We start from the raw sequence: 72,089 nt of genomic DNA, 5'->3' as shown, positions 1-72,089 counted from the left end.
TTCAAATGAGCGGAATACGCGCATCAAATTTTTACTTTTCCTCCTTATTCACATAGATTCGTCTTATCTGGACGTTTGAAAATTCCATGCAATTCGTGGCTGGACAGTATTTTATTTATTTTTATTAATTTTTTTATTTATTTCTTTTATTTATTTTATTTATTTACTTATTTATTTATTTATTTATTTATTTTGCTTATTCTATCAATTTTAGTGACTAAAAGTAGTACTTTTAACTGAAGAAAACAACCCGATTGAGAAATAGTTGCTTTGTGCTAACCCTATGCAAATAGATATTTCTCTTACTCTTTGTTTATGCATGCAAAGGAAAAACATTTTTCGCGAAGGCATTGGAAACAAAAAATTTGACGCCAATGGATAATAACTGCCAATTATCCAATTTTCGAAATCTTCCCGAATGAAATGAAGCATCAAAACTCAGTTTATACGTAAGACTTCTGTGTGAACAATATTATTTATAAAACGTCTACTATTACTGAGTAAGTTGCTTCTTCGTCATTAGAAATATACATCTCCAAGTATCAAATGAACAAACTTTACTCGTGGCAACGTATAACTGTCCATTCGAAAACACTTGACGTCGCAATAATAGCACAATTTTAAAAAAAGGTCGTCTTTGTGATTTGTTTGTGGTTAAGGGCGATGCATTACTAAGGTAACACTTTTCAACATTTTCGACCCTCTCCCTAATTTGTCACAAAGTTTCGCACTTCACCATACCCCCTCTTACCTTCGTCACATGTCACGCTGCTCTTCATAACGTTCCTATTAAAAATAAAAAAGGCTTGTTGTCACATTTTCCCCATTGCACGTCCCTCTTGTCATTTCTTTCCTCTCCCTTGTCACAAACTGTTACTACTTCGTGTGAACCCCACCTTAAAGCGGGACTTCATTCATGGACAGCTCCTGTTTTGTGGTAACCGTATGCAAATATATATATATATATATATATATATATATATATATATATATATATATATATATATATATATATATATATATATATATACAGTGGTTGGACGTAGCGCGCTACAAGTAGCGACGCTACTGTAGTAGCTACATTTTTGAGTAGTTTGTAGTGTAGCGCACTACTTTTTTAAAAACGTAGTGTAGTGAGTAGTTAACTACAAAAAAATAGTAGTTTGTAGCGATTTCTGGAAACTACGTTTAAATAAACTGAAAAAAAAAAAAGGTTCAAACGAATTTGATTGACTCAAATTTTACACAAGTACATCAGCGGATGCAATGAGAAATAAGACTCATAAAAATACGAGCTGACCTCAGGCATTTCATTTTGACGCCATATGTTCTATTTGTTTCACGCCATTAGTTTCTTTGCCGTTGTAATTTTCATATTTCACCAATATTCATATTGCAAAAAGCACTTATTTTCGCGAAAATAAAGATATCGGTGATTTCGCGAGTTGAAAATTTGGTGAATTGTATATGAACTGAACGAAGATTAAAAAACAAAAATATTTTAGCGAGGCTTAATTTTTTGACAGTATTCACCAAATAAAAAGACGCTACGTAAAATGTTATAGAAAAGGATGAAATTGAACTGTTCTGGAGGACTTACAATAAATACGAGCATTACAGTGTGTGAGAGTATGATAACGGACATTTTTCTTAATGTCTTCTGATGAGCTAATTTATCAATCTTTTTTGTTCAATTCTCTTACGGTGTGTGTGTGTGTGTATCAGAGTCTCCCCCCCCCCCCCAAAAAATCGAAAGTTGATTTTTCAAGTCGCACACTCTCTTATATTTTATCCTTTTACATCCAAAAAAAAAATCATATAATTTGAACAACGGCAGCAAGTGCCGATTATGTCTGAAAGTGTGAATCAGCACTTGTGTAATGCTAGGCCAAATTGAAATAAAATGTTTCTTTAGTAATTCAAAATTTCTGTTGATAAAACGTTGCTCCTATACCCACATATGCACCACAAAAACATTTATTCAAATTAAAAACCATTTAGATATCCCACACGTGCCTAACATTTATAATTTTCTTCAAAAAATTAAGTTTTTGATACATATTTTCAGAAATGTAAGATTTTACGAAATTATCAAGCTAAAAAATATAAACAGTAAAGTAGAAAAGTAGGTAATTAGCGTTAAATAGAAATGTTTGTTTTCCTGCAATTTTTAAGTCTCCCACATAGTACTCAAAGATCTGGTTTTTTTCCAGGTTGAGTTAAATTTTTCATTTAAAATTTTTTATTTTTTTATTATTCGTTTGTAATTGTTGATCTGTAAATGTGTTCGTTATTAATTTTTGAACTTGATATTCTATTTAAATTTATACGTAATTTTTTAAAAAATAACTGAAAAAATAATCAACTTTTTAAATAAAATTCAAAATTTTAGGTCAAGTGTGGCATATCTAAATGTTTTTTAATTTGAATAAATGTTCTTGTGGTACATGTGGGGTGTTGGGTACAGGGGCAACGTTTCCCAACAGAAATTTCGAGTTTCTAAAAAACTTTTTTTTTTTTTTTTTGCGATTTGGCCTAGCATACAAGTACTGTTTTACACTTTCAGGTGCAAGTCGGCACGGGTTGCCCTTGTGCAAATTATATGAAACTTTTTTTTCACGATTGTTTTGACACAAGAGGAAAAATACAAGAGTGTATGCGACTTGAAAAATTGACTTTCATTTTTTGAGGGACAATCTATTGTGTATGCTTTTTATTTGCTTTATTTTTTGGATAGTAGCGAAGTAGCGACTACATTTTGAAAAAAGTAGTTGTAGCTGTAGTTAACCACATTTGTAACAAAGTAGTTGTAGTTTTAGTTCGCTACAAAAAAAATGTAGTTTTTCCAACCACTGTATATATATATATATATATATATATATATATATATATATATATATATATATATATATTACACAGAGATTATTACGTAAAACTTCTGCATGAACAACTTTTCTTCTAAAAAGTTTAATATTATTGAGTAAGATGCCTTGACCCCTTCCATTAGAAATCTATACAATTTCAAACAGTCAAATGAACGAATCCTACTTGCTACATTAAAAATCGCATATTCAAAAGCACTGGACGGTGCAATAAAAGTGCAGTTTTATTTTAAAAACGTCTTTGTGATTTGTTTACTGCTTAGGGAATAACTGACTAATACTCTTTTCAAAATCTTTGATCCCTCTCTCCCTTGTCACAAAGTTTCACACTTCACCACACTTCACCATATTTTAAATGCCCATAGTTTCCCGAAAAACCTCAATAATAAAAACAAATGCAAGAATTTCATAACTTTACGCTCCAGCGAGAAGTGGCAGCACATAATATTATCCAGCAATTACTTTACGCCAACTATGTCGCGTGAAAAAGCAAATAAAAATGAATTTTCACTAACTTATAATTGCTTCTAACTCTTTTTCTAGTCAATTTAGCGGGTTCGCGTTTTCGCGCGGTAAAACCAAGTAAAACATGTTTCCAAGTTTTTTTCGTGAGTTTCCCAACCATACCAAACTCGAAGTATTAAAATGCATTTTTCGTGTAGAAAGAGCGGTTTAAAAAATCAGTTAAAACTGAATGTTTCACGCTTCCAACAATGAATTTTAACAATGAAAATGAGTCAAAATTAAAATTTTTGAGTTTTGCTAACTAAAAAACGCTTATAAATTTTTTTCTGGTGGATTTAGGTTGTTGGACCTTGGGAGCCCTGACAATTTCTTCGTTTGGAGTATTTTTTGAAGACATTTCCAACCATATAAAAAACGGACCATCCATTCGCGTAGAAAAAGCCATTCAGGACGAAAATGCGTTTTTAATTAAATACTGTAACTAACGCAAACTTATAGCATCAAAATATCATTATATCCAAACTCTTTGCACCAGCATACAAATTCGACATAATATACAAGAAAAATGAGCAAATTTTTATGGAAATTCTCATTAGTTCCATGCAGGGGATTTCTTTTACCTTTCTCATTTTAAAATAGTAGCGCGTATTTCAGAGAAACACTTGAAAATTTTCAACCCCTCCCCCTCTGATGCAGAGAAAGAATTAGTTCATTCCGAGCCTTTTCCCAATGATTATGTTATGACAAGAGGACAGGAAAAAGACTCACAACTGAAACTGCTCGCGGTAACTTGAGAAAAAAGAATACACTATTATCTTAATCGACTTTCTTTAATATGCAAGGGATGGTTTGTCATCAGTGTTAATCGAACTGACTTGGAATCGATCGAAGCTTACATTCTTCGCATAAAATAACCGTTAAGAGTGCCTTAGTGGACAACAGCTGGAATCAAGGGCAAGTTTTTGTTTTCGTTGGCAGAAGTTCTAAGAGATCAATATACCCCGCTGTAAAGGTTAGGCATAAATGTGTGAAATCGATATACACTGCTAATTTAAACGATGCAAGTTTCTAATGTTCGCAAAGTAATGATCAAAGCTGGAAGTGGTTGATATTGGATTTGTGATAAGACCCCGTGTGCATAATTGGCAATGCAATACTAAATCCAGTATTCTTATTAATACACGTCCACTTTAAAATTGTATAACATCCGTTTATGTAACCGATTGAAAACAATCTTGTGAAACCTTCAAAAATTTTATATAGTCCGACAGCGAACAAATGGTCCTTGTCAATCATTTGAGAAAATGTGTCCATTTTTTAAAACAGTTAGAGAAGGAAGACAGGATGCGAGCCATATTTTGGAGTTTAGCAATGTTTTGGCGATATGAAAAAAAATTACTCCTAGTATATTTTCTTTATGTGATTATTTAGACATGAAAGATTCAAGTTGCGGCAATAACTGCATTGAGTTGGTGAAAAGGTAACAATGACAAGTCTTCCATTCTTTGTTGCAACCCAATAGCGCCAATTTTCCATTTATATTACTTATCAGGGGCGTTGTTGTCTCTGACCAATGGCTGCTGAGAGAAGTAAAACCAAGAGCCACCCACTTACCTTGGATGTGAACTGTCTAATGAGATAACTGCCTTGACCGCACAAAATTAAAATGTTTTTCTCTTTGGCAATTTTCTTAAATTCCAATATGACGTATTGAATCTCTATAGAACCAATGACGCACTTGCAAATTCCGTTAAAACTTTACTTTCCATATCGCCCCTTCACGAAAATGGACAAATCTGAAAGGAGGCGGAGCAAAGGATCAACTTTTCGTGATCAGACTTCACCTAATACTGCTAAAGACTTGTAGAAGAAACCTATACGTCTAGCGTAACAGATCTCTCAGTGGTGGTAAAATACCTTTCACAAGGTAAAATCGCAAATGAATTATTATGCTACATTTAAGGCCATACATATAGCGGCTATAGCAACATTGAAAACGTTAAATAAATAATTAAAACACATAAAATGTAGTGAAATACGCAGAGCATTAAAAGATAAAGAAAATCATAACCACATCCTTCATAACTAAAACGTACTGTTTGATTTTAATATATGCGGAAATGCCGTTTTTGAGGCTTTCAAAATCTTTAGGAATAAGGTTGAAATGAACTATGAAGTTAAAATTAAGCTAAAATAAACTAAGAGAAATGAAAATAAATGGACTGTATTGCACATGACAACAAAAATAGAAGGAGGTATGGGGGGGGGGGGTTAGGATCGCTCACCCCCCCCCTCTTCCACGAACTCTAAAATTTAACACATATTGCCAGTCCTAATATGGTCGTGAGAACACATATAAGCGCGCCTATGACCAAATAACCCCAACCAGAAGGAATTTCTGTCGGCACTACTGCAAGGTTTACTAAAGTGGCCAGTCAACGAAAAAACCGCCATGTTGTCCCGCACGTGACAGCTCATGCATTTCATTAAAAAGTCAAAATTTTAAAGAATAATGAATGAAATGTTTTATTGTAGAATTTACACATGCGTTTGTAATTTCTTAAGCGAAAAGACTTTGTTCGTTACCCTTTTAAATTATTATTTTTAATGAAATATGTGACCTCTCACGTGTGGGACAAAATACTGGTTTTTCCGTGCGGTGGCCCAATAGACTAAAACTGTGTATTTAGGGATTCACTTCTGAAAAATTTGTGATAAGGAAAGCTCGTACCCATTTATTTTTACCCATATTGCACTCTATACTGAAGCAACATCTGGTGAATAAAACAGGCATAGCAGGACGTACCCTTTTGTAGCAAAGATCGTACTTCATAGATTTTTGACGCGTCCGCAGAGGGGGAAAGCAAAAAGAAAAATTCGATCGTTTGGATATAACTTGTCTGAAAAGGTTTTGAAATTGCACCGACTACAGATTGAAGTCAGTAGCGTAACTAGAAGTTGGCAGGAGTGGCTCTCGCCAGGGGCGCAGCAGCCAGGGAGGCGGCATTTCAACTGATTGAAAAAAAAAATTTAAGTTTTTTTTTTGATGATAAAATTTGAAAAATGCTATAAAAAATGAAAAAAAAAAACATTTGCAAGAAAAAGAGCTAGAGACACATACATAACATCTACTGAGAAAGAACATTGGACATCAAAACAATTCTAAAAAAGAAAATAAGAAAAAAAATTACAATGCTGCCTCCAACTTGTCGAATCAACTAATCAAAATGGTTAAAAAAAAAATTTTTTTTTTGGAGGTCACAATGACCTTCGGTGACTTTTCATCTGGGCGACCCTGGGGGGGGGGGGGGTGCGCAATTTCTTTAGATCGCCAGGGGCACTTAGACCCCCATAGTTACGCTACTGATTGAAGAAAATAAAAAGATAAGATAATTATTTCGACTAAAGGTCAACATATTCCGAACGCTGAATTTATGACTACTAGATGTATGAGGATAAATGATCCTCCGCACAAAGATAATTTTAAAATAATTTAATAAATGTACATCTAGTTTGAAAAAAAAAAAAAAATGCTCAAGTCCGTCATAATAAATCTCTTTAATGTTGATATTAATGAACAAATGAATGAATAATGGAAGCATAGATTTGAAGCAAAATGTATTAAATTTTTACTGATGACTACGATATTAGATTAATGATTATTCAGCAAAATGGCCGCTAGGCATAGAATGTAATTCCAGTGGGTTATTAAATTTCTTTCTGCTAGTAGCGAATTAAGCAAGGGTGAATTTGCAAATATGTATAGCTAGTTTCATTAAAGAATATTCATTTGCATGCAGGGGCTCCCCGAACCTAAATTTTTAGCATGGCTAAATTTATCAATTTGACGAACGGAACTCCAAATTTTGTCGAATGATAAAATGCGGGTACGCACACATCATAAGTGCATCTACTGAAAAGGGACATTCAGGTATTCAAATGCTGCAATTAGGTCCTCAAATTTATCGAATCGTATAACAAAAATTTTTCGAATAAGGAAGTTTGTGGGTGGTCAAAGCGACCTCTCGTGACCTCTCACTGGTAAGCTGCTCCTTTTTGCATGCTGTGTTCCCCAGATAAAAACGATGGTATCACTAAGGCTGTTGTAAAATTTACACGAAGTTACCTACTTAAGAATAATCGTAATACAGTTTTTCTGCTCATGGAATGTACTTAAGTTTTTGAGATTAAAGCATGAGATGATATAAAAGTAGAGAATGCCTTCATTGTAGAAAAAACTGTCAAATGACGACAGCTGTTGACAATATTCTTCAAACTTAAATATTAGTTTCCTTCTGAAAAAAAATTTGCATTTAGTAACATACACATACAAACACATGCAAACACATACACACACGTATACATACAGATACAAACACATACATACACACACACACACGCATACACACAACTAGCCACATATTCATGCATGAACACAGACACAAACACATATGCCTACACACACATACACATACCCCGGCCCCGTCCCCACGCAAACAAACACTCATACACACAACTACTCACATATTCATGCATGCACACAGGCACAAACACATATGCCTACACACACATACACATACCCCGCCCCCGTTCCCACGCACACAAACACTCATACACACAACTACCCACACACTCATGCCTGCACACAGACTAACACACATGCCTACACACACATACACATACCCCCTACACATAAACACACATACCCCCACACACAAGCACACACGCCTACATACACGCACATACTCCTGATTGCGAAAAACTTAATTTGAATTTAAGATGTCAAAATTCAAATTATTATTATTTTTTTTTTTTAAATAAGTGAGTGGAAAAGGGTTACGATTCCAGGCAGGACAGAAAATGAAACTCGGGGGAAACTAACATCGGAAACGTTTCGTTCATTTGAACATATCACAAAAACTATCAAAAGAATAATAATTCATCAACTGGTATAATTCTCTGATAGTTATGTTTTAACTGGAAAGTATTAAACTGACCCTTTGGAAGACGAATTTCGTTAATATCACTAGTTATGTGGTGTAAGCTACAGTATTTATGTAGAGTAAGTTTTGCAAAAAAAAAAAAGAGAATAAAGAGCTTACTGAAATTGCATTCAAAAGAATAATGTGGCGCTTCTTTCAAATTTTTCATTTGAAAGAATTTTTGCGTGAATTTTCTGAGAAAGTAACCGCAATAGATATGACTGAAGAAGAATATTTGTTTGATATAGATTAAAGTGAACTGACTTATCCAGGGGATTTTTTTTTTCGGAAGAGAACTCCCGAACCCCTTCCTCTAAGTTCACCACAAATGTCCTTAATTTCAGTTTTAAATTTTTTTGAATTAACACTACCCCCTTTAACTATATTCATGACTTATGACTTAATTTCAGAAAATTTTTGACAGAAGCTTCCGACTCCCTTCCCACCTAAGTTATCCAAAGATAGCCCAAAACAGATCTCTTAAATCTTCAGAAATGAAAATTTTTCGGGCTGGGCGGCGGAATGCTCCCCCCCCCCTTTCCTTGTGTGAAGCAGGCACACTAAAGGCAGTGTAAGTTTGTCTTAAAGATTTATTTTCTATTGAAAGAGCAACTCCCCCCCTCCCCCCCACATCGCCAAAGACAACCCAAAGTTTTAAGACTTCAATTTCGAAAATGTTTCGAGAAAGACCCCCAAATTCCTAAAGTCTGTACTCACTCAAAAAATATTCAAAATAGCATTTCAATACTTCAGCATAGAGAAATTTCCGGGGGAGAGAGATCACCCCCCCCCCCCCTTGAACTCTTTCTCCTAAGTTCAAAAAAATTTGACTTAAATTTGTGGTTCGCTTTTTTCATCACCGAAGTTTTTAGAATTTAGTTTCTAAAATTTATCGAGAGGGAGCCTCGGAATTCCCTCTTCTTAAATCCCTCAAAGATTACCTAAAGCAGAGTTCTGAATGCTTCAGCCTTGAAGGAGGAGGGGGACCCCGAACCCCACCCTCTATGCTCATTAAAAATGGTCTAAAGTTGCGCTTTTAAGACTCCAGTTTCGGAATTTCGCCTAAAGAGACCCCCCCCCCCCTCTCTTGACATTGCCAAAGACAGCCCAAAAGTTTTAAGACTTCAATTACAAACTTTTTTCGAGAGAGGGGTCCCAAATACCCTTTCTCTTAAGTCATTTTAGTATAGCCTCAAATAGTTATTAATGCATTAGCTGCAAAACATTTTTAGGTTAGAACACCGAAACAATCTCTCATAAAGTCACCAAAGATTGCCTAGATTAGTATTTTTAAGATTCCAGTTTCCGATTTTTTTTTTTTAAACCGCACCCTTCCCACTTTTACATCATTAAAGACAGCCTAAAAATTTTTGACCTTTTTTTTAGTTCAGAGTTGAAATTCCAAACCACTTCTAACTTCAAAAATGGCTTAAAATTAAGATTTTCGATTTTTTATTCTGAAGCCCTTGAGTAGCGCCCCCCCCCCCCTAGATTCTCCAAAATATGAAACATTTCAAAAATGCAGGAACAGTTGCCCATCGGTGTTTCAAACCAGTTTGAAATTTGCCTCCGATTTTTTCCAGAATTCCCATTCTTATTAAAATCTTCAAAATGCCTGCTAGTTCCCGTTTTACCTCGTATGTGGACGCCCTTTGATGTGGCGTAAACATTTCATCCTGTCAGCAATCACACTCAACCGGTGATTCAGATTCAACTCAATGACAATTTAAGAGCGCACATAATTTTCATTTAGGCGTGTAAAGTTTGCAAAAAAAAAAAAAAAAAAACGCAAATGAGGAAAAAACGAAAGGATGATCGAAAATAGCAAGTGAAAAGTAAAAACGAAAGGCGATCAATTCGAAAAATTAGCGATAATAGCCAGCAACTCCGTGGTCTGCAATGCAGTGCGTTGGAAATAACAGAGCTACTTAAAAAACGTCAAACGGCGTGAGTCTAAAAGCCACTCCTCCAAAAGCACGTTGCAAACAAAACAAGCTCACGACGGAAAATCGAGAGAATAAATTTGTGGTTATAAAAAGGTCCAGAAATTAAAGCATATTTTTCAAACACTCAATTTTTCTTTTTTTAGTAAAAACTGAAGGAAAGTCATCGAATTTCGTTCCGTCCCGACCTCCGTCTCGGAAATTTTGTCTAAGACGGAAATCCGTCCTGAGACGGAAGGTCTTGCACCCATGGGAAGGATTTCCAAACAGTTGGGAAAGGAGGCGTGCTCGGCAAATAATTGAATATTAAAGTAGAATTTTTTCAGATATAGTAGGATTCCCAAAATTTTAAATCGTATGTGGAAGAACAACCATGAAAAATTCTGGAAGAAAACCGAAATTATGATTGTAGGACCAACAATGTTGGGCAGTGGAGGAAAGTTTAAAATTATGATTTATGACACAATTTTCATTCTCATTTATACGGAATTTGAGAACATGAATTCTCATGTCTCTCTGTTCCATGTATGACAATCCACACTGACAGAAAATACTATAAATCCCCCATCCGTCAAATTGCAGAACAGGGTGTTTAAGTTGTGAAAATTTTAGTTTATTAATTGGGGAAAATGTGATAGAAAAATTAAACTTCCTCAGGTTTTTAGCGATCTGATGGAAAAAAGGGTAAAACAACAGAGTTAAAATAATTGTCAGGAGTACGTGGTGAATTAATAGGATTCCTGGAAATAGTATTTATTCTTTCTTTTTCGTGTGAATGTATTTCAGATATAGTATGATGTTACTATCACAAAACGGCGCCTTATTTCCTTATATATATGCTCCATACTAAAAGGAAAAAAAAAATCCTTGTTTCTCTCTGGGATTTATTTGTGTGCTAATTTAATTAGAACCATTTAAATATTAACAGTTTCTCAAACTAATTTCTACTTTATAACATACAAGTTACTCAAGATAATGATCCGATGTTTCTTTACTTAGCCCCGATATCTATTATTGCCATAGCCGATGATAAAAATACTACTAAAGCAATTATAGCAAAAAAGTTTCATTTTTGCTTCAGAGAAGCTTTCACTTGAAATTCTCGTTATGATTACTATTAATATTACTGTTGTGAAGCAATGAACTTTGGTAACAATAACAATGGATATTATATTTAATAATTTAATGGGGAAATTACATGAAATTTGCTGCTTTTTATTCATTACTTTTTTTAAAAGAACATATACGGTCAAGCAAAAGAATAGGACTTAACTTAGACCATCCCCTATTTGAAAAAGGAAAGAATCATCAAAATTGGTTCACTAAGTGAGATGCTGTGAGTGGACAAAAAAAAAAAAAAAAATTGAACATACATACGGTATGGACTTAATAACTACACTGTAAAAAAAATCCGGAAACGTTTCTGAGTATATCGTGCAGCTGCGGTTCATGAAATTTTCAAAAACGTTTCTGAGTATTTCGGAATTCTCTTTCTGTAATGTCCAGAAACGTGTCTGAGTATTTCGGAATCCTCTTTCAATGTTTCTGAGTATTTTGGAATACTCTTTCTATAATTTTCAGAAACGTTTCTGAGTATTTCGGAATCCTCTTTCTGTAATTTCCAGAAATGTTTCTGAGTATTCTGTGCAGCTATGGTTCATGAAAGTTTCGAAAACGTTTCCGAGTATTTCGGAACTCTCCAAACAATTTTCAAAAACGTTTCCGCGAATTTCAGAATCCTTTTTCCGTGATTTTTTCTAAAATATAATTATTTACTGTAGTATTGCATACCATATCAGTTTCAGTTCTTTCATATCTAACAGAAATGAAACAAACAATTTTAGAATCATTCGTGGATTTTTTTTTTTTTTTTCTGAATTTCTAATGACAAATAGCATGGTCAACAGCATAACATGTGCACAGTTATAAATTTTTGAAAATTTATGAAATAATATAGTAGTTTCATTCCTATTCACAAAATCGTCAGGGGAGGGGAGGGGGTACTTTCTCAAAAGTGGGATTGTTTGTTAAACAATCTTAAACTTCAGTTTTTCTCTCAATATTTTCAAGACAAAATTATCAACACATTGTATTTTTAATGCAGAACTTAAAAACATATCTTGTATCAAACTTGATAGCTTTTATTTTCGGATAAAATTTGACAGAACTTACCTTCCCTTCGCGTCGTCTATTTCTCTGACGAACATAGTATACCGAAAAGTGCCAACAGAGAAATTGGTGAATTTAAATATGACACCAAGTCCTCCTGTTGGAACCATTCGGGGTGATTCTTCTGTTCTTGCCCTTTTCCAGTTCATCACAAATATAAATCCTTAATCAAAATAGGTTACTGATTTAATTTTTACAATGTGCGCAAAATGCATTACATATTTTATTTATTAAAACATTGAATTCTATTGCATGATTACTCTATTTCATGTATACGAGATTCCCCCCCCCCACACCATAAGAGTGATGGTGAACCCATAAAATGCTATAAAGCGCCCCCCCCCCTTAAAAAAATGCAATCCCTGAAAATGTCAATGGCAGTCTGTGTGGTTAACGCCCCTCGTCTTCTCCCCATATGTACATTGTATATTAATAACATAGTATTTAAAAACGTTTCACTTTTATAACAATGACATGAAATAATATTTCTTTTCATTTCGGCTTGTAAATGCAGCTGTTCCATTTTTGCCTCTGACTCATTCCTCCTGACTGTCCTATATTAAACTAGTATATCCACGAAGGAAATGTTATTTACCGAACAACTAATGTCAAGGAATTTTTTATTGTCAACCACATTTAACAAAATGAATAAGCACATGAATTAATTGCATAACTATACTGGCACATTTTTTGTGAAGCATATTACAATACTAGAAAACATTTGCATTACCATATTTTTAATGAATTAAACAATTGATTTTTTTTTTATTTTTTGAACCAATGTATGTATATCCAAGTATTTCGAAATAACTTTTCTGTGATTGCTATTCAAATATAAATCTTATTTCTTTTGCGTAATTAATCAGTTTCAATTAGTTACAACAAATAGTACACTGCGCACATAGGTATGTGTAGGATAACTTTAAATTAATTCGATAAACCCAAAAACAGTTACAATTGGAGCCTCATCAAATGCAAATCAACAAAAATATAAATGTATATAACAACATGTTTTAAAATATTCATTAATACTTACAAGTGAACATGAACGGAAGAAAATCTAAGTACCTCCATTACAACTGGATAAGTAATCCAAAGGGTTTCGTTTCATTAAGTATAAAAACGGGTGTTGAAACTATTCACGCTTGAACACACAATATATATGTAATCATGGTCGCACCAGAAATTGTAAAGAAGCAAATCGTTATTAACTAACTTAATAGCTGCGTACATCGTTCTAAAAAATCAAGGGCAGCCCAAAATGCAAAGGCGTAAAATTAGTTTTGACACAATTTAGTACTCTCTAGACATGAAATAACAAGCAATCCAATGCTAAACAGTTGCTAACTGCTGCAACCATAGATAAGGAAAAAATAAGCTCTCGTTATTTTCGACTCACTGGTGCCAGCGTTGGAAGAATAAAATACGTTTCGAAGCATTGCGCCTCACTTCCGCTTCTAGATTTCTTGAAATAACAAAAAGCTTTCTGAATAATGAGGAGTTCGCTATTGGATGAAGGATTCTTACTATTTCGGAGACGTTTCCGATATATCTAGAAACGTTTCCGAAATTTGTTACAGTGTACCTCCTTTTGAAGTTGGAAAAAAAGTGCACTTAATCTTAACTCCTTGAATACGTTGTCAAGAGGACGTGGGAGAGGGACGTGTCAATAGGTCGTGGGGCACTGGACAGTGTCCCACGACCAGGACTTGCTGGAAAGCAAAGACAATACAGGAAAACACACAGATTCAAAGCGGAAAATAATCTAAAAAAAGACATCATACCTTATGAGGCATAAAATGATTTTATGGTATAACTTTGATATACACCCCCAAAAATTACACGCCAAATCTGGCATTTCCTACGGACTTTTTAGGGTTGCTGTTTCTTATTTTGGTGTTGCCAATTTAGGTTTTTTCAGCTTTTAGGTTTTTGCTGTTGCCAAATTTAGTATTTTCTTGTATTTTGTGCCATTTTTTGAGTTTTTTTTAAAGTTTTGTGGCAACAATTTTTGTGGCAACAAAGTTTTGTGTCAACAAAAACAAAAAAAGTCGCCAAATTTCCGATTTGGGGGGTATAACAAAGTAGTTCCGATTTTATTGATGTTGTAATGATATGACACTTTTGTGAAAAGTGAAAAAAGGACACTACATACATAGTACAAACTACGTATGCAATGTACATAGTCAAGGGGTTAGTATTGTTATATTCAGGTTAATTCTAAAGCAGCCAATAAAATCTAAATTAAAAATTTGACAGTAGATACACAGGCAGCTAAGTAAAAGCTATTTGTACATAGCTATAAACCACCTATTTCTTAGCTAAAATTTTTAATCTGAACTATTGGCTGCTTTAGAATTAACCTCAACATGAAGATATTAAGACTGCAATTTTTGAGTGTTGTAAACAAGAACTGACATATACTTATCTTATTTCATACTTTTCACTGTGAACCAAGCTCATAGAAAGAGTCTATGGAATTAAAAACATATTTCTTATATTTTCGCCTTATGAATTTTTTCACGAATCCTTCAGCTAAAAACATAAATGCATTTGGTGGTATTTTTATGAAAAAACAAAACATATTCAAAACAAAAGCTTAACTTTTGCTTAAAAATAAATGAAAAAGAAAATGAAAGGTAATGCTATTTGCTATCCATAAAAATGTATGAAAAACGAGCAGCACTTCTGAAAATTTGCACATGGGATTCTCGAATTTCCTGCACATACCTCTGCGCATTCACAGAACCAAAATTAAACATACCAAAGTGGGGTATGAGAATCTGTTGCATGATCCCCACCAAGCCCATCACACCTCCACCAGCATGTCTTCGCCTCAGAGCAACCGTAAGATATCTTAGTGTTATTTCTGGGATTAGATGTCTTACTGTTTCTCTGAGGTGACACTGTGTTTCTTTCCATGATGTTGCTTGGATGCCATGATCTACTAGGTCCCATATCCTACGTCATATGAAGAGCAGAGTTAAAGACTGGATCTGGACTATCTGTGAAGAGAAGATTAGCCCATTGAAGCTATGTCATTATTAGTGTTGGTGTTGTATGACCAATGCTCTCTACTGTGGAAAGCAGGGGCGTGCTTAGAGTTTTAGCAGCCCTGTGCGAAATTTGTTTCAAAAAGTCGATAAATAATTTTTGTTACTTATTTATTCTCTCCTGAAACATAACACATTTCATTATCACACACTGCAATACGAAACAAACCTAGCACGTAAAAATTGACAATTATTTTGACATTTTATTATAAAATTGCCATATTATGGGAATTTTTTTAAAAAAGAAAAGAAACAGACGCAACAAAATTTGCCTAAAACAATAATTTATTTTAAAAAAGAAAAATCTAGAGACAAATAAATTACGATATACATTTTTAAAAAAAATCTACTGAAGATTAACTTTCTTAGCATTTTGAGCAACAAATCAATCATGTTTTGAAAAATCTATAAAGAAATACATATATCATTTTCAATTGATATTAGTGCTGGAACATTAAGACGAGCCTTAATCATAATTGTTCTTACATACGTTTTGATTAATTTATGCTTGAGAATGAAAGAAATTACAACATTTGGTAAAGCATCTTGAAAACTGTTTTCAAACAAATATTTAAGTGTATCTAGTGTTGGAAGTTAAAGTTTCTGGAATGAAATTTACAAGAACTTTTAACTCTGTGTATAAATCAGTTCCGTTCACAACATCTATTCCAATGCCAAGTTATTGCAATTAAATATTAAGTCACGCTCTTCCAAAGTTTTTAATGCTGGAATATTGCAAAGAAATCCAATTTTCTTGTTGAAGTTTTTTATTTGTTGAAATCGTTCCTCAGTGGACATAACAGCTTGATCAAGAAGAATGTTGAAAAAAATTATGCGATAATTTCTTTCTGGATCATGAATTTACCCATAATTGAATTCGTAAGAAAAATTGTTTCTTTACACCGATTCTATGAAGAGATGTCACAGGAAAAAATATTTGCTGAACTTTGTTACAACTATTTTTCGAATACGAAAGTGGTTAATTAAAGAAAAGAGCTTTTCTTTTCTTTTTTTCAGTGGAGGGAGGATTTACATTATTTTCTGGATTTACATTAACACAAATTGCTAGCTGTATAAGTTTGTTCGAAATTTTTATAAGTGATTACAAAATTAATGTTAAAAAATATGACATAAAATATGGTTGCAAAGAAAATTTTTGGAATCCAAAAGAGGTGTAATTGATAAAATAAACCCTCGTACCAAGCTGCGTTGTTTTCGGGGGGAGGGAGGGGTATGAAATACGAAATTGAAATCTAACTTCAAAACATTGTTCAGAAAAAAAATTGAAAAATTTTGACCCTTTTTGGTTTTTTTACTTACTTTTACTACTAGCAATTATAGAAGCAAATGGCGCACAAAGAAAATACGTGCATACATTAAAATAAAAACAAAGCTTTATACTGCCCATAAGCTAGAGTTAAAAAAATGACTGTGATGAAAACTATCAAACATTGCAAAATGATAAACAAAAATCCATAATGCTAAAGGAATTTATTGCGTGATAATTTGCAATTTTTTCATTAAAAATTAAAACTAAGAAATTTCTCTTAAAAATAAAAATGAAAAAAAAAAAAAAAAAAAAAATTAAAAAGACAAATTTTCTATCTCTTTTATCTTTTCAGAACACAATCGCAAATACTAAGTGGCACTATGTCACACAAATATTTTATTGTCTTGTAATATTTTAGCGGTCTAGTGCGGCCACACAGTTTGCCACCCCTTAAGCAGGGCCCTAGTGGAAAGAATGAGCGAGACGCAAAAAGGCTGCTTTAGGCATGCAGTCCTGTTTCATGTAAATTTCTGGCATCTGTCTTCCTTGAAACTGATGTTCAAGGTTGATACACAAACTTATCTTAATTACAAGTGTTGCACTAATATTCTATAGAGCCTATCTCTCCTGGTTCTATGTGATTTTTTACAAAAATTGTGATAAAATTTTCCCCATCTCTTAATTTTTTTTACGAGTGTACTTACACATATGCATACCTTTCTTTTTATCATTCATGCAAAATTTTGAAGCAATTTCATCAAATTTCTTTTAACAACTGAATAAATATTGTTTAGAATTTGAATTTTTTGGATTTGAAAACAGAAACATATGCAATTTTAGAACGAGAGGAATAGAGGAACATATTTTTGCAGATTATCTTTATTTTACTTTGCACAATTAAGTACAAATACTCAATATAGTCATAAATTAGTGATTATACTCACATTTTAAGACTATATAATATAATTTGGTTTCTTTAATGCATTGAAAAGCAACACTGAATAATAATGAATAAAAATAGTGAGTCGGAAAAAGTACACATTCAACAGAATCATATACAGAATTTTTTTGAAGAATGTTTTTTTCTTATTTTTAGGCTATCAGTGCAATACTTTTGAAATTAAGACAAATTTGAGGGTCTTCTGAAGGAAGGTCATACTAAAAACTACAAACTTTTTCTCATGAATACAATATCTTCTACTTTTCTTTTCCAACTGGAAAGCAAAAGTAGAACAAAAACGAGTCCTGCAGTGTTTTGGAATAAATTCTAAGCACTTCGAGGGATGAGTATATAGACATAGAGTTGACTTTTTTTTAAATGTTACTTTTGATTACATTCCAGCATTTACTACATACAAAATACGACTTAAGAACAAAAAAAGATAAATATGTATCCAAAAAAGCAGTTTTGTAAATGATTTTTATTATTTTGAAAACAGTAATTGCAGTAACAGAACTAATTTACAGAGTGTTGAAATTAACAGTAGATTTTTTATATTGGGATATCAAATCTATCAAGTCAATTTTTGTACAGGTATTCCTTCTACCATATAAAACTTCCTTCATGTTCTTTGATGATTGGTTTCCATGTTCCAGCTGCTTTTCTACGTTCATACACTAATCTATGTTTCTGTTTCATGTAACAGAATTTAACATGAGCAAAGGCACCCAGATCTCCATCTAAAGAGATTTATGTTAATTAAAAACAAATTACATACTAGACAATTAAAACATAAAATGATTGTTAAGATTATAGAACATGAATTTAGGTAATTTCAGGCATATCAATGGTCAGGGAGCTCCAAAGCCCTTTATTAAGCTGTCAATAACTTACCAAAAAATCAGTCTTTCAAAACTATGATAAATAAGAACATGGATTTACAAGCTTGTTGCCAGATTTTTCATTACCAACAGTTTTTATATGTTAACTTTTTACTGTACCATTTAAAAAGGTACAACAAAAATAACAGTATGTTTATAAAAGTTTCATAAAGCTTTGGAGCGTCATTTCAATTTTAGAATAATATAAACTTAGATCATACATGAATTCATATGTCTAGAGCTAAGTTTAAGATAAGGAAATGGAAAATGCATCCCTAACAGAAATCTTTAATGTTAATAAATTTATAATAGTTTTCTGGCAAGAAAAAAGAAAAAGAGCTCAATTTTACTATATAATAATTTAGAGTAGTTCTCAAATGGTGAGAACAAAAAAGTTAATTCTGAGCAATTTTGAAAACTTTGAAATTTGATATCAATTTTGTTTTTATTTCATAGTATGTACACCTAACCCATCATATATAAACATAAAAAAACAGCAGGCATTTATAAAAATTAATAAATAGCAAATGTAGTGATCAGTCTGTAGGTAACAGATTTTGGACATCATCATAATGTAAGTTTCAGTTTTTGAACTTTTCCAATGAAAATTTTATCTATTTTTAAATTCTGCAATGAAAAATAGAGGATTTATGAAGTATTTAAATGACTTTATATACTGGTCTTTAAATAATAAAATTTTGTTATGGTTTTGTAGAATCCGGGGAAAAAAAAAAGCACATCCATTTTGCCACTGAAGGCGATAAAGTCGCCAAAACTGACTAATTGCTGTTTAGATATTGATTTGTTGTCATAATTTGAAAACATTTTATCCAAAACATCAGCAGAATAACATATATAATGTTTGAAATGTTGCAGAGTTATGAGCTGCCGCCGTTTTGTTTACTTAAATGCGTTCGTTAGGCAAAACTTGTGTTTTTACTGTTATTTGTGTAATATTCAATGCATAACCTATTAATGGTGCAAAATATCAATGGATTAAAGAAATTAACGTTATAATAGTCTTTTTTATAAAGGTAACATGACAGAAGATCATTTATAATAATGAATAAATGGACAGAATTATCGGCGTCTAGATCGCAATGCAATTTGGACATCTCACATATATGTTTAAGAACAATGATTTTGCTTAAAAGATACTGCATAAAAACATAGGCTATATACTTTAGAATAATTAAAAATTGATTTGAGGATCAAAAAATATCTTTAAGACATGTAAATCATATATTTAGTCCTCAAATAATAGCATTGTCCAGATCGTAACTTTTGGACATACATCAAACTTCCTTTTTTCTAAAATCGTTTACAAAATAATAATATGTCTTTACTTTTGTAATTTGTGGAAAATATTTTCAAAAATTTATTCAATTTGAGATTCCTACCCTTAATTTTTTTTTTTTTTTTTTTGAAGCGTATGGAAATAATTAAAAAAAATTTTTTTTTGATGGTACATTTGCTCAGTTAACATTTTGAATGTCCAAAATTGTGCCTTTTAGCAAAGAAAATATTAGGGGCATTTCACGGTATTTGTGACATAGGGGTGTCTATAACAAAACTTGTTAAAAAGTTAAAATTTTTATATATATTGAAAAAGGACATTTCAAAAGACATGCATGTCATTTTTTTTCTTTATTTACTTCATATTATCTATGTAATCGCAATCAAAACATCAAAAATACAACTTTTACAACTACAGACTCTACATTGAATTTTTTTTCAATAGTGACTTGAACTGAATTTCAAGCCAAAACTGGTGCTTGGGACAAATAAAGTAAAGGATTATCTCTAATACATATAATAATTTTAATTAAAAAGTGCATTCGTTAAAAAATTATACGTTGTGAAAATGATGATTGCAGAGTCCGTAACAATAATTAGAATAAAAGTTTTGATAAAATTCCTATTTATGCATTTTATATCACTAAATTGAATATTTTCTAATTTCACCTATGGTGTTACATTATTCTAAAATAAGCTTCATGAAAATTTAAATTCAGTATTTCTTTTATGATTTTCGTAATTTGGTTACGTACTCTACAAAACGTTAGGTACTCTACATTTGGCAACTGTTTCAACACAGCTCTTTCTTCACCAAAATGCTTGAACAGCCTGCACAGAAAAAGCACATTGGTCTGGCTCTCTACTCTTCTTTTTTTTTTTTTTAAATCTCATCATAAAATTCAATTAGTAGTTTTATTTTCTACCATGAGTTACATTAAATATTTCTCATCATCCCAGAAAATTTTCAATTCATTACCTTTTTCATATTATTATTTTAAGAGAACTTTGTCAAGTGAACCAACCAGCCACAGTCCTGGAGTCGCCACATAACGAAAACAAATTTTATTACAATTTCAATGTTAAATGATGTTCAATGTTATATAGAAGTTTGGTAAGACCTCATTTGGAGTATGCTGTTCAGTTTTGGTCTCCTTATCTTAAGAAAGACATTAACATATTGGAAAGGGTTCAAAGGCGGGCTGCAAGGCTAATAAATGGACTTTCTCACTTAGACTATGATTCCAGGCTTAGAAGGCTAAAAATGTACAGTCTTGAGCAAAGAAGAGACCGAGGGGACATGATTCAGTTGTTTAAATTTATTAAAATGAAAGATGTTACGGGGCTGAAGTTTAGCACTGAAAACAGGACAAGGGGTCATTGTTTTAAGCTATTTAAATCTCAGGCTAACATGGATGTTAGGAAAAATTATTATTTTAGCAGGGTAGTGGAACCTTGGAACAGTTTACCAGAAGAGGTGGTAATGAGCAAGGGAGTAGATAGTTTTAAGAGGGCCATTGATCTTCACAGGGGATTGTAAATTGACTAGGAACCAGTCTAGCTGGGCCCAGAGCCTGTTGCTGGTCGTCACTTTTGTATTTGTATTTGTATAAATATTATCCAACATTTGTACCAAACAAATGTTGTTTTGTGATTAGAATCAAAAACCAAAGTTTAAAGATCAATATAATTAAAATTGACCAACATCTACAGTTACATTTTTTCAAGAATCAGCACAATTTGTGTTTTTAGCAACTTCACTATTGCTAATACTGGAGTATTGCTTTTTTAATTGTTCTAAAACTTTTGGTGGGTTTTCTAAAAGTGAACCAACATACACCAAGTTCTTGGTCTAAAAAAAGTTGTCCTGATTTTTTTTTTCATAACAAAAAATAAACTGCTAATACTTAAGAACTCAAAGAACTTATTTTAGGAGAAGAATTAAATTTATTGCTTCATTCTTCACGAAAACCATTTAAAAAAATTAAGTTGCTTAGTTATGAAAGTAAATCAATCAAAATAGCATTGCCAAAATAACAGTTTCTGAAATTTGTTCAAAATAACTTTACCACGTTCTGAAATGGAACGCCGCTATCGGCCCGAGCATTTACAGCAGTTAAGCCTAACTGAACAAAAATATTCATATAAAATCAGCATCTCAACATAATGGCTTGAAATTTTAATTTTGACTAAACAATGTACTACTGATTACTAATTATTAATATAAAGACTATTACATTATTAGAAGGAAGTGAAATAAATAGAATACTAAAACTTTAACTATGTGCACAAAATTAAATGATATGAGCACAAAAACTAAGTTAGAGTTAAACATCGTGAGTGTGGATTCAAAGAAAAAGAAATGGAGCAAAAAAATATGTTCCTTATGTAATTTTAATTAAAACTACTTAGGTCAACGAATTTAAACTAGTTATATTTCCCATGCGACAAGTCTCAAAACTGCTTCATAATTCACTCGAAAACATTCCCTTTCACTCACTAATAATTAGTGCCGCTGGGCTGATAAGAGAGGAATCGTTGTGTAGCGTCCCTGTGATGCTGGGTGCAAATGGGTTAAGTGATGTTAAATTAGACTGTAGATTTGTATAAAACAGGTGATACACAGAAGGAATTCAACTTAAACAAGAGAGGAGAGGACATGTTTAAGTTTTCCCTGTTAAGTTTTCCCTGAATTGGTAGCTTGAAAGTGTACTTATTTTCCAAATCTTGAATGAGAAGTTCTTTGAGGTTCATTGGTCTTCTTTTGTTAAAAGAAACATAAGTAAATAAGCCTGAATATGTATTCGACATCTTTATTTTATGGAAGTCTTCTGAAAACCACCGCATCTCCCCCCCCCCCCCCCAATGCTCCTTGTACCAATTTCTTCAGATGTTTTTAGTTGCTGAAAATGTTGTCTCATACTGGACACCTTCAAAAAATCATTCTGATTCATTCTGTAAACAATGAATGCTGTTTTCTTTTGAGCAGATCTGAGAACATTTTCCCATTCATCGGGAGTATAGATATATTGGCAATGTGCCTTGACATATTTTTCTACTATAGCTCTATTGGAGGAAAGCATAGTATGCACAACTTGTGGGAATATGGGGACAATTTACTTAAATACACCTAGAGCTAGCAAGCGAAGCCACACTGATACTAAAGATCAATTTTTGTTTTAACCTCCTCAATTGTCTGAAATGGCAATCAACTTTGTAGCTTTGCCATTATGTTTCAAAAAAGTCTCCAACATACAGCTTCCTGTTTGATCAGCCCCCCTTACAGTTGTTGATTCATCCCACAAGTAAAAATATCCTTGTGAAAGATGCAGGCGATGGATGCCAAAGTTATAACAAAATATCTTTTTTCTGTAGAACGTAGGTCCCATTGAAGTTTCGGTGTTGGCTAAGCCTGTTGAAGTTATACATTCTTTGTTTTATTTATATATATTATTATGATAACTTATCAGCCATACACTTAGTGCATGTAAAAAATGGTATCTGAATACACATAACATTGTTTACATGCTGTATAGAAAGATTAAAATACCTAAAATAATAATCATTCCTACCTTAACTTTAGATCCATCATCACTAGGGATGTATTCTGGGTCTTTATCAGAGTCATAAAAATCACTTTCACTATATTCAGCTGGAAGTTCACACCTGTTATTGCCACCAGAATTGCCAGCCACATGTTCGCTACCTGCCATTTTTACCACTTACAACTATCTACATGAACGCAATACTACATTGAAGAAATCAGCTATTACTTTGTGTCGCCATTTATGAGGGAAACATCAAAACTGTATATGATTTCAGTTTATAGGATCACATACCATTGTTTTCACTGAATAATTCGATTTTTATGATTTTGTCAGATACCACTATATACGCCTGAGCCCTTCATTTAATTTATTAAATGCAATTATTTGAACCGGAAATTAACAAAATTTTGTTGCTTAAAAATATATGTGATTCCTGAAGCAAAAAATTCTGCCTTTTTTAATTGAACTAACAGAAAATGTAACTTACCTTTAAAAACGCAATTTAAAAAGTTTTGGCTTTAAAGCATCTTCTCCCTAACATGTCCAGCCCCCCTTAAATTTATCCAGAAATTTCGATTTACCAAAGATGGTCCGGTATTGATCACTTCAGAGAACCAAGGTTATATTACATAATATAACCGGCTCTCCTCTGATATGCCCCCCTCTTGGCGAGATTTTAATTTTTCGCTCGATACGAAAATCGCCAAGTTATCGCCAATAAGGCGATAACTTGGCAACCCTGGTTTTGCAACTTGAACGCTGGAAAGTAGTTTCTCGAAGTCTGTCTTTTTGCACGTGTGTGTGTGGTAGGAGGTAGGTGCTCATATGTTCCGCTCTTAGGGAGATTTTAAGTTGAATACTCTAAAATAAAGTTTCAATTCAAACTTTATTTTAGAGTATTCTTTTTCTTGTTGTTTTTTAATGTTAATTTAGTTGAATTTTCTATTTTAATTATGAGTTCGGTTTGTGATGTTGTCCAAATGTATCAATTGAAATTTTTTAATGAATCTTCTTTTTCTTTTTCGTCAGGTCGTCCAACGTTTGGACGTACCGGAGTCCTAAATAGATTTTTTATATATATATTTTATATTTAAATATTTTTGTAAAGTAATGATAATAAAAAATGGGATAATTTCCCTAAGAGCGGAACATATGTGCACTGCCTCACGTGAGGAAGTAAAAGAAAAGTAAAAAAGGTAAGTGAACATATTTTGAATTATTGTGTTTTTAGTGTGTTTCTGGTAGTTTGTATTTTGGTCTGGTTGGCATTTTTGTAGCACAAAAAATGGTGTTAATTTCACATAAAATCTGTGACTTTATTGTATACTGAACGGAGGAGATCTGTGACTTATATCTGACTGTGATGTATATTAAAAGTCGGAGGGATAACGGACCGAGCGGCAGCGAGGTCCTGGCGAGCCCGAGGTCTCATAGTACTTTCGTAATGAGACCGAGGCAGGGCCGGCGAGCCGAGGTCTCATTACGAAAGTACTATGAGACCGAGGGCTCGTATCCCGGAGAAACAACGGAAAAAAATTAATGCATTAATTTCATTAAATAATTAATGACATAATTTGAATTTTTCCTGTTGGCGCTAAAAAAGCATCGCTAAGAACGATGTATGACATATGACGTCATACATAGTTTTCTTGGCGACGCTTTTTTGGCGCCAACAGGAAAAAGTCGCGAAGAGGGGGGTATATCAGATTTGTTCCATATAACCTTATACTATAAAAGTTAAATTGTTAGTAAAATTTGCATTAAAACCTATCATTTCTAATAACAAATTTAAGACTGAAGAAATCAACATATCACTTGGTCTGTTCCAACAGGAGGCCACCTTCAATCTAGTACCCCCCCCCCCCTTCTAGAGTTCAGATGCACCTCCCCTAAATATCCCACAGACCCCCTCCCCCGTAATATCAAGAACCTCCCCCCCCCAAAAAATGAGAAAAACACTCCTCAAAACACCCCTTAAAAAACTTCAATGGCACAGTCTGTGGCATCCCCCCCCAGGTGGGCACCCCACACATATATGATGATGAAATAGCCATAACAGTTGATTCTATCATTGTAACTATTGAACAATAAGGTAGTATTGTTGTTGTTTAGACTTTATAAACAATAACTCAAACAATACTCAAATGTGACAAATATGAAGAGTCCGTAACATGTTCATAAACATGCAGTTATTTAGCAAATAATTCCATAAAAAATATTTTTTAAACTTTTAAAAATTATTTTGGTGCTCAAATGTATTATAAATAAACTGAAACATAGTAGAAAACCTTCATTAGGTAAGAATAATCATCACTTTCACAGAAAATTTGAAGGTAGTTTAAGCAAAATTTCATATCTTTTGAGTGTAGAGTCCGTAACATGTTATATATCTTCCTATATCTTTAGAAATTCAACACATATCTAAGTTTTTTTCAATGCTATGACATAAGTAAACATAAGACTAATCATTTACAAATAATTCAACTTTATTATTTGCACTAATCATGAGTAGGAGGCTAAAATATCCCATGAAGCGTAGAGTCCGTAACAGCCAAATACTGTGAAATGTCCCATTTTTTTAAGAGTATTTGAAGAGCATTTTGTCCATAATTTATGTCAATTCTTCTCTCTATACAGTACTATAATTTAACTCACAAATTTTTGAGTTAATTAAAATGAAAGTTATTTGGTGATAAAGCTTCAAAGTTGATGTCTGTATTTGCTCCCACCTTTTGAGAACTGCCCTCTAAAATATATAAACAAATTACGTTATGGTAGCAAAAGTCTAACATCAACACAGCTTTTGTTCTCAATTTGTTCAGATTTCTGGGAGTTGATTACATGGGGATAAGATTAACATACTTACATTTAATAAAGTGGTTTAATACAGCTTCATCATAGTCATCAAATATTTTTTTGCATCTTTCTTCACTATCATGGCCTTCATATTTTAAACATTCCGTTCTTCTGTCATTCAAAATTTGTAAAATAAAACCATCAACTTGCCTAGAAATTATTAAAAAGTTATATTAAAACAAATTGTTTTGAAACTTTTTTCTATGTTACAAAACATAAAACACTACGTTAGAGAATTTTTAAGTACAGATGAACCCTGCTTTAACAAAGCTGAGGTGATCAGAGAAACCATTTTGGTGTAGCGAATTTTTGGTTATTCCAACTTACTGTGACCAAGTTTTACTGATTCAGTAACTTATATCAAATAAGAACATAAGACATAAAACTGATAGTATGCATTTAAATAAAGTTACATTACACATGCATAGAAAATGTCCACACTAAAAATTTTCAACTGTAAGGAGACAACTACAAAAAAAAAAAAAAAAAAAAAAAAACTTTAAATATGTCACTTGTTTAAATATGTTTTGACTGAAATAAGAAGCTTTCTCCCTTGGAAAAAAAATCGATAAATCATGTCTTTTAACTTCTGTTCCCCTGATACTTCTTTAGCATTTTCAGGCGGTGGCATTTTTCTCACTGGCTATAAAAATGACAGAAGGCAGTCCTTGAAACTAAAAATTAAGCACATTATTACTACAGGCGATATACCAACAGTACGGTTATCCCATCCAGAGACTGCAGTTTTGTTCTTTGTTATAATTCATCAGTCTGGAATAGTGAATAACCAAACTGGAGAGCAAATGTTGTCTCATTGAAGCTGAAAATACTAACAAACTGGTAGATAAAATAAATTTATCTTTGCAGCGATGGTGCGGTTCAACAAGTCAAACTGCATGATAAAATGGGGGAAGGGGGGGGGGGGCAAGATATGAAAAGTTGAACTGCTACTGCTGTTATACTTGGTATCCAGATTTTTAGCAGACAACTGAAAATAGTGCGACAGGGTCTTATGTCTTATTCTTAACTTAACTCTGATTAGTTTATATGCAATTTAGATAGGAAAAAATTAATTAATACAAGAACTATCTTTTATAAAAGCCACAGAAGAAACTCATAGTGGTCGCACAATACCCATCTCTGATCTGGGCAATGCCTGCAAAACCAGTTAGGCTTTCAGCGTTTACTGAACCATAGTATGCCATAGAGATATTGGAAAAGGAAAATTCAAGACCATTTAGAAGAACAAAAGAAATGAATTAAATTGAATATGAAATAAATCTTTTACATCTAGTCTCTCTCATTGATTCGGTCCTACTAAATGGTCTCGGATTTGAACTTTGCTATTTGCTATGGCCAATCATGATTCAGCAAATGCCAAAGCATGATTGGTTTAGGAGCCAACCCCCGTTTAAGTCGCCTCCCAGGTTTTACACTCACAAAAGACTTTCCTCTCTTCTCTGGGTTCTGATCAAAAAGCCATTTCTTGAAACTGGTAGTCTGCTTTTAATTATTTTATTTGCCTCAACTGATGCTGCCTTCTCCTATTTAACTATGAGGCAAAAAATGACCTCTTTATAAAACCTATAACTATGGTGCATAAGGGAAAAAGTGGGGGGAAAATAGTAATATGTTTATTCTTTTTTAAAATATGGCTTTAATAAAAAAAATAATCATGAACTAAAGTCTAAAAAGTTACTGAAGATAATCTTATATTTCATCACTTCAAAGCAGATATTTTATTGTTATTCCTGCAATTATGTCTTACTGTTGCTTTGAGGCAATGATATATAAAACTAGTTAAATATACAAATTAACAATTGAAAATATGTTTCTTACATATCCCTTTTAAACTGCTCATTTGCTTCATAAATGCACACTGCGTCATCTTCATAGCATTCATCAAATGTGGGGACTCGATTGAATTTTCTATGATAGTAAGGATAATGCTTTCGATTGGGCAGCACTACTGTTTCTGTAAAAGGAAATAAAGTTCGATGTTTCAGAAAAATATTCAAAAAAACTGAAAACAAAGCAGTAAGATTATCAAGCTAACATTGATTATGAGAGCAAAAAGTTTATAATTAAAATATGAAAATTTAACACATATTTACCTCTAAACCATGTTACTGGACCATCAATTGTTTCAATAATTTTATCACAAAATTTTTTGAAAGGATTTACTCTTGGTTCAGTCATTTCTAGGGGAAATAAAATATTCGCTCTTAGAATTTAAGAAAAAAGACATTTTTCCAATCAAAATATTAGGCAAGAATTTTGTTATTCTAGGTTCAAAAATTTTGATAATAGCAAACAGTAAAAGTTCACTAGAGACATTCTATGAATACTTTTAATGTTTTCTGTGCCGTACTTCTTGATAATACATTTTTTTAAAATAATATATATATATATATATATATAATCAACAGGAAAAAAAAACCATCAGAAAGTATTTCCTCCAATGATTACATTTGATAAATATTTTAGAGATAACACATAAATCCAGAGTCTTAAGAATTTAGAATGTTGTGTGAAGACTTCATTACTACTCTTATCTTGCTGTGGTTACCATGGCTGCTAAGAGTCAAGGCGGTTAGTCACTGTGGTTGCAGGACCAGTCTTCCCCATAAAACTTATGAAATGAATACTACTTGTATTCCCAGCCGTGCTCTTAGTTTCTGACTATGCTGATATGGCCTCTCATCGGTTCTAGTGCTTCCCATAATTTACATACAGAATCCTGGCACCCTCATAATGAAAGAAGGGTAAGGTGAGGTGGTGAAACATTTAATTACTCTTACACTTTATAGAGCTTCATATAATTTTCAACCAGCTTATTTATGTTTTGCTCAAAAAAAACTGCTACAAAACCGTAAATTAAAAAAAAGAAAGAAATACAAATTTGAATAGATCTGAGAAATTTATACTTTTTTGCGCTAAATTATGAGTGCTTAATAAGTAAACCCAAGCAACTTTGTATCAGAAAAAATTGTGAGAACAATATATTTTACTCTTTAAAAGTGGGTTCTTCATACCCTAAAATTATATAGGCTTCACAATGTTCCTCTCTCCAAATTTAAAAGCATTTTGTTACTTAGTCATTGATGGGGGTTGGTATTAAGTGAGATAAAACTTATTTACTGAAAGAGTTAGAGTTGATAATGAAAAGAATATAAAAAGTATTACATACATCATTAAGTGATATATTGACAATTTTAGATTATAATTCAAATCTGGACATTTTTCAAATACAGACATCAATCCAGACTAGGGTTGGAAAATAGGACTGAATACAGACCGTATAAATGTAAAGCTAAGAAACTCTAAAATAAAAATTAAAAAAAAAAACCTTCAGTGTACAGAAAAATTTCTTTATCTTACAGCTTGCACTAACAAAGTTATGTTTTCATGTGGGATACACAACATAAAAAATCTTTTTAAAAAAAGCGTTCAAATGCATATGTATAAATTTTCACAACAATTATATCAGGTTAAAATGAAATAAATCTGAAAACTCTGTTCACTAAATTTAATTACAACTACGAAAATGATATAAATATATATTTTTTCATTAGTTACTTGCAGATCACAGGTTGAGAAGCCCTGACCTAGAGCACCAGTGGAAAGGGAAACCACAACCACCCGCATATGAAATACTCGCCCACGGAGGTCTCTCAATTGTTCTGAACAGAACATATGATGATAAAAAACAGATGGATGGTACAGATTTCAAACTCTGTTACTGATAGGTTGCTATAAAAATGTGTTAATGGAAACAGAGAATAAAGTAAACATCGATATGCGGATGCTATTTGTCACACAAGGACCCACATGCTTTGGAAAAATAAATACTATATACAGTTTTAATGCGTTAAACATACATGTATCACATTTAGCAGGGTCATTTCACAGTATTTTGCCCAAATGTTGAGTCCAAAACATGACTTTTTTGCCATAATAAGTATTTAATTTCATGTTTGATTAGCACAAAATTTTATTCTGCGTCACTCCTACCAGCAAACAAACTCAAAATAAATTATAACAATGTGCTAATCAAACAAGAAATTAAATAATTATAGCAAAAAGTCATGTCGCGGACTCTACATTTGGGAAAAAAAACTGAAATAGCCTTAAAATGGAATTGATCATATACAGGTTTGAGGGACAAACTATGTTAAAACTTCAAATGCGCAATTTTGAGCTCAATGATTATAATATTTCAAGAAATCAATGAAACCGGCCGCGTTAACAATATGAAAAAAAATAAATATATATTTGCATGTCAGAAGCTAATAAAAAGAGTCCAAAATAAATTTGCTACTTCTTTCACGTCTTTCAAAGAAATGTTCGAAACAAAAGGGTAGTTTTTATTCTGTGTAATTAAGACCATTATTTAAAAATAAAAACTTATTCATGTTAAACGACCTTCTAAATATTGCCTGAAGGAAATCTGGTATCAACTAAAGAAAACAAGTCACAACATTTGGCACATGAAATTTTTTCATTATTTAACCTAATTTATATTTCTATGTAAAATTTTTTTTAAAAATTACCAACAAATTTCTATACAATGTTTGTTTATTTTTCAATCCCTCACTACTATAACACTTTCACTTCTGCTACACGAAATTTCATATTGCCAAAATTACTAAATAAAAACACTATAAACATTAATTTATATTCTGAACTTCATTAAAAATCACACTTCGTGGAAGATAATCAACACTGTTTGTCAAGGAATAAAATAATCACCTATAAAATTGGATGAAGTATTATTTATATCCGATTACTCTTTAGTAGAACTGAGGAAGTACTATGCACTTCAACTTCAACTTCAAATGAGTACTATGTACTTCAACTTCAACTTCAAATTAGAACTATATCAACAAACAAGAAACTCCGAGTCCGAAATTTAAAATGTAAAGGAATATTTTTTTCCCCGTTTAAAGTTGTACTGTTCTTGGGGTAAAAGGAGGGGGGTACAAGACAGAAGACGTTCTTAATCATTATGAATATGGTTTTGGGTGCCATAGGTGAACTGAATGTTTTTAAATTTTAATATAACGATAATAAATAATTTCTCTACCTATCTTCTCACCCTACTTGTGCCCAAACCCTAAACGTATCATTGGGGAAGATTTCGATAATTGGGAATCTGGCGCGATCTTTCTTCATTGGCATCAATTTTCGGCTGCAGTGCCTGCGCGAGAGGTATTTTTCGTTGAAAATCTAAACAAAGAGAACCGTAACATTTATTCACTAAATCAGCAGGGTTACCAAAATAAAATTATTTACGCCAAAAATGAAACGATCGTAGCAGATTCCCAATCATCGAAATATTCCCTATCATTGTGAAGTGATTGTTGAGCTAAGGGTCTTTTATCAATTTATTGAAGCCAAATCAATCGTAATTTTTTTAAGAATATTCTTGTGCAGTAAGAACAACAGAGTGGAGAATTCTGTAAATGTTATTAGTACATGTAGTTTCTTCTAGTGAAAATTTTCTGAGGAGTCCTAATCCTAAAGCATGTCTTAAAGCTGCATTTTTCACCCTAAATTTGGATTTATCAACCAATTGTATTCAATATATTCTAACATCTTTACTCCATGTTCACTAGTAATTCTTCGACAACAATGGGATGTTTGGTTTGCTGGACATAGTTTTCCGATCCATCTTAATTTTAATTACCATCCTATTTGCACTCTTCTATGTAGCCTGGCTCTTAGAAGTGTTGATTGGTATTTTTCTTTGGTAGCCGGTGATTACTAACACCAAAAACTTTGGTAGCCACCTCAAATTTTTGGTAGCCAAACACACATATATATGTATGTACATGTGAGTTGAAAATCTTAACCTAATAAAAATCTCAGTACCAACATTATTTTATTTTTCTCATTGAAGGAATCCGAGTATGATTTGGATTGAAACAGGATGTTGCTAATATCAATGCTAATTAAAATTTCAGTTTACAGATAGATTCAATATAAACATGATATATTAGGGCAGTATACAGGTGTAAAACTCCATGGTAATCTTTTGGAAAATACTCGGCAGTAATTAGTCACAGCTTGTAATGTGATAATATGTACATGTGTAACACCTATACCACATTACATAGTTTGGATGTGGAGAAATAATTGTACTTTATAAATATTATTTTTGAAAAAAAAATTGGCACAGGAACTTGTAATGCATACTTTTAATCAAAAATTGAGTCAAAGTGTAAAAAATCACACATATACAGAATTAGTTTATGTTCTTCAAAAAGAATAAATGATTGATAGTTCTAATAGCAGGGACATTTCACTATGGATATTAATATATTTTGTTAAATGTGATTTCAACAAAATAAGCTATTTTCTTGGATCAACCTTTTGAATATTTTTTATAGCATAGATTTATTGGATCTAATACAACATTAAATAACTAAAATAAAGCTTGCCGAAGTAAATAAATATATAGACTGAATTTATTAATTTTTAGTTATTAAAATATAGTTTTCAATCGTCAAAAATCCTGAAGTGTTTGAAAGATGCAAAAGGATTGAAATCGAAAACACTAGAAGTAATTTTTCGCGAATCCCGTGTGCAATGTGGGCAGGTCTCCCGAAAATAAGAGTATTTATTATTAAAATAAAACTTAAAATAAGCTACTTTAAAGTAGCTCATGCCAATACAACTTCCGACTGTCTCACATATTAAAATATGTACAAGATGCAATTGGATTAAAATCTGAAGAACGAAATGCAATTCCCGTAGAAGTACGATTACAAAGGAAGCATGGGTCCTAAAATAAATCAATTCATTAAAATTTGACTTAAAATAAGCTAATTTAAAGTTGAATGTCATAAAATAACTTAAAACTGTCAAAAGTATTGAAATATTTACAGGATGCTATAAGATTGAAATATCAAGCACAAGATACAAATCTCCTGTTATAATCTTTTTCCTTTTGAAAAAAAATTGTAATTATTTTGAACTAAAAGAACTTACTTTAAGAAAGGAGTTAAATTTTTTTCCCGCATTTTTGATGAAAACCATTAAAAAAACTAAAGTTACAGTTTTCCGAAAATTACTCAGGACTACTGAAATATCACTTTCTGGAATACAATTTGCCCAGTATAACTGTACCATGTGATTTCATTATAGAATTTGTAAGACCATAGGTACTATTTGTTAGTCATAAAAAAAATAAATAAAAAATAATAGTATTAAAATAACTGTGACCATTCCAATGTGCCCCGCGATCCGACGTACCCCACCTTCTCCCCCTAATTTATAATAATACTGTTGGTTGTTTTGAATTATTATGTATTTTCAGTTCATTGATGACCATCTAATCATTATTTAGTTTGTTTGTTGTTTGGCTATAAAAATTTTCTTTTAATTCACAGAATGGAACAACTATTCAAACTTAGAAAGCTACCTAGGCACTTATTATGGGTCCTGGAAAATCAGAAAAGTTTTAAGCACCCTGCAATGAGTCGGCTACTAACTGAGCGACAAACTGATGTATATAGAAATGTTCCAACATTATTCAGTGGTACTTTTAGTTGTCTTCAAATCCGAAACTATGCAAAGAAAGCTCAGGGAAAATCACCAAAAGGTAAATATGACTGCATTTTGTTTTTCAGTGTAAAAGTTTTTGGTAAATGGAAGTAACAAGTGCTTATTCTTACGACAAAAAAGATGAAATTTTTAGGTGATTTCCGAAATAGTGAAAATCATCATAATAACCAAAACCAGTTGAAATTTGTATAAGTCGCATTGTGGTAATGTACTGAAATATCGATAATCCAAATGCAATTTCTTGCGTGATTGTGTGTGTGGTTGGCAGGGTTCGTCCATATATATCATAATATATATCACTATATATATTGGATATTTATTTCAAAAATATCATGATATTTTGGTATTTTTAATATTTATTTTTTCAACTATGGTATTTTCAATATAAAAATTATATTAATCATAGTAATTGTTTATTTGTTATTAAATATAACCAAAAAGTTCTGTACTATATTTTTATGATGTATTTTTACATCATACGATTTAACAAAGTAATATAGCTATCCTTTTTTATTTTATATTCATAAAATCATTAGTAATGTAATAATTTTAATTCATATTAAAAGTGCATAATTACATATTAATCATTGGTTTGAAGGAAAGAAAACGTCTTATGACTGTGCACCAACCAATGCATATCTTTTATTTCTAAAAAGTGAAAAATAAATAAATCTTCATCTTAAAAGATTTTTTAAATATTTTGCGATTTTCCTATAACAAATTGCTTATAAGAAGCAGAATGGTGGTTATAAGGGAATAACAATGTAATAACCATGTTTTTAGTTTTATAATTATAGATGAAAGATTTTTATGAGCTTGAATCCATCTTTTGATTATGAGAAAAATAAAAGCATAAATTATTTAACTTTCTGATTATTTATTTAAGTATTTCATTAAATAATGCTAAATATTTATTCAGTAGTTTATTTTTTGCTGTTTTTCATTCTCGAGAATCGTTAATCAAGTCAATATGCTTGATGGCGAATTGCAGTATGATATGAGAATGTTTCTTTCGACTTTAGACCCTCCCCTTGCAAAATTCCATGTTGTGCACTACTGGTTTGTGCTGAATGAAAATATTGGATATACGCGGGTGGCAATTGCTAAGGACGGATCCCAATTTGTTATGTAGCACGTAAAAAAGTAAGTGTAATTCGATATCAAGTCAATATGCTTGATGGCGAATTGCAGTATGATATGAGAATGAGGCTTTTGACTTTAGACCCTCCCCTTGCAAAATTCCATGTTGTGCACTACTGGTTTGTGCTGAATGAAAATATTGGATATACGCGGGTGGCAATTGCTAAGGACGGATCCCAATTTGTTATGTAGCACGTAAAAAAGTAAGTAATTCGATGGCAAGTGAAATAAACTAATGCCAGAACTCTAGAACATTGCAATAACAATAATTTATTGTGCTCTGAAATCCAAAAGGCATTGAAATGTGTTTAGAGGACAAAGCGGTCATTTTGGACTGACTACGAAAAAGTGAAAAAAAGTAATTATTGCCCCCAGATGTTTCGGCGTAAGATGTCTGTGTGGGATATGGCTACCATGGAGAGGGATGTAAGCTTCTACAGGTCATGTGATGCTTTACACAACTGTATCCAGCAGCTGTTGGGGTGATTTATCCCATTCTTCTGTCAGTCACGGATAAGGCTTGCTTATTTAAAGGTGTTGTCGACCAGCAAGACTGCTCCCCAAAGCATCAAACATTTTCAATATTACTCAGATCTACAGAATGTGCTGGCCATCCAATGGATTAAATATTTTGAGTGAGCTAAGTACTCCTGGACAGCGATTGTTAGATGAAATATTGTATTGCTATCCATGAAAATGAATTAGTCAGTCACAGCACAACGGAACATGTGAACATGAGACAGCAGAACAACATTAATGTATCACCAGTCATCATAGTCTTGTTTGGAAGCACATGAGCAACCTACGGCCATTGATCATAATCCTACTCATACCATGATACAACTTGTAGGATACTAGTCCTTTTCTTTTATGTTTGCCGGCTTGTATGCTGTGCTACTGTCATGCCAGCTTTGTTGTCATCCACAATTAGACGACAGATTGACCCTGTTTTCATCCAAGAATAGTACACAAGCCAGTCGACTTCTTTCCAATTGCGATGCTGAAGAAATCATTACAAACGAGCAAAACACTGACTTGTAGACAATGGGATGTACAAAATAAGCTGACGGGCGTATAATCTTACTGCATGCAAACGTCTGGCTACAGTTTTTCGATATATTTGCTTGCTAATAGCAGCAGGAAACTGCTTTATTACCTCAGTAGCTGTGCTGCGCTGGTTACTTTTCGCTGCTAGCACTAAGTACCAATCTTCTGCTGACGTCATTACACGACCTCCCCCCATGACATGTGCTACAAATTCCATTGTTTGAAATGATTTCCATTCCCTTGAAGCAACCCTGTGACTGATGTTCAACTCCCTGGCAATATCTAAATTTTTCTGTGGCCAACTACACGGCCACCCATAAAATCATCTAAGGGATGTCGGGAAGACATATCGAAAAATGCAAGTTCGTCAATTGATTCTTTCCCGTAAACTTTGCCTTTGAACAACAATATTCATCATGCGCCAAATCCTTTGTGCTGCTTATCAGCGCTATCACATGACCAGCAACATTGGAATCTAAAATTTGCATACTCACAACACGTCTTACTGTGTCCTGAACTTATGTTAATGTCCATTTTGTGGTTGCCATTTATTGGTTCCATTTATGTTTTCTTTCCATTTTGTAATTTCTAACACTGCTATTGCCATCCATCTTTAGCCACCAGTGCAATTGTCCACCAGTGTATATCAAAATATTGAATATTTTTAAAACTATCATGATATAGTGGCCGCCGCTTATATGAATCATGTTTGTTCTGAGCAGTTTTGATTCCATAAAGCGGCTGATTCAATGAAGCAACTAATTCAATTAAGCTGGATTTTACTCTGTTTTTGACAATTTGATTCATTAAAGCAGTTGATTCAATTAACCACTGATTCAAATAGCCGTCGTCCACTATATTTTCAAGCCCTGGTGGTTGGATACCCTGAACCCGCACATGACTCAAAAGATCATAGCAGTAGGCAGTTGTATGCTCCGTTCAATTGAAGAGGCAGTGCATGTGAGCACATTATGGCGTTAACATTGCAAAATTTGATGATTGAAAAAGAGAGATGTGCTATCAAATTTGACTGTGAAAGGGGTTAAATCGAGACCCACGTGATAACAGGCCAGACAACTCCTCCCCCCCCCCCCGCTTCATTACACCACCAGTCGTCGATCTTTGAACTTGGCGCGAAACTGTGAAAGCAGTGTGTTTTACCAGTAAACAGTAGTGCTCTGGCTGAAATAGATGAAATGGGAAATATGTAACTTCGGATGCATATTTTTGAATACAATACTGTTGGATTTATCTCATCCTTTCCACGTACCGGAATGTAGAAGCAATTAATATATATATATATAATATAAGTTTGTAAGTGTGCTGAGTGAAAGTGAGTCAGCGATTTCCGCTTCTGAACAACCTGCATGCGAAGAAAAAAGTTGGACTCCTTATGGAATCAATTTTAAAGTTCGGAGGTAAGTACTTTTCTCAGATAAACAAATTGCTTTTGAGTTCATGCAGTTAAGGTTACTTAACTTTTCCTCTATTATACAAACAATTGTCAGTTTCTTTTCTGATATCTTTGTCTGTAATTTGTAATTTCAGCATACTGCTTTAATATTTGAAATGGTTGACTTGCAACTTTTTATTTCTTTATTTTTTCAACCTTGTACACGCATTTATTCGAAATGGATTTTCCAAGCTGACAATATACATATGTCAAAATTTTCTGCAAATATACTTGTTGCTATCAGAAGCAACGTAACTTGGTGTTGATATTCAGTTAATATGTATGTAAACAAGTTTATTGAAACATACTTTTAACTGAACTAATCTTATATTTTCGGTTTTGATTAAATTGTTTCATACGCTTTCATATTTTGATCAAAAAACATTCCTTGATGGGCTTCCGTAGTTCTGAGGTAGAAGATTAGCTTTAAACGCCGGAGGTCGTGGGTTCGATACTCAAACATTTCCCCCCAACTACGCCCCTGCAATGTTATTCGAACAAGCTGGTTCTGTGCATAAATTTAAAAAAAATATATGTTTTTTTCCACTGTTGTCTTTAAGTTATATGATATTTATGCACAAATTGTGGTTGAGTTAAAGGTATTCATAATTTCTGGGCTTACGAAAGATTACTTTTGAGCAGTGGATACGCAACGTGTTTTTGCCAAATACTCTATGCTTGTTTGTTTATGCTTAAAAAGGGCAAAATGTCTTGAACTACATATTTTTTGAACTCCTTCTGTTTTCTGTTAATAAGCTTTAAGGAACTCTGAAACTGTAACATAAATTGAATTAAGGGGCTGTCCATAAAGAATGTTGCAAAATTTTGAACAAATGTCCCCCCCCCCTCCTTGTTACATGTAACGCTGTTCAACATGAGCATATTATAAACAACGCGTGATGTCACACTTCTTGTTATCCCCTCCCTTCCCCCTGTCAAAAAACTGTCGCACTGAATTCCTAAAAGAGCATACTCAGCAAAATGTTGATCTAAATTTAACATATATGAGGTTTTATGTATTGAAGGAAGTTGCTAAAATGGTCATTCTATGAAAAGTTTTTTGAGAAAGGTTACTTTGTCATCAATTAATGCTTTTTAAAATAATTTTTCAAAGCCTAAAATGATGAACTATTGAAGCCCCCCCCCCCCCCACTAGAATCATTAGCAGCAGAAAAAGCTGAAAATGGAAAAGTAGCCAAATTCCAAAAAAAAAAGGCTGCTTAGATATTGAATACATTTTTTTGATGTACAACATACAGTATTCATGATGTTGCATAATTCCTTCTTTAATTAACGTTTTTCAAGTTGAATCCCTGTGTAATTTTTCGAGAGTGCCCACCGAAGGGGGGGGGGAGGGGTCGGAATCATAGTCAAAAGAGTAGTAGTGGTAGTAGAGAGTGAGTAGTAGAGTAAGTAATGGTAGCTTTTCAACGGCTATAGTTAAATAACTGTGCCCTTGAAATTTTAAGGGCGATGGGGGAGATGTTTTTGGGGTATTTTTCTTGAAGTTTTCATAATTGAAGGAGGTAGGGCACCGTTGACTTTGGGGGTTGGCACCCAAGCATTCATGTCTTTTTAAAAGCATAAATTTGCTCAGCTAAGTTAACATTAATAATCTGGTATTATGTACTTTAATTTGATGTTATGTCTTTGAAACATATTGCAGTCATGTTTCCCATTTACTTAAGTAAAAATGTTTATTTATTTTTTAAAATTTCATTTAATTCTTATTCAAATACAATGGTTAAATTATTTTTTGTTTTGATGTAATTGTAAAATGAAAGTTTATTTATTTATTTGAATACTTCTTAAGAGTTAATGTTTCAATACAAAATACAAGTAGTTAAAATGCGATTAATTTAAAAAAAAAATTCAAATGAAAAATAAAACTGTGTTTATTTATCACTTCGTTTTAACATGATTGTAAAATAAAATCGTGTTTAGTTATTTGAATACTTTGTAAGACTTATAAATGTTTTTATGTAAAATACTATGAATTAAGCTCAGTGTATTTTTTAGTGTATGATTATCGGTTCCTTTTTATGTTTTCAAATGAAAAAGTAGAACTTTTAATGCTATTAAAATAATAGAAGACAATAATAAATAAACCAAATAGTTTAATTAAACCAAAATACTAATCGAAGTGCTCATTTCCCAATATCATTGTGGATCGACGAACGATGACGTCATTTGCTAGTTGGATGGCCTTCCTATCTCGAAGGCCTCGGTTAAATGGATTTTCAATGCCATATGGAGATTATATACTCGGAAGACTGCATTCGACAAGTTGGTGAGGAAGTCCAATGCCCACTTTCCTGAAGGCCTAGAATGCTTTTGTTAACCCCTTCTGCAATCAGAAATTCAGTGTCACCTTATTGCTCGTGAACTGTTGAATTTCACAGCATGAGCACCATAATGTGCTCACATGCACTGCAGGTTACATTGGGTAGAGCTGCCTGCTTCTCTTTTGGGTTACGTGAGGGATGTCCAGGTCCACTCATGGGGGGGGGGGGGGGGCAGACAACCATGCCAGACAAAGCATTCGGATTGCTGATATCTGACTACATTTACTCTAAGCAGTTTATTCAAATTTCAACCGGTTTAGTGGTAGGTATGAGTGACCCTGGAGTGTTATGTTATGGGGCCCCTTGTACCCAGGCCCGTCATTTGGGGAGGTCGGGGGGGGGGGATAATTGCCTTGGCTTTGAAAAATTAATGTTTTTGCATGTAAATGAAAGTATTTTTTGCTGTTTTCAAGTATAATTTGCATTACTTGCTCCCCCTCCCACAGAGAAAAACCTAAAATGACAATTCTGCTTGCACTATTTGTAGTGTTACAAATGGTTGTAAATCATATTTTGCTTCACAGTTTTTCTTTTCCGACTTGTTGTTATTGAGACTTGTGACTGATGTGAAGGATTAATTTGTTTAAGTAATTTTGAAATAGATATTTTTATATTATGATATGTGTGAAATGTTGCATTAAGAAGGCCTCTTAGTTTGATCATTATGATGTCTAGAAAATTATCCTAGCTGTTATCCTGACACCTAAGTTTAAAGTTTTATTTCTAACTGGCTATTATGTTTTTCTCTGGTAGATATTGGTTTGTTATTTATGTTAGATAAGAATGTATACTGTTTTTGTATTCTAGTATAATTTAATATTATTGGAATTAATATATAGATACAAGTACCTTTTCACAAATAAAATCTATCCCCCAAACTTCAACATGTTAGTATGAAAGACTAAATATCAAAGTAATAAGTAAAAACTTTATTCTAGCTTCCATACATCTATAGTCAAGTCGGTGCTGAGTTTGGGAGAAACAAATTGTTACTGAGTATCTTCAAGTCTTACATAGTTTAAGTTGGAAATAAGTAATTTTGATGAAATTTCAGACTACTTATTTAACCTTAAATATTTTAATCAAGTCAGTTCTTTCGTATTTTGCATTTTTTCCAGTTATTACTTATTTTTAACTTGCTATTATATTTTCTTTTCCATACTTCTGGATTTTTTTTTGTTTAAAAAAACATTTTAAAAAAAATCCTGAGGAAAAGTAATACAGGTATTAATTTTACTTTTATTATGGATATTTATCTTGAAGTTCTTGTAGGAATATTGTGTTATATAGTAGAACAGATTTCATTACTTCATGTCTTAATTTACATGTTAATCTATCAATTAAAAGCTTTTACTTTAGAATTGATGTATAGAAAATGGTTCCAGGTGGCAAACTAAAAACAATGCATCTCTCAGACGAAGAAATGGCAAATGTGATTGATATTGATGGCTATCGAAGAAATCTGCAACATGTGAGTGAACAATTGAAAAAGGATTATGCTGAGAGCCTCTCCCTCCGCTCTACGGGAGGTATGTCATTTGAATTTTTACTTCACTGTTGAAGAATTTACAAACACTGATTTGTTTTTTCATGTTATGAGTTTTGACATTTGAGACACAAACATCCAACAACTTTTAACCTTGTTTTTAGTTTTGTAAATGAATTAACTGGCAATTCAGCTGCAAAATGACAAATGAACATGTTGAAATTTACTTCAAGTGTATATCTTTATTTAATGCATTAAAACATCATATCTATATCCATTTGTGTTTTTTACACTTGAAACTATAAAAAAGCTTCTGGAGGGGCTGACTTTGTTTTGAAAAACGTTTTCTCATGAAATAGTTCACTTACTATTCATTGTGTATACTGTATATATACAGTATGTGTGATACTATTCATTGTGTATATACAGTTTGTCAGATATTTGGATGTAATTTTTTTTTAATCTAGGAGAATCAATATGTTTCTTTATTACTTTTAATGTTCTGCATTTTTTATATAGAATTTTAAGTGTGAGAAAAAGTGCACAGAGTGACATTTTGTACAGCACGATTTCTTTGAGGGTGGAAAAAGCCAGACAGCTCTGATCAGAATAACTAAAAAGCTAGAATGATTTATTTGAGATTTACGTTTGAATTGTCATGCCTCTAGCAGTTTATATCATCAGATTGACATTTGTTCTAAATTTTTATTAAATGAATCAAAGTATACAAAGGAATTCTATTGACCAGGAGGCAAACACTCTTATGAACTACTGTCAACCATCTTCCAAATACTTCTTTCTAAAAATTTGGTGAATTTATTTTAAAATCTAATTCTAATAACATGGTTCTCTTGAATTTTAAAATGCTCAAAATACTTGCTTCTTTTAACTTTCCAAAAATTCACCTCTGCCTGCTCTTTGGTTTCTGATATCTGTCGCGTAGTTTTCCCAAGGTGGGAAACAATTTTGTGGATAGGCAAAGAGATAAAGAGTGTGCTTCATTGCACGGAATACGTATGACATGGCTTACAAGTGGTTTTTCCTTTGGCAAAGAAATTTTAAGGGTGTCTTGGTACTCCTTTATGAAATTGGGAAAAATCGCAAAGCAGCGGGGTATGACAACTGATTAATGACCCCCTTGAGTCAGACATTGAAAAAAATTACTAACGAAGCCAACATTTTTCAATACCACAATTGATAACCCCAATTCAAAGAAATTATGTTTACTCTTAATCTCAAGCCAAGACCTAATGATCAAAATATTATAGTATATATGCGTCTGTGTCAGATGAAGAAATTGCACCGGAAAATAACCCAAGGCCTCATGAGACACTGCCATGAAAATGTTGAATCACTGTGAATAAATAAACAAGCTTTGAAAAGTTAGGCATTTAGCATATTCAGAAGAAATACCAAAATTAAGGAACCAACCCGATATTCAGATACATTCAATTTTCGCAATACAATTTTTATTTTAAGACTGCTGGCACAATCACAATAAAAAATTACCCATAATTTCATACTCATGACATCTGTAAATTTGAAAGAAGGATGGCACCAAACTCAAGAAAATACAAATCCAGCAGCAAGATATTACTTCTCAAGATGAAAATTTATGCACTGGAGATTATTTCACTACAGTCACAGTTCGGTGAACACAACATGCACAGATAACGCACACATAAACAATTGATGTGTATGGCCATCCATGGTGGAGCCATCAACATGCCACTATATTTCAAACAAACACACAGCATTCATCTTCCACACTCTTTACGCGGACGGCGGATGCCTCGGCCCGTACTAAACCATGTTGCATTCCTCATAGCCCCGGAGCGGCAAAGCCATTGGGTCAACCACCCTTTGCTCATGCACTCTCATCGAGGTCCTAGGCTTGTAGAGTCTTAAAAACCTCAAATCCTCCCTAAAAAAAGTGCTTCACCTCTATGTATAGACTTTTCATCAAACATTCTGGAACAAATGATTGCATCAGCCAAAAATTAGCAAGAAGCGGTTCTGCAGCCAATGAAGAGAAAACTAATGAAATTCTTGACGTCATCACTCTTTCACAAATTCTTACAAGGTAAAGACCTGAAGGGGAAAAAACCATTCTCTGCGGAGCCAAGAGGAATAAAAAATGAAACATATGTGGTACCTTATACCACAATATCCATTCTGCCCTTCCAAGCTTTATTGCTTACTTTTTAAGATGTTAACTTTTTTAAGGCTTGTCTCAAAAAGTTAACTTCTGGCTCTGAGCTACTTTCTATTTATTTTGCATCCTAAGAATTAACACATTTTTGATCCCAGGAATTGTTATTTTCTGTAAACTATACTCTTTTTGCTAACTCTAGTATTGTAATTGTATTGTATATCTACTAAATGATTGTTAGATTGAAAAAAGAATCTTTCAAGAAAAATTGAGCTGTACCCTTTTTGCTAAGACTGGAGTAAGTTTGCTGAAATCATTTAAACAAAATACAATGGAGCCAGTCATTTTTGTTGAATTTTAATGAAACTAATATGCTGTGAACACTCTTAATAGCAATTCACTTTTTATTGAAATACTGGCATATTTCCAATCTGCCTAGGGACGACGGTTTGCTAAATTCAGTTCTGTGTAAGCCACCAAAGGCAGTGTGCTTCAGGGTCTTCACCCTTTCTTGCCGAATTGAGCGATACCTTAATTAGTGAGCAATACATTAATTTTTGGCCTAAAGCACCTCTAGAACCACCCCATTCTGCGTTTCCACTTTATCATTAACTCAAAGTAATTCAATCACTTCTGCTTAAAGCCGAAAAAGAAAGAGAAAATATAAGCCTAGAAAAAGAAGCCCTTGTTTTGCTGCGGCACGCACATCTGGAACCATTCCATTGCCAGTCTGCCATGCCTGTTAACCATTCACAGATAAAAACACTTCTTCTTTAAGTAAAAAATGAAAGAGAATCATAAGCCACAGGAAAAAAAGGCCAAAATTTTGTTGACATGACAGGCTGTCTTGGAAAGGAAGATCTCAGTAGGAGAAACTGGCTCACTGCCAAGAACCAGCTGTAGAAACATCTTTGAGAATTGACATTTTGATTAATATCTCCCCTAATTAAAGTCGTAGAAAAACAAAAGCCACATAAAAATTGATGTCCATTAAATTACAAATCTATCGACACCTTGTTCGATCGTCAGTTCTCTGGCATTCGGAAGAAGTTAAGAGTGGCATAGATAGATAGGTACATAGATTCCTACACTCACTTTTTAAAATACAACACTAGCGATGAAAAGCTATAAAAGTGCCTTTTTTAGTCACATAATGCCCATTTGTGCATAAAACTTTTTAATCTTTCCTGTTAATGAATCTCAGCAATGTAGGAAGCTCTCTTAGTGCCTCTCAAAAACTTGGCACTATTTGTTCAATTTTGTGCATGAAAATTAATTTTGGGTTTCTCTTCTATGTAGCCAACATTGAAAATTTATTGGTCAAAATAGAGGATGAAGAGCACTCTCTTCATGAACTTGCGCAGATCTCCAAGAAAAATCAGAACTTGATTGCCATTAATCTGTCAGATTTTCCTGAGGTAAGTATATGAATAGTAAAAACTTAAACTACCAGAAGTTGTCCAATTCAAGCTTAATTTTTAATTTTCTAAACTCTTAATAAACTTAATTTTTTTTTCTGTCATAGTGTAACTGCCTTACTGTACAGCTAATTGTATGTTTTGCTGCCATTTATTCTGTTTCAATGATGTCCTGAAGTAAGCCCTGGGTGCTTTCATGGCCATTAGCAAAGTTCCCAAGATATCACATACCTTAAAATATGATTATGAAATTCCACATTGACGCTCAGTCGGCTAAGATACAGCACCCTTAAAAAGACTCTTTTTGTTCAGTAGATACAAAAGTAGCTTTTTATACAGCACTGAGGGTGAACCGTACCACAAAAAATATAATTTAGTTAACCAGTAGTCGAACGGCAGTCGAAATTCGACCGTAATTTTATTGGATACATTTAAGTTTCAATATTATGGAGATTATTTTGTCAAAGAGTATACTGTATTTTTCCGAGTATTCAACATAATATTTATCAAAGGAAGACAAAATTCTACTCGTACTTGAAGATGAACAATTTAAAAGCAATATTTATTGCTAAGAAAATTAGAATGCAATTTAAACAGATAAAATGTTTTCTAAAGGTATTTTAAAAATAATATATATATATATTTTAAGTTTTATACCTTAAATACACCAACCACAGACTTTGCCAATTTTCGGATCGCTACCAAAAATTTAAACATGGCGGGTGTAAAAGCATCAAATGGCGTAATGGAGGTTGTAAAAATTTATGAACTTCCATTGAAATAATTATTGTTCCTATCATTTAAATTTGAGCAATTTAGTCCAAGAAAGGGTGTTTAAAGTTGAAGAATTGGACTTATTTGCTAGCTATTAGTTCCAAAATCTTTTCCTAAAGAATGCTCAAAAATCTCAACATTTTCCCAATTTTAGTTCAGCCCTTTTAATTAAGTAGTAAAAAAATAAGTACTGAAACATTCTGGCAAGACTTTATATTGCCTGCCTGTTAATTAAACACTGCAATTACAATAAAAAACCCAACCAGATAAAAATGTTGGATGGAAACTAGGCCGAGTCCAAGGGGATGGTTTTAGGGGTTAAACCCCTCCATAAAAAGCAATAATAATAAGAAAAATAAAACATTTAACTTAAATGAACTTTAGTGATTTTATACAATGCTCTTTTCATTTCGTTTGGGGGTTTGCATCAATTGACGACTGTCCACTCTTTACTTAATGAAGTTATGTTTCGAAAAACCAGTGGCAGAAGTACACAACTGAATTACTGTTGTTTCATTTTAATTTGTAGCATTAGTTTTATTAAATGTGATTCGTACCTTTTCATTTGTGATTTATATAAGTATTTATTGTGTTTATGTAGGCATTAAAACCAGCCATGCAAGCCATTTTGGAAACAGGAAGTGGCTTGAATCCACAGCAAGAAGGGACTATGATCTACGTGTCTATTCCAAAGTAAGTGTACATTAGGGTGGGTCGAAAAATACTTTTTTTCCTAATCAATTTCTAGTAGAGCGGAAAACATGCACATTGGCATCCTAATAACGGGAAAAATAATTAATAAAAATACAATTAATTTTTAAAATTGTGCAAGAACCCTCAATTTCAGGAAAAAAAAGAAAAAATCGACAATTTTTAAAGATGTAAATTTTTTTCAAAAAATAATTTACTTTATTTCTAATAATATAAAAACTGCACCTTGTAGTTACTGAAATGTATAGAAAAAACTTTTGGGCACATTGTCAATCATTTGATTTTGCACAGAAAGCCTTAAAATGATGTTTTTAAAGTAAAAGTCATTATTTTTCAAAAATTCTTAAGCTGACATAAATATATACTATTAAACATCCGTTTTAATGTTTTACATGCATTTCTATTATGCTGAAATGACTATGAACTCCCCACGTGCAGGCCTGTCATTTCAAACTTACCAGAGGGGGGGGGGGATCAAAGAGTGCAAATTCAATGGTAGTTTCAACAGAAAGCAGCAAAAATCACACCCTCCCAAATGTAAATACATTTATTTCTCAAAGCCGTGGTGGGGGCAATAAACCACCTCGGACCCCCTAAATGACAGGCCTAATAACCCGCCCCACTCAACACCCTACACAATCAACTAACCAATTTCAATGTCATGCATTATGCTGAAGTTTTTTAAATTCTAAATTCGTATCAAATGTTCTAGATCTCTGATTGTTATTTACTATGAAAACCTTCTTAGTTTTCACACTTTGTGACATTTTCCTTCAGCCTCTCACAAATTTTGCTCACCTCTCTGCCGATTGAGTGTGGTATCAGATATTCAAGTTATGGCAGGGTTCTGACTTTCAATGAATATTAAAAATCTGTTTTAATAGTTTACTTATTTTTCCGTTATGTTAAAATGTCTCAGGACTCACCAGGGGGAGGTAACAGGAAGTGGAGTTCTCACCCCCCTCCCCCATGCAAATACCTGACCCAACCAACCAACCATGTTGTGTGTGATTTTTCTGTTTAAGTTCTTTAAATTCTGATTTAGTATCAAATTTTTCATCTAAGATCTTGATCTGAATGTTGTCTACTTAATAAAACCATCTGGGTTTTCATGCCCGCAATCTTTTCCACCAGTCTCTGTCAAAAGTTTATACACCTCTCTACTGCTTGAATATGGCACAGAAATTTCACCTTTTCGTTGAAACTTCCATACCCCGAGCACATTTCAAAAAGTAATCCAGAATTAGCTGTTAAGAATCCCAGACTCCTCAGTTATTCCTAACGGTTAACTATGCTAACTGGGTGTTAAGACTTAATATTTTTCAAAGTAGTTCAACAAGCTTAATGCTGATACAGGAAAAATTGTTGTAAAGACCTAGACCTATGCTCCTGTTTGGTTTGATATTAAGATGCAGTACACAGTGAAATATGGCCTGAAGGATATACTAAAGGTCATTCAAATAACTAGACATTTACCGAATAACATTAATAAAAATCTTTGATCCCGTCATTCATTGAAACTCGTTCTTTTGTCATCCAGAGAATATGATGAGGTCATGATATTGAACTAGACACAGCACATTCGAGAATTAGGCTACAGGAAAATACTGAAAGTCTGAAATGAACCGCCAGCATTTTTCAAGCTTTCATTAATTCATTTTCAAGCCGCAGATTATTCTGAACTTATTGATCGGCTCAAGTGTAAGCTGATACCACCACCATTGTTGTCAAATATGGCAACAGAAGATTTTGAATTTCATTGAAAATCAAAGCCCTGCCACAGCTTGAATATTTGATACCACACTAAATCGGTAGAGAAATGTGCAAAACTTGTGACAGAGGCTGCAAGAAATTGTTGCAAGCATGAAAAAACCCAGAAGGTTTTCATAGTAAATAACAATTAGATCAAGAACATTTGACTTTCTTCTTATGGGATTATATCAACCACAGAATCTTTAGGTAACTCCCTGATGCACTGGAGGGCTTGAGATCCGCCATCAGAAAGGATATTGCAGGGGGGAGAGGCACTTGTATGTCCCGACACACTTCAACCAGTTTATTCAAAGAAGCGGCTTTACCACACTATATTTGGGGATGGTAAACATTTTGAACATTGTGTGTATTAAATGCTATTTATATCTTCATTTTTAAAAATGTTTCATGTTCTTGCAGTTAGTCTTTTTTCCACAATGATTGTTTACATTCTATTATGTTTTTTGGACAACTCTGTACAATACTCAGACTAAATTAGAAGTGGCAAACTAAATTTGAAGTTAACAACATAGTAAGTGTCTCAACTGGATAATCAAAACATTTTCATCATTGCAAAAGCCTTCTTTATAACCTAAAAACAAGTGTATGCAATAGTTTTTGCAAATTTCCCCTTCGGTAGCACACTGATGTTTTTTCTTTCATTATTTCTGAAAGAGTTAAACAATTACTTCTCATAATTCAACTTTTTTAGAGCTAAGTTACATATCATAATTTGTTAAATTGTGATTGTGACAATGAAATAATACTTATCATCCACAATTTGTTAAATATCACAATTAAGATCAAATTTCTGAGTAAAATTCAACATTAGGAACAAGGATAAGTTTTATAAATTCAATTTTTTTCCTGTAAATATTAAACATAACTTCAGGGCCAAAATAAAAATTTAAAAAAAAAAAAAGTAAAGAAAGAAGTAGGAGAGGGGAGTGATTGAGTAAGAAAAGGCAAATTTTGAATTGACTATCAAGATTGACAGGAATGAAAATAAAGAGTTCGTTTAGTAAACGTACGTAGTTAATGTACACTAGCATGGGTCGATAAACACTTTTTTTTCCTAATCAATTTGATTCAGGGAGGCAATAACCCCCCCCCTGACCCCCTAAATGATGGACCTAATCAGGTAGCGATGGCAGCAAGTCGAGACCAGCTCACCACCCTACCCAATCAGCCACAAATCCGCTTCCACAAATATAATATTCTGCTCCATATTGTTCCAAACTCATAATTATTTCCCTCCATCTTGCTCCAAAGCATTAATTATTTTACTTGAAGGCAATTGTTTAGCTGACTTTTCAGTGACAAAACATAATTATTCCTGCTCTAAAAGCATGAATTTTCCTGCTCCAAAGTGTTTCTCACAATGTCCAATTCTTATTTCAGTCGACTCTTGTTTCTATCCCATTTTTGGTTACAGTATAACTTTGATTTAAAAATACCTGATTTAAACATTTCTGCAATCTAGTGATACATTTCACTGGTTCGGGTTTGAATGTATTAAATGTCTATGCTCCTCGATTTATTGATATCCTCGTTTTAACGATTACTTTTTCCAATCCCTTAACAATCTTTAAATCAAAGTTATACTGTAGCTTTATTATTACACCAGTGGTACCCTCACGGCTTTGCCCGTAATGGAAAAATTAAAAGGTCTTTTGGTTCGCCTGTATATTTACAAATAATGTATGGTGAATTTTCTCGCCAATTGTCTTGTGCCCATGTTACGTTTCTACGTTATAATAATTTTGTATCTCGCCAATTGGCTTGTGCCCATGTTACGGTTCCATGTTATGATAATTTTGTAATTTACTCGTCCATCTTATGATAATTTTGTTCTTGAAATTGGAATAGATAAAGAACCACATCAAATTTTCGAAAAATCGCTTTGAGGTGCACACCCCCATGCTACAAACTAACTTTGTGCCAAATTTCATGAAAATCGGCGAATGGTCTAGGCGCTATGCGCATCACAGAGATCCTGGCAGACAGAGAGACTTTCAGCTTTATTATAAGTAAACATTTTGCTATTGTCTTGTGTTTTAGATTAACAAGAGAACATCGAGAAACCCTAGCAAAGAATGCAAGAACTTTGTTTGTGAAAGCCAAAGATGATATTAGAGCTGTACAAAATCAGTATATGAAAGAAGCAAAACGTAAAACTGATTTGTCTGAAGATTTGGTTTTTGCTACTGTGAACCAAGTAAGTTTATTATTAACAGTTTAAGTTAATTAGTGCAATTTTGTTATATACATTTCATTCTTTGCATGTGTTAAATTGTGTTGTAGCATTTTCAATGCAGGCCCATCCAGCAGTTGAATTTTTTTCTGGCAAGAGGGAACAAAGGTTATGTGCCCCATGTACATCAGATCGACCAACTCTTCTTCATGTCGCAGAAACTTTCTGCATTTTAACCCAATCTTCTGCCCTTAGGAATGAAAGATAAAGTCTTCCTGGTGTTCCATCGCACTTAATACTGAATGTATCACATAATTTCAATGATTTCAGAAACCAAAAAAGTTCTTATTCGTTTTGAATTGATAACACCATGACTAGAATGAGCCTCTCCTTCGTGAAGTGCTCCGCACAAACCAAATCTTATTAGGTTTTTTACAAAAGTGTTTCATTGACCATTAAGTTTCTGCAAAATAATGTAGTAAATAGCGCCAACTTAGACCGGATATTTGTTTGAAAGTCTGAGTGTCATGTGATTTATTTATTTTCGATTGTCGTTGAAAAACATGGATAATTTGATGACCCATTAGAAACTACAGTGCTGGTAAAAAAAATTGCATCACCCTCGCATTTTCACAACAATGGGATATGTGAGATGTTTTGGTCGACCAATAAACGATGAATGTATGTGAAATTCTGCAAAACCTTTGAAATAAACATTTAACAGCAGGAATCTGATAATTGTTTACTTTATTTAGAAAAAACTAGCAGAACCCGGCAGACATTGTCCTGCCTTATACATATTTTATCTCCATATGGTGAGTGTGACGGCTTTAAAACGTTATAACGTATTATAATGTAACGTTATTACGTATAATCACCAGAAAATTTACTACTACATATCTCTTACGAAGAAGCGAGTTCCATAAATTTTGAAAATATCAACAACAGAACGTGCGAGAAAATAATTACCTTTTTGGCAAGGCGTAAATCAATTTGAGTGCCTCATTCAGCGCTAAATTAATACCATTATGGACGGCATTAAAACAATTTTCAATATTGAAGCATATTATGAAAAACAATACAGATGTGAAGTATTTTCAAATAAGACTAAGCTATTCTATTTTTTAAACACATAAAACGTTTAAAGCTTGAATACTTATGAAGTGGAAAAAACGTCCAGATTTGAGTTAGAATGAGGGTTTCAGTTGTAAAATATCGTCAACAGTCGCTCTAAGAATATCTATCTGAATAAGGAAAGTTGTCCCCCCCCCTCCCTTTCCCTTCGGAATATGAAAAAAATTCAAAATAACATCAACATTCTGTTTTTGGTTTATCCCCAGTTTTGCCGACACTTCAAACTTCCTCCCCCCTTTAATATTTTAATGTATCAAATGAATGATTAAATCTGATAACGGGGGGAGGGGGCGAAATGCGGCTAAACTGGGGAGACACCCTTTTTTTAACCCTTTACAAAATTTTCAGAATAGCTTCAAAAAAAATTCCCTTTTTAATAAATTCTCGAAACGTCACTTTTAGAATATCAATGTCAGTCCCTCAAAATCAACATCAGCATCAACCATTCCGAAATAACGATAACGGCTCATCTAAAAATCTCCATTAGATAAAAATTAATAGTAAAAATCTTCATTAATACAGCTAAAATCCATGTCTTCGGCCGGCTTACAAAAATTGTAAAACGATCTGTTACTAATTTTCGTCAAAAAGATATTGTCGCCAAATCCTGAGATACTAATAGTCATCATAACATGGAGCTAAACATTTTCATCCAAAATGTTTCCAAAATGAGTAGTAAAATTTGGCAATTGTTTGAAAATGAGCAAAAAGAAAAATTTATGGAAGTTTTTGTGTTCTTTAATGGATTTGCCTAATTTAGTTTATGGTGGATTATTTTACATCTTGAAGAATGTTTTAAAGATTCTTTTAATGACGATATTTTGTTTACATGGTGAAATCGGGGAAGCATTGGCTTCAAAAACAGCGACAGTTGAAAAAATTGCCAAATGTATTCGCATAAGCTACTGAAATCTTTGCAAAGAGTTTGGCGAGATTTCTACTGGTAGATTGGATAATGAGTAATTGTCTGATCAACACAAATAATAAAAACAGAGCAATAATTTCATTAAAGTTCCATTTAAATGGAAAATAGTCAGCCAAATCCATTTATTATCAGCCAATCTAGTGAAAAAACGTTACTTTAAGATTTGACTTAAAAAAAGCCTCGAACAGTCACACGAAACGCAAAAATATTGAACAGCACAATTCTAACTATCAACTGGGAGTTGAGATGATACACTAAATAATGAATTGGGTTGATGAAAGCCTTCGAACATGGAACTAAAAAGCTCATAATTCGTTTTTTGTACAACTTAGAACTTTCTAACAGATGCCATCTTCAGCAGAAAAATTAGCGCTTTCGATGGACACATAATGTTAATGTGTGCACGTTTTTTTCCACCCCATATTCGGGCATTTATCCTCAAAATTGGGATTAAAATTGGAATAAAAAAGGAACTACCAATCGGATTTTTTTCGAACTGGTCTATAAACCTTCCCAGTACCAAACTGAACAAACGGTGAAAGTTTCAGCCAAATCTGCTGGCTAGTTTCTGAGATCTTAGGGAACAAATTTACCAAACTCCATTTTTATATATATAGATAAAGAAGGTATTATCATACTTAAGAAACATATTAATGTATTGTAAAGGGTTCAAAGGTGGGCTACAAGGCTAATAAATGGACTTTCTCATTTAGACTACGATTCCAGGCTTAGAATGCTAAAAATGTAGTCTTGAGCAAAGAAGAGACCAAGGGGACATGATTCAGTTATTTAAATTCATTAAAATGAAAGATGTTACGGAGCTAAAGTTTAGCACTGAAAACAGGACAAGAGGGGGGTCATTGTTTTAAACTATTTAAATCTCAGGCTAGCATGGATATTAGGAAAAATTAGTATTTTAGCATGGTAATGGAACCTTGGAACAGCTTACCGGAAGAGGTGGTAATGAGCAAGGGAGTAGATAGTTTCAAGAGGGCCATTGATCTTCACTGGGGATTGTAAATAGACCAGGCTCAGCCTAGCTGGGCCCAGAGCCTGTTGCTTGTCATCACTTTTGTATTTGTATTTGTATTTATGAAAATACATGGCCAAAACTATAACAAGTACAATGTGAAGTGCATCCACGTGTCCAAGTGGACGACGAAAAAGTAAGTAGAGGTTTTAATTGTAACACTTTTTCTGTTCAAAAATAAACAAAAATAACATGGAAATGTTTGAACATCATTAAATATAACCTAATATTTTACTGGTCCGCCTCTAGCTTTAATGACAGCTTGACATCTATGGGGCATTGAACGGATGAGTGATTGAGTGTATTCTTTACTGAGTTTATGGTGCCAGACACGAATTATAGATTCCCGGAGTTTTGCAAGTGATGTTGGCTTTTGTTTCATCACTTCTACACCCATTCTATTCCAACAATTTTCGATCGGATTTTGATTGGGCTGTTTCCAGGCCAAGGCAAACTGCTGACCCTTTGCTCATTTTTCCATTTCTGAACCTGCGGGTGAGTTTAGAGAAAAAAAATTACTTAACCCCATGTCAATTTAAGACTAATGGCAGGATAAAGGTTTTTAAATTGCTACTTACCAGTTTTGCCTTATGGCACAGAGCAGAATCATCTTGGAAAATGATGTTTGGAACTGAAGTAAAGTGATCCCGGATAGTAGGAAGTAATTTCTCCTCCAAAATGCCAATATACACCTGAGCGTTTTCTGTTCCTTGCACAAAGTGAAGCCCGCCAACTCCTTGATCAGAAATACAGCCCCAAATCATCTGGGATACGGGATGTTTGACTGTGGGTTGAATGCAGTCGGGATGATATTCCTCTCCTTTGCGGCGTCTAACTGTGTGCTGTCCGTTGGACCCATGCAGATTGAATTTGGACTTGTCCAAAAACCCAACTGATTTCCATTGATCGACAGTCCGCCCTTGGAGAGCTTTTGCCCAGTCTAGATGCTGTTTCCTCATTTTTTTGGTCAACAATGGCTTCTTTCGTGGTCGACGTGCCACCAAATGCGCACCACACAGTCGTTTTCGTAGAGTAGACATGAATGCGTGAGCACCCAATTCGTTTTCTTATGCTGCTCTAAGGTCTGTGGAAGATGATTGTCTGTTTCGAAAACTGAGTCGTATCAAATACCTGTCCTGTTCCGCATCGGATATTCGTAGAGGACCACTGCCTCTCTTTTTTAATGTACTTCCGGTGCTCTTTAGCTTATTCAGTAGTCAAACAACAATCAATTGCGAACAGTTTATTCTTTTTGCTATGAAATGTGAGGACGATCCTTCTTTGTCCAATGCAATGCAACACTTTTCTTTTGTGGTGTCAGTTGAACGTATTTCGACATACTGCAACTCATAAGTCCAGATCGTAAATGAATACTTTGAACGTTCAGCTGGTTTTTTGCAAAGTTAGCAGGATGATGCAATCTCACACAGTAGCTTGCGTCATGTACTGATGCCAATTTTATGTGTTATATGATACAAGAACCGTTAAATATTTCTTAATTATTTATGAATGCTAAAAATATTTGGATTCCGTGGGTGATACAATTTTTTTTACCACCACTGTATCTTCTCTAAGGGTATGCTGCAGATTATTTAAGAGTAATTAGATAATTAATAATGGCTGATAAATTTAAGAATGATGAAGCAATGTGTAGTGTCAACATTCACTCTGAAGAGAAGGTAAAACTTAGTAAACTTACCTTTATGCCATTCAAAACTTACCTGCAAATCTTGAACTATCTTTCTTTACTGCAATTGTATAAACTTTGTTTTTGTTTTTTTTTTTTTTTTTTGAGTTCTCCCAGAAAGATAAGTTTAAAACTAAAGATATTGAAACTGGATAATAAGGTACTTGATATTGTTTCTGGTACAGGATATTTTTTTATTTAAGAAGTTTTGTTGTTTAAAAATATGCCACAAAGAACACTTCAAGAACAAGACTCCACCAAAAAACAAAACAAAACAAAAAATAAATAAAATAAATAAAGATAGAAAAATACCCTTGTATAAACCCGGCTCCAAAAAATGTCAATGATGCATTGTACGCCATGACACTTCTTCCCCCTCAGGATAAACACCCTCCTATTTTGAACAAACATTTAAAAACTGAAGAATCTATGTACCATTGTTGGCATAGTTGTTAAAATAAACCATAAGTTTTATTTATTTCAGCTCCATAATAATTGGTTTTACGTTGATCGAGTTGCTGAATCTTGACTTAAGTCCGATGAAATATTCAAAGAACTTAATCTCAGATTTTGAAAAGGGGATTTTAGTTGTTTTTATCTTATAGATGCAAATTAAATGTACACAGCATCTCTATTGCCATAACTAGGATAGTTGTTTGAAACATATGTATTTGTAATTATGAACAGCAGCATTGATTCCATACTGCTTGGCATTTATACGAATATTAATATAGCAAACAATGGTTCATATTTAATTGATATAATACTTTTACTGAATTATGGTTTTTTAAAAAGCTTAAGCATGCTATTATGAAAATGCTGCAAAACAATTTTGTATACTTAAAATTTTTAGTTAGAAATAAACTTGCTTAGATTTTTAATATAATTTTGTGAGATAAAGCTCTGTAACTGTGTTTGTCAATTTTCAGATTATGGCTATTGCTGAACAGTGTAATGGAGAGTTAGAGAAGCTTATGAAAACAAAACAAAAGGAGTTGCTTGGAGATAGCTGAAATATTTTATTATATATGTATTTTTATTCAAGTTAAAATTAAATTAAGTATCAATAGTTTTCTTATCTTAAAAAAAAATTCTTTGGTAAAAAATACTTTCATATTAGTGAACACAGAAACTAAGAGTTTTAAAAATACTCTTAAGCTCTCCCTAGAAATGAAAAAGGGTAGGGCATTTGTATCCAAAAAGGGGGGGGGCAACTTTAGTTTTGGAAGGAACTTGAACACATCAAAAAGGTCAACTGAGTACCTAGTGTCGGTCCGAGTTATTCGATTTTTCTGGAGCCAAAGCAAAATTCGAAGCCCCCCCCCTCAACATATTCCTTCAAATTTTAATTTAAATAATTTAACAAAATACAGAAATAGGATGAATTTGTGTAGCATATAAGTTTGATTCTGGCAAACTCTTCATTCACAATTTATTGCTTTAAAAATGATAAATACGAAAAAAAATGCAATTTTCTGCTGACTTTTATTTTGTCAGGAAAGGTACAGATGTGGTGAAGTCCGGGATGTTCCCCGGATTTTTTGAATTCTAATTTAAAAAAAAAAACATCCAATCTTTGGTACTGTTTGGAGAAAAGCTTTGCAAAAGGGGTTAGGGTTTGTTCCGCAGAGTAATTTTCATGATTGACTTTAAAGAATTGCAGTTTAGGCAACTTGTTACAATTAGGGTGAAATGATGGTTGCTATTCCCTTCCAAAATCTTTTCAAAATTAAAGCAATATTTTATGCTAATGGAAGTCAATATTATGTCACAGAGTCAACCTTTTCTCCTGGAAATTTTCTGAAATCAAAGTTTTAAAAATACTCTTAAGCTATTTTTTATGACGTAAAGAGTGGGGAGAAAGTTGGTGGGCTATCTCTAAGTTTTTTGACATTGAACTCTAATCAACTCAAATTTGGCAAATTTCAAAATTGAAATCTTTAAGTCGCAACCAAAAATTTTTCAAGGAATATTTTTTGCTACCAAAACATATAACTGAACATTTTCTGTGATTCATAGCACAATTACCTTCCATAATTGTGTGTATTTTGATCATGTTTTGAATCTTACAACAACCAAAAAATACAAGATCTTGAAAAGTCGACTCAAACTACTTAAGGAATAGCTTGAAAAAGAGGTAAGATACATAAAGTAGTTCTATTGTTTGTGTAAACAGCTTTAATTTTAAAGAATGTTTTTAAAAAAAGACTGCACGTTATCCTTACATTTATTTAAAAAAAAGTGACTTGTCATCAGTTGCTGCTGGCAAACGTAAGAAATTCCGCTCCCTCCCTAGGGTCACCCCGATGGGAAGTTACTGGAGGTCACTGTGACTTTCCAAAAAAAAAGGGGGGGAGCGCACATTTGACGAATTTATTCGACAAAATAAGAGACATTGTTTCAACTTGAATTTTCTTTCTTTTTTTATATATTTTTTCAATGATGTTCAATGTTCCTTTGCAGCAGATTAAATGTATGTAGTATATGTGTGCAATGTGAATGCTCGAATTTTATCATTCGGTAAAACTGGAATTTCATTTGGCAAATTGAGAATTTTTCCCTTCCCAAACATTTTTGTTCTCCTCCCACCATTTCACATAAATTCAATAAAACCAATAATATTTGCAATTCGTTAATCAAAATAAATAATGTACGTGTTCTTGAACCAATTGCGAATAAAAAAATTCCAGTCCGGTTTATAGAAATGTATTTTATTTTTTTCAAAACAGCTTTTTTTTAATGGAATTTGTTCCAAAACACTAGGAAAATGTACATAGGCGGCTCATACAAGGAAGGGGGTGGCACGGGGGGGGGGGGGCAGTTACCGCATCACTTTCAAAAGTATAGGGGCCTGCCCCCTCTCTTTTCAGAGTTAACAATTAATGATCGATTGAAAAATTATTTATTGTAGAGTGGATTGATTTATTTTACGAAAGTAAAAACTGAAAATTTTTCCCCAAATAAATGAACTTTTCTCATCTAATTTCATGGAACTTGAGAATGGAACGAGAAGTCTTCGGTGGCCATTCCAGGGTTCATACGCTCCAGGAAAACCTTGAATTTTCAGGGAAAATGACATAGTCAAAAATGTCAGGGAAAAGTCAGGGAATTTCCAAAGCTGCCACCCCCCCCCCCATTTTTTTCCCAAGGAATTTTGTTCTATGAGACCTAATCTTCATTTTTATTGATGTTTCTTAGAAAAAATTGTAAAATCTTTGCTGCAAAATAATGCTGGCAATAAAAAAAGTGGCAACCCAAAAAAACTTTCGCAGCCGCCATTTTTGACTCTCAATAGCTCCCTAGGAAAGAATTTCTCAGGTGAACAGAAATTATGCACAAACTCAACAGGGAAGAAGACAGTTTGCTGCTTCAGAAGCACAACCTGAAGATGGGAGGGTCAATTGGGGAAAATCTTTTTTTTTAATCAGAAAGTCATTTCAGCTAGTTGTGAAACGTAATCGACATTTTTCGTCATTCATAAGGTGGAAGTAGACGCAATCCTTAAATGTCTAAGTTTCCAAAAACAAAGCAGAATTAGATGTTTTCTTTAATTGCAAAATAATGAAAATAACACAAAATAGTCTGCAAATAGTTATTATTATTATTATTATTATTATTATTATTTTAAATAATTTTCTTGAGAAATGAAAAATTTTGTTCTTAAAATAACATCTCATACTCATTGTCTTGAACGGAAATGTGATAAAAACTTTTCAACTGAATTATAGTTTCATGATGATTTATAATTTTTTAATTGGTATCTTCACGCAACATATTCAAAAAAATATTTCTTGTTTTTGGGCGTAGCCGCCGTATTTGGTCCTTTCCAAAATGGAAGTTCACAAGACATTTTAAGTGCCTAAGTTCCCGATAATTTGGCATTGGATGTTAATTGCAATGCAAACTATTGAAAACAACACAAAATGTGCCTTTCTTTCCGGATAATTCCTAATTATTTCCTGGAAAAATGCAAAATTTTAACTTCAGAACATTTTTTTGTTTTAATTGATTTAGACGCTTATGTGCTAAATACTGACTATTTTGTTTTAATTGTAGTTTTTAAGAATTATGAATTAATTATAAGTACTTTTATGCTACAAATTTAAAAATCTACTTCTTATCTTAATTTTTTCACTTAGTCGCCATATTTAGTGTTTTGCAGCATGAAAGTAGACGTAAACTTCCAAAAACAGAATTGGATGTTTATATCAATGCAAACTATTGAAAATAACATAAAATGTGCAAAAAGTTAGGAATTTTTGAAAATTAACTATTTTTTTCTGGAAAAGAGAAACTGAAATTTTTATAGCATCCTTTAATATGCGAAAGGGAAAAAAAAGCTGATTATTGGCATTGGCCTATGATAGGCGGATGTTGATTTTTGTTATTATGCATTACATGGTATGCCGAACGATGCAACAAGTTAATCATATTTATACTGAAATTTAGCTTTTTATTTTGCTCAATATGTTTTGTGTTATATATTAATGAGAAAATAAGAAGTATTGTAAACCAAAAGCGGATGTTAAAAGATTGCTGTGCGACTACAGCAAAACGCTATAATATTAAGCATGTCACGTGACATCAAAGAAACGCTAAAATAAGATGAAAGTACTCTGTTTTCAACAAGTAGTAAACAAGTTAAAACGATTTTTAACTAAATATTTTAAAAAAGGCTTACATTTTTAGAGAAAAATAAAGACAAAAAAAAATCCAAGATTTTTTTTTTTTTTTTTTAATCTAAGGGGAGAAGTTTCAGTTCTTCCTCATTGCTACTTTAAATAATTTTAACTTTTTTGAAAATATTGCTATTTAAACCTGATTTTGAATGAAACGAGTAACCTGGAATTTTCTAAAAAAAATACAGAATTCTACGTATACAGAATTTTTTTTTGGAGAGGGCCCGAGAAATTGAATAGCCCCCCCCCCCCCTCACCCCACATTTAATGTTTAATAACATAGTTTTCATGACTTTATTTTAATTTTTTTAAATTAATTAATTAATTTTTGTGGGGGGGGGGATTCCTTTAGGTCAATGAATCTACTTCTAAGTTCATGAATATTATGCTGCAGAAATATAGGTTGAACGTGGACAGAAAAAAATCTTGTAACGTTTCAAGCCAATTAAATACTAAACCCAATATAATGTCCCCGAGATGCTATACAATGAGCGGAGTTTTAATTAGGAACATTGTCATAATGTTTATAACATGAGGGCAAGGTTATTCAATAACCCATACCTCGTTTGAGTTTTTATAAATTAATTTATATTTTATCTATAAAATATTATTTGATTTTGAAAATCATAACTTCATAACATATAAGTTTTATTGAAGAATTCAGAAACTAATTATGTGAATTTCAAAGCAGTTGCTGATTTGTTTTTAAAGCCATGATACAGTTGAGATGACATATTGATACTACATGCTGCAGGGCCGGATTTAGCCTTTTAACCGCACCGTGCAAAAGTTAAAAATTGCGCCCCTTTTGAACTGCATGTATAAAGATAAATAAATGCAATAAATAAATAAATACATGCTCTTCTTTTACATTTTTTAGCAAACGCACAAAATGTATCAAAGTAAATTGGTAAAAAATGTAAATATTAATAATTTTCAAAATGGTTAACAGATTTGATTCTGGTGATTTCAACAATAGCTAAACAGTTACCAAGCTAATGCTTTGTTCATAAGACAGCGGTCTGAGAGAGAGAGAGAGGATCTAACGTCTGGCTTAAGAGGGAGTCCTTACTAGAATATGAGTACACAAATTAGGAGACTTGTGTTATCTACGTGTAATCTGGAATTAGTAGAATTATGCTTATGTGTTCCATGCCTATTACTACTAATCATTTTTATATGTGCGAAATAAATAAATAAAATGGTTTGAATTTTGAGATCTTGAAATCTCAGATTATGTTTTTTGCGATCACGAATTGTGGTAGGACCCTACTCGTTGGGTTTCTTGTTTCTACTAATAGCTTTTATCGCAATAATAATTTGAATTTAAGACGTTGAAATTCAAAGAATGCCAGGGACTCGATACTGTTTTCGCGTAAAAAGGATTGTGTAAAGTCGAGAAGGTCGTTTATAAATAAATCGATTTCGAGGCACTTGGACGCCTGCATTATAAGCATAGAAAAATAAAATCAATGGAAGGATTTCTTTCAACAATCAAGTGAAAACAATAAGCAATTCGTGACTGCTCAAAAAAGAAAAAAAAAATAAGAAGAGCAATGTGAACATTGCGTTATGGGTAAATTTTGTGCATAAATAGGGGCTTCAGGGGTTACACCCGGGAAAATTTCATAAATTGTAGCTCTAAAAATGCTATTTTAGACAAACTTTGATCATATTTAGGAGAGAAGGAATGTTAAGGGGACCTTACTTCAGAGTTTTTGGAAATTGAAGGCCCAAAACGAAAAGAAACATTTCAAAAAAAAAAAAAAACTTGCTGTTGTTAGCATGTCTTTTTTTTAATTCCTTTCTAATGGAGCTGTGTTTGAGGCTTTACCTTTTTTAGACCTAGTGCGATTCCCCGATAAAGCATCTATTCTTTCATGTGGCACCGCTATCGGCAGATGCCATTGCCACGAGAATATCGACTCCCAGTTTCCTTATCAGATGGTATATATGGTCCTATATCAGATCAGTAGGTATCAGATGGCTCCTTATCAGGTACCTGGGCAAGGAATTTAATTCTTCCAAGACTACTTCAAGCCAAACGAATAATCGAGGGATCGTTTACATGCCGCAAAATCAGACGATCCGAGCACTGTCTATTTTCTCAATCTTGAAAGTCCACCGATTGAAGCCAGGTTTGAATATGCGTCTTCAGGCGTAAGATGCCGACGCATAACCATTACACCACTCGTTCGGCAGGCAACCTTTGTTAAAGTAAGGGAACGGGATGGGGTCTGGGATCCTCCCCCATACATTTTTTCATTCAAAATACGTAATTGTACGAACCGGTGATGGTGCTGCCATCTATCGGTATAAAAAATAATGGAGGCAAGGCACTTACTATGCAGTCCTCGACATAAATACAGTTGTAGTCAGTTGTGACTCGGAATCGGATAAATCGGATACGTAATTGTCGGTCGTCTTAATATAAGAGAAGTAATGGGATTTTAGAATTCTGCATAGGAAATTGTCAGAAGTTTAATTTTCAAAATCGCAGTTTTAGACGATCTTCGGGATGTTAGGATGAAGGGAGTTAAATAGCTTTCCCCTCGGAATTTTTTGAAGTTGAAATCGTTTAAACAAAAGTTGATCTTTAATGATGGGGAGGGAAGGTTCAGAAGCACTTCCGCGAAGACTTTTCAAAATTGAAATCATAACGACGCAAAACGCAAGTGTAAGCAATCTTTGATGACGTTATGGAAAGGGGTGAGATTCAACGATTCTTCCTCGAAAAATTTTCAAAATTGAAGTTTTGAAAACGTAATTGTAGACAATTTTCTATGAGTTATGGGGATTATAGGTTTTAGGGCTTTTCCTAGCAACTCTTCTAAAATTAGAGTCCTAAAAACGCAAATATTAAACAAAATTTAATTTTCACTCTTACCTGACACTTTAACATGTTTGAATTCAAACGCCTACAGCCCCAATAAAATATTTCATTGTTTTGGACTGAGGTGTTTTTGTTTATTTTTTCATTTCTTATTTTATTTTACCTTATTTTTGACTTTTTTGTGATAACTGTTTATTTTTTTTTTCACTTTGTTTTATTTTAAGTATCGTACTTCTTTAATCTCCTGCAGATTTCTTGTTTTAACCTTGTTTTTTTTCCTTCAACCATTTAACAACTTCTGATGCGACTTTTCATTACATTCGTTTAAATCTCACCCCCTCTCCCTATTTTGGCTTTTCCTCTGTTTGAACCATGTTTCGTCGGCTCATATTACCATTTAGCAGCGAGATTTTCATAGTAAGAAAAAAAATGAAAGTGAGAAAAATAGAAACAGAAAAACATCAGCTTCCCAGACGCTATCTTGTTTATTTATTAAATTATACATTTTTTAATCTAAAGGTTGTCATGAGTTTCTATAATGCTCTGAATAGTGCAAAAACACTTATTTTCGCGAGGCTTTAATTATTTTGCGATTTTCGCAACCCCGTCGTTATCGAAAGTTTAAACCTCGCGGAATATCTTTTTGCGTCGAATTTTTCAACTTTCGGTTCTGTTTACATAAAATTCGTGAAATTTTCAGCTCGCAAAATCACCGTTATCGTCATTTTCGCGAAAATTAGTCCTGTAACAGTAGCTTTTTTTTTTTTTCTTCCCCGTTTGAAAATGTTTGAAACGTTCATCTCAGTGACTCTTAGCTGGTTTGTCTTAATAGTATAGATGTTCTCGGCCCGTTTTCTGAAAAACTGGGATGTTTACCCCGCTCCCCTTCCCCTAATTTCAACAAGAACTAACAGGCACGGATTAAGCCAACGCGGGGTCCGTAGCAAATGTTTTCAAGGGGCCCTCGTTTTTACATGATATAGTAAAAAATTGTGCACTTCTTCATGGATACGGGAGATGGATTTATATAACACGCATGAATACATAAATATGGATATGATTTTAGAGCTTTACGAGGGTTATAACCCTTTTTCGACTTATATTGCCCCTCGTCTTTCCCATCGCTACATGTTTTTAGCTTTAAATTCCAAAAACGCAATTTTTGAACGATATATATATAAAAAAAAAGGGGGGTCAGGTTCGGGGGCTTGCCCCCGGAAAATTTTTGATATTTCAATTCTGAAAACTCATTTTTAACGACTTCTGATGACATTTGGAAGAGAGAAGGTTCAGAGTTCTTTATTCGGAGATTTTTTGAAACTGAAGTTAAAAAACGCGATTGTATCTCATGTTAGGTAAAATTAAAGGGAAAAATTTGGATTTACAGCGACACTCCTCATGCAATTTTTAAAATTGAAATCTTAAAGAAAACTGTTGATTATCTTTAATGATGTTGTAGAGAGAGAGAGAGAGGGGTGTCCAAGGAAGCCCCATTGGAAAATTTTCAAATTTATTACCCATTATTAATCTAAAAACACAGTTTTAGGTAGAACATTTTTAGACTCTAAAATGGTAATTTTATACGATTTTTGCTGAGTTTGGGGCGGGGTGGGGAGTTCACGAAAGTCATCCCCTGGAGATTTCTTGAAATCGAAGTGTTGAAAACGTGATTGTAGACCATCGCTGGTTACGTTTGTATGGGATGGAGTTCAGGCACTCTCCAACGCAACCCGGAAAATTTACAAAATTGATGCCTTAAAAGTACATTTTAGCCCATCGTTAACAATGCTGGAGGGAGAGAGGTACAATCCCAAAGAAATTTTTTGAAATTATAGTCCAAAATACGCATTTTTAGACCACCTTAGATGATGTTATAGGAAGGGATCGAGCTTGGGATTTCACCCATGGACATTTTTCAAAACTTGAAGTTCCAGAAAGCAGTTTTAGCGGGTTTTCGATTATGTTCAATAATTTTATCCCTGAAATTTTCTGAAATTTAAGTTCGAATAAAAAATTTTCAGCTTCCTTTGGTGATGCAAAATAAATGGGTTTGGTTCGGGGCATTGGCAGCAGCTTTTTAGTTCCCTCCCACTCAGAGGAAAATAGTTAAAAACGAGATTTAAAGTCTTTCTTCCACGCACAATTATTTTAGTTCTTCAACAAATTATACTCTATTAACAATTTATTTATTTTGCTCAGCATACGTGTAAACATTCAAAGAATCTTTTTTTCTCTTATGTCATGATCTCTTAATTTTGCTCCTTGTAGTGTCGCGGGCGGCAATTTTTGAGGGCGACAAACTGACATGAAGTTAAGCGAGCAAAGAGTTTAGGATGACTAATTATTACCTTTTCAGGACACCAATTTCGAAAGCTTTAAGACGAAAGACACTTTCAAACATTTTCTGGATGGTAAACCTTTCCTCCTTGTCTAATATCGCCCCAAAGACTGTTTTTAGGATTTGTGCTTGGGGAATTTCAAAATTCTCCTTCTCCTGCGTTCCCCCCAAAAAATTGCTTAAAGTTGCATTTTAGGCACTAAATTTCGAAGAGAATCCTTGAACCGTCTCGATTAAAAAAAAAAATTATAGCCACCTATTTCCCTAGCTTATCCATATTCGGAGGAAATGATCCAAACCACCACTCTTTACCTAAAGTTAGAACTAAAGATAGCATGCGTCTTGAAGATTCCAGTTTCCAACATTTTGTGAAGCAAACCCGTATCCCCCCCCTCCTCCCAAAGATAGCCCGATAACATTTCCAGTGATAATCCAAAATCGCGATTTGAAAATTTAAGTTAGAATTTTTTCCGGCTCCTCATCTCTTTCTCTAAACTTCTCACATAGCTTGAAACTTTGTTTTCAGCTATATTATAGGTAGATCCCTCAAACCCTTTCTTCCCAAAGATAGCTTGAAATTGACTTCAATTTTGAACACAATTTCATGAAAGAACCCCATACTCTTTCCTCTACTCTAATCAAACAGCCTAAATTTGCTTTTTTTAGGCTTGAACAGCTGAAAGTTTCAGGAAGGATCCCTAAATCCCTTAAATTTAATAAAATACTTTTTGAAAAAAAAAAAATCTAAGAGAAAACTTGATTATCCGTTCTAATAAAACTACCAAACATTGCCTAAAATTGTAATTTTTAGGTCAGTTTTTAAAATTTTCTAACCCAACTGAGCTTTTTCTACTAGCACTAAGAAAGATTAACTAAAATTGCGTTTTAAAACTTCAATTAAGAGAAATTTCTGGAAAGCAATCAGCGATATCCCCCACATCCCCTTCGTGCTTCCTCTGACGTGACTAAAGATAGTGTTACATACCGTCTCTAAATGACGCAAAAAGCCCCCCCCCCCCACCTTCCTCTCTGCACCAATGATACTGGTCAGCATGGTATTATTCCATAACGAGTCTGCGCTTTAATGAAAAATATAAAATTTTTCATTTGCTTAAATATTTAGAAAAGTTAGATCTAAATAGAAAAATGTAAACGGGTAAAAGTACGGAAAAGTAGTTTTTTTCTGGAATTTTTTTCTCATGGCGCGGGGCCCCCAGAAGCGCGGGGCCGGTAGCATTTCCTACTTCTGCTCTATGGCTAATCCGGCCCTGAGAACTAACACCATTTAATTCAAACTTGTGCAGACTGCAATTATAGAATAGATAGATGAAGGGATAACGTGATGCTCCCTCTTCATTTGTGGATGGCGCCAGAATTTTTTCCAGAGGACTTTTTTTTTGCCGCTCGGTCGCAAATATTTTCTTATTTTGGTTTGGCAATTTTGCGCCCCTCAAATTTTTTACTCCGTGCCGGGGCACGGACTGACGGAGTATTAGTCCGGCCCTGCACTTAGAATAACAAATTTACAAATCGGACTCCATAAAATATCATTCTTCCGTATTCCATCAATTCCATTTATTTTAATTCTCGCGGGCGTTGATCGTCTGCTACGATCAACGCTCGCTGTTGCTAGGATATCCACCAGTCACATGGTTTGGTTTATGAGCAACAAAAGGGTTGCCATAGCTCGGTCTATTCCATAGATTAATTAATAATAAGAGTAGACCGAGCTTTCCGAGACTTGCTGATGAAAAAATTGGTTCATGGATACATCATGTGACTGGTGGAAGGCTTGGCGAACACTTTGGCAGCATGCTAGATGGCAGGATTATCTATAGTTTGGCACTCGACATGTATTTTAAGACGTAATGTGTTTTCATTATAATTTTTTTTCCAGGTGCAGAGATTGAACGTTTTTCTTTTAGTTATGCATTATTTTGACATTAGTAATTAGTTTTTGATAACACAGTCTTCAATAACTTTTATTTTATTTGGAACTGCTACGTCAGCGTTGGTGTGAACGTAATGGCGTAAACGTTAACGCAAAAATGTACTAATCGGTATCTTAAACTGAGATTGTAGGTAAAAATCTTACCGTTTCCAGATTCTTTTTGGGCGCTTGCATCTTTAATTGCTTTAGAGAATTATTAAAATTGACTAAAGAAAATGCACAATGCTATCTACACGAAAAACTCACTATATTAACAAAATATTTACAACTTAGAGTGACAAATTTACAAATCGGACTCCATAACAGATCATTCTTCCGGGTTCCATCAATTTTATTTATTTTATTTCTCGCGGGCGTTGATCGTCTGCTACGATCAACGCCCGCTGTTGCTTGGATATCCACCAGTCACATGGTTTGGTTTATGAGCAGCAAAAGGGTTGCCATAGCTCGGTCTATTCTTATTATTAGTCTATGGTCTATTCTTATTATTAGTCCATGATATTATCTCAATGATTTAAAATTTTTAACTGTTGCCATCTTATGTTTGTTAACAAATAAAATATTTGTAATTAATTCAAGCAAGGCTTTTAAAATAACTTTAAATTTTCGCTCTTTGCTTCGCTTTTGCAATAATTCAGACATTGGGATGGTCGTCAAGTTTTTGCATGTGTAATTTTATTTTTGTTGGGAATATTGCTTCCTCGTCAAGCATGGGGAGGGATCAGAAAAAAAAAAAAGAAAAATATAGAAGAAAGTTTCGTGATGGCCACAACATACTAGTTTTTTTAATGTTCAAAGTTGAAAAGTGTTTTGAATCGCTCCACTTAATGGTACACTAACTGATTTTATGTTTCTTTTGGCCACACTTAATCTCACTTCACTTTTAGAAATATGATTTTATGCATTGAGAAGGAATACTAACTCTATTCCTTCTCAATGATTTTATGTTGTTTTTATTGACAAAACATGGCCTTACTAATTGGCACTTATACGCCTTTTCATAAGTGTGAGATCGAGGGAGACAAAAAAAAAAAATGCGCAAAATAAAGATTCATTCAAGAAATCACGTTCAGCAAAATTGAACATTACTAACTCCTTGGATGCGTTTTTGCTTATTGAATTGTATAAAATGCTAACATTTATTTAAGTTATTATATTTAGATTTTTTCGATTTGTTTTAACGAACTCGAAACTCTTAGATAAGATTTTGCTGACAGATACGTTAATCCGTTCAAGATTTAAAAAAAAAATGGGAAATAATCTTGATTCAGGTTTTCAATCTCCTCCACATAAATTCTTGAAAGACATCCGCAAGCAGACTAACTACAAACTTAGAAGCATTGCTGTATCGCAACGAAGACGAAGTAGCTATGGCATGGAAAAAAGAGAAGAAAATACTTCTGCAGAAGCTGAAGTGAATGCACTTTCCGTTAAAAAGTTCATAATAGGTAACCCATCTTTTCTGGACGATCTGATAGTCAAACACGTTTCTCAAGACCGGGTCAGAGCTTGGCTTAAAAAAGCAAAGCAGGATTCTGAAGCATCGAAATCTGTAGAAGATCGCATACGCACTGTGGAAGAGATTTCTGAGCGTAGTTTACGACACTTACAGATTTTGCTCATAAATCGCAGTTTCCTTAGCTACCCTTTTAAGTGGAACAGAGACGAACTGAGTGACCTTTTAGAGTTACCAGACCCAGTGGAATCGATTCACAAAATCAATAGTCATAGCTTCAAGTACACCGACGTACCAGTAGATCAAATAAACAGATATTTTATTCATATGGTGAAAAACCTTCTAGGGAAACACGCCTTTCCCATGCCAGAACTTTGTTACTTTCTTTGCACTCTTAAAAGGAATTACTATAAGGTGGAATATCATAACTATAACCACGCCTTAAGCCACGCCCAATGCATGTATTGGGTCCTATTAAAGAATCCGGGTTTGTTCACAGAGCTCGAAATGAAAGCTCTGATGATTGCTTCATTGGCGCATGATGTCGGACATCCAGGATTTAATGAGGGTTATCTGAAGACCTTCAGGGGTGGTTTAGAAAAGCTGTACCATACTCCAATGCTTGAGAACCATCACGTCCAAACTTGTTTTCTAATTCTGCAGGATATCAATTGCAACGTATTCCGTGACTTCAACGCGGATGATTACAAGACTATACTGTCGGAAGTACAACATGCTATTATTTCGACCAGTTTAAACAGATATAAAATGCAGACTGAGAACTTGCGTCATTTGATCGCATCCGGCTTAGATCTAGCACAAGAGCAGGAGAGGGGAGCTCTCAAGTCCGTTCTGATGATGGTTTGTGACTTGGGCGGTTGTTGGAAACCTTGGCAAGAACATAAAAGCACAGTTTGGTGTCTTTACAAAGAGTTTTTCAACCAAGGAGACAAGGAGCAACTTTTTGGAGTTGATAGCATACCGCAAATGCAGAGAAAGAATTCGGACCAAATCCCCAAATATCAAATATCGTTTCTCGAAACCATGGTGTTACCTATTTTCCAAATTGCAGCAGAAGCACTGCCGAATATTAAAAAAATTGTTGAATCTACCCAGGAGAACCTGGAACTTTGGACCACGTATTTACCATAGACATTTTATTTTCTTGTATTAAAAAATAAATAAATATTATTTAGGAACTAGGAGAATCTGAAACTGAACTACTTATTTCCGGTAGAAATTTTGTTTTAGTCAGAATGTTTTAATAAAATAACTATTTAATGCTTTTTAAATAAATTTTACTCGCTTTTGCTCCCCCACTCTCTCGATAGTGATATTTTGATAACTGAAAAATGGTCGCCAAATTTATGAAGATTTCTGTTTGGCGACATCGGCAAGTTAGAGAAACGTTCTGTTTGATGATCACTGATGAGATGGAAAGGTGAACTTCCAGTTTCAATGTTCAGAAGGACTCATCTATTAGTTTGAGGGAATTTCAGTAAACCAACTAAGCAGAGTCTCTTTAAAGTGAACGAAACATGAGCATCAAGTTTTTCTTTCTCCCTACTCACATAATTGCCCACTCGCTAATTCCATGCAAACATCGTCAACTAGTAGTATCCAATCTTTGGCACCAAAATTTTAGCGACTAGTAACAAAATGAACAAATAAAATTGAGAAGTTTTTTAGTTGTTGAAATCCTTAACAACTTGAAGATTTGCTAAGTGAATTGATGTTGACTTGGTATTCAGACAACTGCTTATCAGGTTTGTTAAACATCGTCGTCATCATGCTTGCTCCTCTTTTTCTAATTTTACATTTTGGTATAACTTTGATATACCCCCCAAAAATTACACGCCAAATCTGGCACTCCCTACGGACTTTTTAGGGTTGCTGTTTCTTATTTTGGTGTTGCCAATTTAGGTTTTTTCAGCTTTTAGGTTTTTGCTGTTGCCAAATTTAGGATTTTCTTGTATTTTGTACCATTTTTTGAGTTTTTTTTGAAGTTTTGTTGAAAGTTTTGTGGCAACAATTTTTGGATTTCATAATGTTTTAGCGCCATTTCATTCATTCGCTATTTCTTTGTGAAGTGATCAAGCAGATTTCTGACTTGCTGTATTTTTCCGCAAATCTGGTTGTATTTTCCAATTATATTTTTTTTCTATTAATTATTTTTATCTTTTAGCTTTCATTATGCCTACTGTATATGTTGTTGTTGAAAACCAGGTATTTTGCGCCAACGCCAAAAACAGGTATTTTGCTTGGCGAGAAAAAAAGTCGCCAAATTTCCGATTTGGGGGGGTATATCAAAGTAGTTCCTACATTTTAAAGGAACTTTCGATGGTTATATATGCCTCAATATATTTTTCTGATTATTTTACTTGATAATGGGGAATTTAAATTTTGTTTGGCGAGTTATTTTACTTGTTCTATTGTATTTAATGGCGCAAGAGCCTAAATAGGCTATACTGCACCTTATTTTACTGGAATTTTTCAGGTTCTTTAAAAGCTAATTTTTTATTTGGCTGCTTACTTCGTTTTAAATGATCTTATTTCAAGGCTTGTTTTGTTTAAAAGTCCATTAAAATGACAAAATGTATATTATAGTCATCGCCAAATCAGTGGTACTGCTTTTCGTGTAACTTCGACCAAAAACATGGTAACAATAAATCAAATGAAAAATAATAGCCAAGGGTGAAAATGCTCCGTGCCGTACCTATAACAGAAATGTACTGACTTAATGTATAAAATAGTTTTAAGATACATTTGATAGTAAGTTTTAGAAAATGTTTTAAAGAATGATAATGGACCAGCTGATTTGCTATGCGTACTTATAAAGCAAATAAATCTCAAAATTTTCAAAAAAAAAAAAATTTATGTACATGTAATTGCTAAAAAATATAAAAAATGAGGGGAGTATTAAAATACGAGTTCCAAAATAGTGTCGGAAGAGGTCTTTTCTTTTGATGTTTACAGGATAAAATGCCGAAAGAATGCATCCAAACAGACAATAGCGTTTTCACTGTTTCGTAAAGGCCGTTCATCGCATGAACAGTGGTGGAGGCAAAAACGATACAGTACAAATGTATAGGGGCCTGGCTCCACATTACCAGAAAATCGACAGTAACCCAAGGCAGAAACGTAAAATCTCACCTACATCCGGGTCTTTCGATTTTCGTTCAGCGTAAACACTGCGCAATCAAGAGCTGAAAAATATTGAACTAATTATGTTTCTGATAGATTTTTACGTTATCCAACAACCAATGGAAGTTCACCGTCAAATGTAAACATATTTAACGATGGTGTCCGCCATGGTTATGTTGCATGAACAAATGGTGCATTTGGTAAATGTCTATAAGATAAGATAGACAAGAGAGTCATTCCATGTCAAGTGACCTAGGGATCCCCACTCGACCATCTCCGATTTGGATGAAATTTTATAGTGTAGCAGAGATGCCTTTGAAACTAATCAATGCAAATTTTCAGCTTCCTAGATCCAAATCCTGAGGATCTAGGATCTCCGAAAAATGTGATCCAAAATGGCGGATCAGCTTTTTGTGCCAAATTGCCAAGTTTACACCAATTTTACAGGAAATTTTATTACACTGGAAGCCTGAAATTTTAGGCGCTTAAAGTATGGTTGACCGTTAAAATATTCAAGTATTTTTGTGAATTTGAGCTGGTTATATTTTGTGTAGCATGCGCGTGAACTTGTGAAAAAGCGCGATGG

The 72,089-nt window shown here is 33.3% G+C and overlaps 3 protein-coding genes across 5 annotated transcripts; 2 read left to right on the top strand and 1 right to left on the bottom strand.

The window, feature by feature from the left end:
* Positions 1-18,135: 18,135 nt before the first annotated feature.
* Positions 18,136-30,934, bottom strand: LOC129220917 (NADH dehydrogenase [ubiquinone] 1 beta subcomplex subunit 10-like). 2 transcript variants are annotated; one of them, XM_054855362.1, is made up of 5 exons: positions 30,855-30,905; positions 28,400-28,486; positions 28,125-28,260; positions 26,296-26,435; positions 18,136-18,444 (listed from the first exon to the last, which is right to left on the bottom strand). In XM_054855362.1, the coding sequence occupies exons 2-5, from the start codon at positions 28,482-28,484 to the stop codon at positions 18,308-18,310; spliced, it is 498 nt and encodes a 165-aa protein (XP_054711337.1). In that variant the 5' UTR covers positions 28,485-28,486; positions 30,855-30,905; the 3' UTR covers positions 18,136-18,307. The 2 variants fall into 2 exon arrangements, with proteins under 2 accessions (XP_054711337.1, XP_054711330.1); XM_054855355.1 differs by having other exon boundaries at positions 18,138-18,444; positions 30,839-30,934.
* A 210-nt stretch (positions 30,935-31,144) lies between these two features.
* Positions 31,145-56,169, top strand: LOC129220902 (ribosome-recycling factor, mitochondrial-like). Of its 2 annotated transcripts, none has more exons than XM_054855339.1 (7): positions 31,145-31,204; positions 33,680-33,891; positions 41,225-41,368; positions 44,777-44,895; positions 46,271-46,362; positions 50,194-50,350; positions 56,032-56,169. In XM_054855339.1, exons 2-7 carry the CDS (start codon positions 33,681-33,683, stop codon positions 56,113-56,115), a joined length of 807 nt encoding a protein of 268 aa, XP_054711314.1. In that variant the 5' UTR covers positions 31,145-31,204; position 33,680; the 3' UTR covers positions 56,116-56,169. The 2 variants fall into 2 exon arrangements, with proteins under 2 accessions (XP_054711314.1, XP_054711321.1); XM_054855346.1 differs by having other exon boundaries at positions 31,183-31,318.
* Positions 56,170-68,152: 11,983 nt separating this feature from the next.
* LOC129234596 (cAMP and cAMP-inhibited cGMP 3',5'-cyclic phosphodiesterase 10A-like) lies at positions 68,153-69,511 on the top strand. Its single transcript, XM_054868622.1, has one exon. It carries the CDS (start codon positions 68,153-68,155, stop codon positions 69,509-69,511), a length of 1,359 nt encoding a protein of 452 aa, XP_054724597.1.
* The last annotated feature ends 2,578 nt before the right edge of the window (positions 69,512-72,089 follow it).

This window comes from Uloborus diversus, chromosome 1 (genome assembly GCF_026930045.1).
Source record: "Uloborus diversus isolate 005 chromosome 1, Udiv.v.3.1, whole genome shotgun sequence".
Taxonomy (NCBI): Eukaryota; Metazoa; Arthropoda; class Arachnida; order Araneae; family Uloboridae; genus Uloborus; species Uloborus diversus.
The sequence above is the reverse complement of the archived record's forward strand: the minus strand, read 5'-3'. Positions and strand labels throughout refer to the sequence as shown.

Excerpts from the sequence above, each read along its gene's own strand:
- LOC129234596 (XM_054868622.1), top strand. The coding sequence starts at position 68,153 with ATGGGAAATAATCTTGATTCAGGTTTTCAATCTCCTCCACATAAATTC.
- LOC129220902 (XM_054855339.1), top strand. The coding sequence starts at position 33,681 with ATGGAACAACTATTCAAACTTAGAAAGCTACCTAGGCACTTATTATGG. Across the intron at positions 41,369-44,776 it reads CTCCCTCCGCTCTACGGGAG|CCAACATTGAAAATTTATTG; the intron begins GTATGTCATTTG and ends TCTTCTATGTAG. Across the intron at positions 46,363-50,193 it reads ATCTACGTGTCTATTCCAAA|ATTAACAAGAGAACATCGAG; the intron begins GTAAGTGTACAT and ends CTTGTGTTTTAG.
- LOC129220917 (XM_054855355.1), bottom strand. The coding sequence starts at position 28,484 with ATGACTGAACCAAGAGTAAATCCTTTCAAAAAATTTTGTGATAAAATT. Across the intron at positions 26,436-28,124 it reads GAGCAGTTTAAAAGGGATAT|GCAAGTTGATGGTTTTATTT; the intron begins GTAAGAAACATA and ends AATAATTTCTAG. Across the intron at positions 18,445-26,295 it reads ATTAAACCACTTTATTAAAT|ATGGAGATCTGGGTGCCTTT; the intron begins GTAAGTATGTTA and ends AAATCTCTTTAG.